This window comes from Rutidosis leptorrhynchoides, chromosome 7 (genome assembly GCF_046630445.1).
Source record: "Rutidosis leptorrhynchoides isolate AG116_Rl617_1_P2 chromosome 7, CSIRO_AGI_Rlap_v1, whole genome shotgun sequence".
Lineage (NCBI taxonomy): Eukaryota > Viridiplantae > Streptophyta > Magnoliopsida > Asterales > Asteraceae > Rutidosis > Rutidosis leptorrhynchoides.
In genome coordinates, this window is record NC_092339.1 from 145657054 (window position 1) to 145729142 (window position 72089).

Consider the following 72089-nt stretch of genomic DNA (forward strand, 5'->3'; position numbering starts at 1 on the left):
TAAAAAATTGGTAATTATCACAAAAACTATGAATTTATAGAGTTTAGGAGTGTAATTTTTACCAATTTGCTGAAGAATGAGAATCTAGGCATGATTAGAGCAAGAAAAATGACGAATTACGGTGGAAAAATGGCGAAAATTGGTGAATTTTTGGGTGAGTTTCGGGTGTATGTGTGTGTGTTGTGGTGAAGAACAGACTCGCTGAGAGTTTTTGATCTGGCCAGTTTTCCAGCCTCATGCGATCGCATGAGGTTGGTGTGTAAACCCCATGCGATCGCATGGGGTGCCGGCTACAGTGTTTTCAGCTTTTTTTTTTTTTTAAAAAAAACTTATGCTTTATAAAACTTATAATTAATTAAATTTTTAAAAATTTTGTTTTCCTTTAGGAGCGAGGGCGTTTCGGATCGTTGTCCTAGTCTGTCCCTCGACAAAATTTTAAAATTTGTCAAATCAAAGCGCGGTTTTTAAAAGTAAAGATTTTTGGGTTTTTTTAATGTTTTTGGCATACTTTAATTTAATAAGATTAAAAATAATGATAATAAAAGTTCTCGTCCCTCCCTCGGGTAAAGCAATTTCGGTTCAAAGACCTAGTCTTTAACTTACGACGAATTTTAAAAATCATATTTTTAACTTAATGAGACAAAGTAAATTTTTGTTTTTAAATTCACACAACTTAAATATAAAATTAAAAATTCACACCAAACTTATATTAATTTTTCAAATATTTACATTTTTTAAAAATATTGTTTTTACAAAGTTTACAATATTAATTTAAGATTTAAATATTAATTTTAAAAACATGGTAAAAATAAAATTAAAAATCTTTTTGGCTTTTTATCCCACTTTAATCAATCAAATATTATCAAAAATATGCGCCCCTCTTTTCGGTAAAGTAATTTCGGTTCCAAGACCTAATTTAACTCATGACGAATTTTTGAAATATTTTGGGTTGATTGATTAAAGATATTTATACCTTAAGAATAAACGTTAAATTTCGCAGTGATGTAATAAATTTTTGAATGATATCAATAATTTCGGTCACCAAACCTAATTTTATTCAATACCAATTTAATACTTTTTAGCGAACAAATTAGCGTTTATTATCAAAAGGTTAAAAATAAAAATAAAAATAAAAACTGTACAGACATACCTGTGAAATAGATTTCTTAGTTATATAATCTATCCCATTCATAAGATAGTCGGTTTAATTGGTTTTCCATGGCTACATAGGCGTAACCTCGAGCATTCAGTGTCTTTTCTTCTAAACATATGAACGGTCCGTCTCTGCATAAAGTAACAAATTCGGTATTTGAATAGGTTTGATTATTTGAACATTTACCTCCATGTGACCATTTTTCGCATTTGTGACATCTTTCTAGGTGTCGTGCTCTTCTTTTCGCTGCGGATTTTGATTTTCCTTTACCAAATTGTAATTTATTATCTTCGCATCTGGATTCTTTTCTAACTCCGTCCATTTTTCTCTGATTACTGATACTAATTCACTCGGTAGTATGTCATTATTACGTTTAGTGATCAAAGCGTGTAGCATTAGACCATGGTTTAGTTCACAGGCAGTCTTCATTTTGTAAAAACCTAAAAAAAAATAAAAATTCAGAATGGGGGGAGAAGACTAGTTCTTTAGGGTCTGCTAGGAAAAGACCATTCGGGTTCCATTTTCGAGAACTACACGAAAACAGACAATCTAACTCTAACAGAAATACATATTATCCTTTAAAGACTTGATTCTCCCCACACTTAGTTAGCTGTGGTGTCGAAATTATGATTAACTTCGTTGTCGACTTCCATCGGACCATGTATGTAATGTTTAACTCTGTGACCATTAACTTTAAATTCCATCCCATTTGAATTTATTAATTCTATCGTTCCGTATGGGAAAACTCTTTTGACTATGAATGGTCCAGACCATCTTGATTTCAATTTTCCAGGAAATAGCTTGAATCGTGAATTGAAAAGAAGAACTCTGTCTCCTTCTTTAATTTCTTTTGAACTTCTGATTCTTTTATCATGCCATTTCTTCGTTCTTTCTTTATAGATTAACGAATTTTCGTATGCTTCATGTCTTAATTCTTCTAATTCGTTTAGTTGACTTAATCGTAGACGTCCAGCTTCATGTAAATCAAGATTACATGTTTTCAAAGCCCAAAATGCTTTGTGTTCAATTTCTACTGGAAGATGACATGCTTTTCCATAAACAAGTCTAAAAGGTGTGGTTCCAATTGGAGTTTTGTAGGCTGTTCTAAAAGCCCAGAGTGCATCCTCCAATTTAATGGACCATTCCTTCGGATTTGATCCTACGGTTTTCTCTAGAATACGTTTTAAAGCTCGGTTGGTATTTTCAACTTGTCCACTTGTTTGTGGATGATATGCGGTGGAGATTTTATGAGTTACTCCATATCTTTTAAGAACTTTCTCAAGTTGATTATTACAGAAATGAGTACCCCGATCACTTATTAAAGCTTTCGGTGTTCCAAACCTTGCAAAAAGACGTTTTAAAAAATTGACTACAACTCGTGCATCGTTAGTTGGGAGAGCTTGTGCTTCCGCCCATTTAGATACATAATCAATGGCTACGAGTATATATAGATTATTATGAGATTTTGGAAATGGACCCATAAAGTCAATACCCCAAATGTCAAATACTTCACATACTTGGATGACATTTTGTGGCATTTCATCACGTTGACTTATTTTTCCGGCCCTTTGACATGCATCACAGGATTTGCAAAGAAGGTGTGCGTCTTTGTAAATTGTAGGCCAATAGAATCAAACATCATAAACTTTTCTTGCTGTTAGTTGAGGCCCATAATGCCCTCCAGTTGGTCCTGTGTGACAATGGTTTAATATTTTACTAGCTTCATCTCCAAATACACATCGGCGTATTATTCCATCGGGACAACTTTTAAACAGATGTGGATCTTCCCAAAAATAGTGTTTTATATCACTGAAGAATTTCTTTCGTCTTTGGTACGATAATCCTTTTTCAAGGAATCCACAAACTAAGTAGTTTGCATAGTCTGCAAACCATGGGATTTCTTTATAATCTATCTTCAATAGATATTCATCAGGAAAGTTGTCTTGTATGGTCGATTCATTTAAAACTTCTAACTCAGGATTTTCAAGACGAGAAAGATGATCAGCGGCGAGATTTTCTGCTCCTCTTTTATCTCGGATTTCAATATCAAATTCTTGTAAGAGTAAGATCCAACGGATTAATCTTGGTTTAGCATCTTGTTTTGAAAATAGGTATCTAAGAGCAGAATGGTCGGTATAGACCACCGTTTTTGCTAGAACGAGATATGATCGAAATTTGTCAAAAGCAAAGACAATAGCAAGGAGTTCTTTTTCAGTAGTTGTATAGTTCATTTGTGCTCCTTGTAACGTCTTACTAGCATAATATATAGGTTGAAATCGTTTTTCAATCCTTTGTCCTAAAACGGCTCCCATTGCAAAATCACTTGCATCGCACATTAGTTCAAATGGTAGATTCCAATTTGGTGTTATCATGATCGGTGCATTAGTGAGTTTCTCTTTAAGAATATTAAAAGATTTGATACACTCATCTGAAAAGATGAATGGAGCATCCTTTTCTAGGAGTTTATTCATAGGAGTGGCAATTTTAGAAAAATCTTTTATGAAACGTCGGTAAAAACCGACATGCCCTAGAAAACTCCTAACTCCTCTAACATTGGTGGGATGTGGAAGTTTAGCAATTACATCTACTTTAGCTCTATCCACTTCAATTCCTTCTTTTGAAATTTTATGTCCAAGAACGATGCCTTCTTTAACCATGAAATGGCATTTCTCCCAATTAAGTACTAGATTTGATTGTTCGCATCTAAGAAGCATTCGTTCCAGATTAACTAGACATGATTCAAATGTATCACCGAAGACTGAAAAGTCATCCATGAAAACTTCCATGCATTCTTCTATCATGTCGTGAAAAATCGCCATCATACACCTTTGAAAGGTTGCACGGGCGTTACAAAGTCCAAATGGCATGCGTTTGTAAGCAAAAGTACCATAAGGGCACGTGAATGTGGTTTTCTCTTGGTCCTCGGGTGCTATTGGAATTTGAAAATATCCGGAAAATCCATCTAGAAAACAATAGTAACTATTTCCGGCTAATCTTTCCAACATTTGATCTATGAAAGGTAAGGGAAAGTGATCTTTTCTGGTGGCGTCATTTAATTTTCTATAATCAATACATACACGCCATCCTGTTACAGTCCTAGTAGGAATAAGCTCATTTTTCTCATTTGTAATGACAGTCATGCCACCCTTCTTAGGCACGCATTGAACTGGGCTTACCCATGGACTATCAGAGATTGGATAAATTAGACCTGCATCTAGCAGTTTAATAATCTCTTTCTTAACTACATCTTGCATATTAGGATTTAGTCTTCGTTGACGTTGCACATACGTTTTATGACCTTCTTCCATAAGGATTTTATGTGTGCAATACGAAGGACTTATTCCTTTAATATCATGAATCTTCCATGCAATGGCTGGTTTATGAGCTTTCAACACAGAAATGAGTTGTGATTTCTCATTTTCAGTAAGAGAAGACAATATTATTACAGGTAATTCAGATTCACCATGTAAATAAGCGTATTCCAAATGGTTTGGAAGTGGCTTTAATTCTAATTTCGGTGGTTCTTCTATCGATGATTTATATCGATATCTGTCTTCTTCTTTTAGCATTTAAATTTCTTCTGTTGTTGGTTCATATCCATTAGCTATAAGTGTAGCTAACATTTCAGCTTCATCAATTGGTTCATTACCTTCTCCTAAAGAACATTCTCCTGTTCCTTGTAATTCTGGAAATTCTTCTAATAATTCTGCATGTGCATCTATAGTTTGAATATAATAACATGTATCATCTGCAGATTGTGGTTGTTGCATTGCTCTATCAACTGAAAAGGTAACACTCTCATCCTCTATACTTAGGGTCAATTTCTTACCGAACACGTCTATCATTGCTTTAGCTGTGTTTAAGAATGGTCTTCCTAATATGAGAGGAACTTGAGAATCTTCTTCCATGTCCAGAACAACAAAATCTACTGGAAATACTAAAGTACCAACTTTAACTAGCATGTTCTCCATTATCCCTCTAGGATATTTTATTGATCTATCGGCTAGTTGTATGCTTATTCTGGTTGGTTTCAATTCTCCAAGGTCTAGTTTAGTGTATAGTGAATACGGCATTAGATTTATACTAGCACCTAAGTCTGCCAATGCTTCTATTGAACTAAGACTACCCAGAAAACATGGAATTGTGAAACTTCCTGGATCAGATAATTTTTCTGGTATCTTATTCAACAGCACTGCTGAACAATTAGCATTCATAGTAACAGCCGAGAGTTCTTCCATTTTCTTTCTATTTGAGATTAGATCTTTCAAGAATTTAGCATATCTAGGCATTCCTGAAATCACATCAATGAAAGGAAGATTTACATTTATCTGTTTAAACATATCCAAGAATTTGGATTGCTCGGCTTCAAGTTTCTCTTTCTTCATTTTACTTGGGTAAGGAAGTGGTGGTTGGTATGGTTTAACATAAGGTTTATCCTTAACTATGTTATCTTCATTAACCTTTTCAACTACCGGTTCTTTTTCCTTATCTTGATCAGGTTGTGGTTCTTGTGGAGTAGGAATAGCTTTATCAGAAGTTACAGGTATTTCAGGTGGTTTAAGTGTTGTACCACTTCTTGTGGTAATGGCTTTAGCTGTTTCATTCCGGGGGTTAGCATTTGTATCACTAGGTAGACTTCCCGGTTTTCTTTCACCTATTAACCTTGCTAGGTTACTTACTTCTTGTTCCAGATTTTGAATAGAAGCTTGTTGATTTCTAAATGCTTGAGCATTTTGTTCATTGGTTTGTTTTTGAGATGTGAAAAACTGCGTTTGAGTTTCAACTAGCTTCGTCATCATATCTTCTAAATTCGGCTTTTTATCATCGGTTTGTTGTGGTGGTTTGTTTTGAAAATTTGGTCTTTGCTGATTGTAAGTATTATTGGATACTTATTGATTGCTAGGACCTTGTTGGTTGTTGTATGGAATATTTCTGTTATAATTCTGGTTTTGATTGTAAATCGGTCTTGGCGGTTGATAATTATTCTGATAATTATTTCCAGGCCTTTGGTTTATGTATGAAATATTCTCTCTTTGTTCCATTGTTAATTCAATACTGAGACAATCTTTTGTCAAATGTGGTCCTCCACACTGATCACAACTAATTCGTATTGAGTGAATATCTTTAGTCATCTTTTCCATTCGTCTATCCACAGCATCTATCTTTGCGGAAATGGAATCTAAGTCATGGCTAGAATCGGCTCTAGCTGCTTTAGATGATCTAACGATGTCTTTTTCTTGGTGCCACTCATGTGAGTGGGAAGCAGTATTATCAATAATTTTGTAAGCATCAGTTTCGGTTTTCTTCATAATAGAACCACCAGCTGCTATATCTATGTCTTTCCTTGTAGTGATGTCGCATCCTTGGTAGAATATTTGTACTATTTGACAGGTGTCTAAACCATGTTGCGGACATCCTCTTAACAACTTTCCATATCTTGTCCATGCCTCATATAGAGTTTCATTTGGCTTCTGTGTAAACGTAACAATTTCTGCTTGAAGTCTTACGGCTTTAGATGCCGGAAAGAATTGTTTAAGAAATTTGTCAACTAAAACATCCCATGTATCAATCGCCCCTTCAGGTAACGATTCCAACCAATCTTTGGCTTCTCCCTTTAAAGTCCAGGGAAATAACATGAGATATATCTGTTCATCCTCCACTTCTCGGATTTTAAATAGTGTGCAGATCCTATTAAAGGTACGTAGATGTTCATTTGGATCTTCCTTCGACGCACCACTAAATTGGCATTGATTAGTCACCATGTGTAGAATTTGTCCTTTGATTTCATAATCTGGCGCATTAGTGTCTGGATGAGTAATTGCGTGACCTCGGCCAGTGCGTTTAGCTCTCATTCGGTCTTCCATACTTAAAGGTTCCAGATTCTCCATAATTGAATTTGTTGAATCGGAATCACTAGAGGATTCTGATTTAATGGTTCGTTCCTCAACAATCTCTGTTTGAATGATTGGTGGTTCCGGGGGAAAGTTTAGTGGTTCAGGATCTATGAACCGTTCCTGAATATTCTCCGGATTCTCAATTGTGAGGTCGGGTTCAAAAAATGGATTATCGGAAATTTGAACTGAAGTACTTGGTTGACTGGATGACGATTCTAAAGAAAAATCAACGGCGGTTATATTTGCTAAATGTCTTGATCTAGTTACAGGTGGTGAACGTACAAAAGGTGGTGAACGTCTTGCTCGGTGCATTCACTGAATATCCTATTAGTTTTAAAACGGAAAGAAAAATTATAATAAGTTATCCAATTAATAGACTTTTCTGATTTTGCCCACATTTCGAATAGCCAAAAGATGCAGTAGAGGGGCAGGATTCGTTTGGTCTCAATATAATTGAGGACTGTTTGGCTCCAATAACCCGGTCCACGTACAAATCCAACTATTACTACGAACCAGAAAATTTTGATGTCTATCAATTTAACCACTCAAAATAAATTTTCGTAATTTTAAGAAATTTAGATAAGAAGTAGAATAAAAATCTATGTCCTAAAACTAGAATAGCGAGAAATAAGAAAGAAAAAGAGTTCGTCAAAAAAGGTCGAAAAAGAAAAATGGTTGAAAAATAAAAGGTGACGGAAAAATAAAAGAAAATTATAAAAACTTAAAAATACTTGACTAACCTAACCTTATTACTACAACTAACTTAAAATTATAATCGCAAATTGAAATTACTAATTGGAATGATAATTGATACATAGGTAAAAGTCGTCTAAAAATATTAAAGCTTACAAGAAAAACTAAATCCCAAATGGAATTAACTTAAAAAGAAACTAAAACTAAAAAAGGCGTCGCAAAATTCTAAAGTACCTAAATCTTAGTCTAAAGAAAAAGCGCTTAAGGAATTCTACGGCAAAGCCTAAAAATTTAGAAGTAAAAATAACTATGGCAAAGACTATGAATTAAAACTAAATAGGAGCGAAAAATACAAAAGTTACGCTAAAACGATTAAAAAGGGACAAAATATAAAAATAAACAAAAAGTTGTAAAAAGTACAATTTTTATAAAAATATTATTTTTATATTATTTATTTTTATAAATGTATTAATTTTATAATTTATAAAACTAATTAAACTTAAAAATACAAATTAAATAAATAAAACTAAACTAATTAATATTAATTAACTAATAAACCCTAATTAGGGTTTTAATAATAATAATTAAAATATACTCCGTAATTAATGCAGTTGCAGAGTCAAACCTGGCGTGTCAGATGGGCTCATGCGATCGCATGAGTCCTCAGTTGCCCAGCCATGCGATCGCATGGGCTAGGGTTTCTGGCCATAGAGTGGGCTGCTACAGTACAGGCCGAATTAATTATATTTTTTTTTGTTTTTGCTGTATAAAATATATTTATTAATTAAATAAAACTTATATTTTTACAAACTAAAAAAAATGGAAATAAAGAAACTTTATAAAACTTAAATATTTATCAAACTCCTAAAAAATATTTATATTTTTGTTTTTCTTTTTTTTTATTTTTGAATATTTAAAACGTATTTTTACAAAAACGAATTTTAATAAAAGTAAACTAAATTTTTTTTTTTTTTATATTAGCGTTGCGCTTCCGGCTTTTAAGACGTCCCCGGCAGCGGCGCCAAAAATACTTGATGTCTGCGGCGTGGTATACGAAATAGCTTATATTTTAGCAGAAAATACTATTAAATACGATACAATTTTACACAAGATATTTATTTATTTATAGAATGGATATACTTAAACCTTGCTACAACACTTATAGGCAGTGTACCTAATCGTACAGTAGTGTAGTTTTTAGTAAGTCCGGTTCGTTCCACAGGGAAATCTTTAAACAAAGCTTAACGCTATATTAGTTTACTTTTATAAAAATACAAATATATATATATATAAGTAATATTATTATTATAAAGGGGGGTTTTTACCGTTTAATGACCGGTTTGTCGATTTTAAAACTTTAGTCGCAGTTAAAACCAAATGTAAAATATTAAAAATAAATACAAGACTTAAATTAAAGCGTAAAGTAAATAACGATAATGAAATTGCGAATAATAAAAGTGCGATAAAATAAACTTGCGATAATTAAAGAGTACGATAATTAAAAGTGCAATTAAATAAAATAACAATAAAAATGCGATAATTAGAAGTGCAATTAAATATAAAATAAAGGAAATTAAATATGAAATAAAAGAATTATGCTTATTTAAACTTCCGTAATCATGATGTTTGACGTGTTGATTTTAGTTTTATGCCCATGGGTTAATTGTCCTTTGTCCTGGATTATTTAATATGTCCGTCTAGTTTTTGTCCATAACAGTCCATCAGTCATAAATATAAAGTGCGAGTGTCCTCGTCAAATTATCCTTATACCCGAAGTTAAATATTCCAACTAATTGGGGACTTAAACTGTAACAAGATTTTAATACTTTGTTTAATAATTACACCAGGATGTCGACTGAGTGTAACCCAAGGTTTTAATATTTTGTTATCAATTATACCAAGTGTCCTTGTACATAATTTCACCCCTGTTTTAATTATTCTAGTGGCTTATTAATCCATTCCCGTGTCCGGTTAAATGAACGATTATTCGTACAAATAAATACCCCGCCCATCGTGTCCGATTGAGTGTATATGGTAATTTATAGGGACGCCCAATTGTAAATCTTTATATTAACATTAACAAACTATCATTTAGTTAAAACAAATATAAAGCCCATTAATAGCCCATAGTCTAATTTCCACAAGTGTCGTTCTTTTGTCCAAACCCCAATTATGGTACAAAGCCCAATTACCCAATTTTAGTAATTAGCCCAACATCATGATTACTTTGGATTAAATAAGCATAATAATAACTTAGCTACGAGACATTAATGTAAAAAGGTTGAACATAACTTACAATGATTAAAAATAGCGTAGCGTTACACGGACAGAATTTCGACTTACACCCTTACAACATTCGCTAACATACCCTTATTATTAGAATTATAATTAAAATTAAAATATAAATTATAAATATATATATATGTTTTACGTATGAGAAAAGAGAAAGATGGATATGTTTTTGGTGCACCAAAGCTCGATTTTTATAGGCATGTGGGCTGGAACTGGGGCTCATGCGATCGCATGGATTTTTGCCTTCCAGGCCATGCGATCGCATGGCCAGCTGGGGAGGCTCATTTTTGGTTGTTTTCTTCTGCCGACGGTTTTATAAATAATATAATATATTAAATAATTATAAGAATTATTTAAATATTATATTATATTTATGTGCATAGTTGACTTGTAATTTTTAGTCCGTTGCGTCGAGCGTTGAGAGTTGACTCCGGTCCCGGTTCCGGATTTTCGAACGTCCTTGCGTACAATTTAATATCTTGTACTTTGCGTTTTGAATCTTGTACTCTTGTAATTTCGAGACGTTTCTTATCAATAATTGGAACCTCTTTGATTGTATTTTGTACTTTTGAGCTTTTTTGGTCGTTTGCGTCTTTAATTCGTCGAATCTATCTTTTGTCTTCACCTTTTATTATTTAAATGAATATCACTTGTAAATAGAACAATTGAAACTAAAAGCTTGTCTTTCTTGAGGAATAATGCTATGAAATATATGTTCGTTTTTAGCATTATCAGGTTCTTACTAACGGTTTCAGCAGACACTGAATCATTTGAATCCTTTGAAGGTAGATTTCGTCATTGTGATTTGTCCACGACCACCTTTATACTTTGCTCAATCCATTTTCCAGTAGCAAATTTTTCGTTTGAGCTTTTCCAATCTATTATTCTTTATTGTCAAACTTCTGACCGTAATTGTTGTCTACTGTCTTTATCACTTTATCAGTCTTTTCCAAAACTTAATAGCACTAATTCGTAGACTGGAGAATTTTTCAGAAACTTCACATTTGAAATATGTAATTCTTGGGGATAGACGTTGTATATATATATATATATATAACTGCCGAAATAGAAATGCTGCGAGATTTCAAAATACCAATTGTTGATTCCGCCAAAGGGGTAACGAGTTGCTGGTACATCTGCTGATAATGTCGTGGAATATAAAAGGTTCCCTGGTAACAAAAGGGTAATCCTATGTATTACAGGTTATAATAAGGCTACTTCGAATCGAAAGTCGAGGTTGACTTGCTGAAACTGTGACAAAATTTGCTATTTTGAAAAGGAATCGCAAAGTTATTTTTGCTAATAAATGCTAAAAGATTTAATGCGGATACGTGTTAAATTATGTCCTTGGTTTCGAGAGCTTTTCAGGTGCAAGACTGTGGGTAATGTGTGGTTGGATCATCATCTCGATTGTCCATTGTTTGAAGTGTCTTCAGGAATTTCGAAGGGTTTGATCATAGATTGTAATTGTTAATATACATATGATGTTTTAGGACTTTGAATGATTCAAATATTTTTCTGGGTTCCAAGAATCGAATGATGTTCTAGCATAGTTTTGAAGTCAAAGTATAGTTTTGAAAGATGTAAGAGTCCTAAGAGTTATGTCTTCTGTTAAGTCTTGACTTGGATTTCGTTTTGTCGTAATCAAATTTGAATGAGAATGGTTGTTTTGATTTCTATGAAAGAATGTATATTATTGTGAAAGTAGTGAGTATAGTTGATGATTGTTGAATCAGAGTCGAAGAATATAATCATATTAATTGTGAATTTATATATCTCTCGGGTATTACCTACCCGTTAAAAAAAAATTTCACAAGTAATATTTTGTACCAGAGAATTTTATTACAATCTTTATAAAAATATATGTACATATATATCTTCTTCAGATGTAATCATGAATTTAATAAGTCAATATAATATTAGACTCATTTGATTTTCGGTTTGAGCTAGAATAAGTAATCTCTAAAACGATTAGGAACCACATATTCTTCACAGAATATTAATGAAGTTATGGATCAATACTTCATTATTTATTCTTATATATATTTCCTTAGTGAATCATGCTGATACTCATTGAACTCTTGCTAACTTCGCAAGATATGAATGTTGTTTCCCAGTAAGCTTCGAGTACATTGAAGATGAAAGTGTAAAATCCAACATATTATTGAATAATACACTTGGTTAATTATAAAACGAAATTCATTGAATTGAAACAAGGATTGTAGTTAACGATGATTAAGTTGCTGACGAAGGACGTACATCATTGCATATTTGTAGTATGAATTTAAACGAGTAGTATCTACCCTTTTTCAATTCATACTTAATAGCTTAGTACGAAAAGATTTATTTTGGTTTCCGAATTCATATATATAAAATATTTATATAAATTCTTCAGAAGAATGAGTTAATACTTCATAACTCGTTTATGCAATATACGCGTTATTGATGATGTCCACGGTGATTCTTGAACTGGTGGAGCTTGTGATGTTAAAGTTGCTGACGATTCTAACGATGTTGACAGCACTGACTGTGTTGGTGAGGCTAAGGGTACTGCTGATGCTGTTGGTAAAACAAGTCTAGCTTGTACCTTACGCATCATTCTTGTCGGGGTTTCTACTCTTCCTTTTATCATTTCTGTCCACTCATCTGATTTATGGTTAAGGCAGAAATAGGTAATCTCTATGTCTTTAGAGATTACATAATCACCATATAATGTTTCTCCGATGAAGTTATGAATCAATACTTCATCGTTTGTTGTTGTTGGTACTTCTTGGTATCTATGGTGTGTGTGACGTTGATATCCGAGGTACGGATGGTGATATTGAGGCGTGTGATGCGGATGTGATTGTTGGTGGTGGTAATGATCCTGTTGATGTTGATGATGGTGATAACGTTGATGCTGGTGATGCTGCTGGTGCTTAGGGTATTGAGGCTTGCGATGTTGATGTTATTGACGGTACTGGTTATGCTGCTGATGCTGCTGATGGTGTTTGTAACCTTCGTACCGTATTCTCCAAAGCCACTACCCGAGTGTGAAGCTCGTTGACTTCTTCTATTACACCTGGGTGATTGTCGGTTCGGACGAGCGGATAAATAAAATCTAGAATTTGATGTAGTATATAATCGTGACGAGATACTCTGGAAATGAGAGAGAAAATGGTTTCTCGAACAGGTTCGCCGGTAAGTGCTTCAGGTTCATCGTCAAGAGGGCAATTTGGTGGATGGAAGGGGTCACCTTCTTCTTGTCTCCAATGATTGAGGAGGCTACGAACCCATCCAACAATCCATCCAAAATAGATGATGACTGATTGGTTGATCCATTCCGGTCACACTGCTTTCGGAGCTTGAGTGGTATTCCATATCGGAATCCGAGGGACTTCAACTAGTGACGAGTTCCATTTCGTATGATTGAATAAAGGATTTTTTGATATGAAATGATTTTCCGGCTATCGGGTGGTATTCTAATTATATAGAATATCCACATATATAGAACAAAAGATCTCATAGATTACGGAGGGATTTACGGAAAATGTCAGACAAAGTTTACAGTAACAGATACGCGTAGATATGAATTAGCAAATATGCTAAGATATGAATTTGTCTATACACCATTCATGCAATGAACGCAGTTTAGACTTAAGATGATAAGCAGGTAATTTCCTACAGATGATAAGTAGATGATTTTCGACACAAAATGATAAGCAAAATTTTGACATGCAGACACGGTCGAAGTCCAGACTCACTAATGCAACCTAACGACTTATCAGTTAGACACACTAATGCAGACCTGGTTCGCTAAGACCACCGCTTTGATACCACATGAAACGACCCGACCCAATCCATAGGGACGAATACAATAACATATGATTACATCGCGAGGCATTTGACCTCTATATGATACGTTTTATAAACATTGCATTCTTTTGAAAAGATATACCATAAATGAATATTTAAAATTCAATGTTTTCGACATCTGATGATTTCTACATATAGACAATCACCGTAAATAACAGTTTACAAGAATACTTCCGTTGACAATGTAGTCAAAATAAATACACGGTGATGATTTTGTGAATGCAATGCTTCCTCGAATAAAACATGTATGACTCCATGCACATGGTTTCTCTAACATATATTCAAACAGCGGAAGACTTCTAGGAACCTGAGAATAAACATGCTTTAAACTTCAACATAAAGTTGGTGAGATATAGGTTTAATGCTAGCAGCGTTATAAATATAGACCACAAGATTTCATATACATAAACGTTTTAATAAAAATATTCTAAGTGGTTGAGCACTTGATAACCATACTTAACATTTAATCAACGTCGCATATTCCCTTTATTATGAAATCTCACTACACTGTACCAAGTGTAGTTACCGAAACGAAGTACTGTGCAACCGTTGAATACTGGTCGTCCAGTCCGGTTGGGGTTGTCAGGCCCGATAGATCTATCAACAGGATTCGCGTTTACAATACCACATGTAAATAGTAGTTACCAAGCTACAGGGAAGTATGCCAGTGGTACAACTCAACGTAGAATATATTTTTTTTTATCACTTGTGTCCATAACGTAAATCATAAAATGCATGTATTCTCATCCCGAAATATTTAGAGTTTAAAAGTGGGACTATATACTCACTTTTGCCTTGAAGGTATTTAACTCGACTTAGTCTCCGATAGATATCACGAACCTAACCATATATATATAATATATCAACATATTTTCTTTTCAAGTAATCGTTACATATATATATATATATATATATATATATATATATATATATATATATATATATATATATATATATATATATATATATATATATATATATATATATATATGTACTTATAATACTTTTAATATTTTCTTAGTCCGTAGTTAGCAGTCCAATGTTAGTGGTCCACAATTAGTTGCTCAATAAAATAAATAAAGACCCCATCGTATTCGTATTGATCAGAATTAATCTCGACCCATGGTACCATGTTGTCAAATGACGTGTTGCGTACATAAAGTACCGTGTTGTCAAATGACGTGTTGCGTACAATCATGAGGTCTTATGATTAATCTTCTCGTGTTGTTTACGAGTGGTCCTGAAATATATAAAATCAAATCATAAGTAATTATATATAAAATATCATATTAATTAGAAAAGATATGATTAATTTACTTTATCTCCAAATATTTTCGTAGCTAAACTAGCTTCGGATACCCAATCTTGTTTTAGTCGTAGTTTCTTCATTACAACTCCGTTTTTGTTGGTTCAACTTGCCACTTCCTTGGATCGAGTCAAATTTTAAGAATATGAACTGAAAATACCTTAGTTTGTATTTGAAATCATAGGTTATAGGTCAAACTTTGGTAAAACTTATGAAAGTGATCATTTTCCATCATAAAAATAACATTTAATGATCATTTTTCTAAAAATACTTACACTTTGAGTTAAACCATGAAATTTTTATGTGTTAACATATTCATAAGAAATATCATTTTTTCAGAACATGAACTTCCAATTCAAAGTTCAAGATGGTTTTTAATTATCCAACCCAAAACAGCCCCCGGTTGCACTCCGACGACGTAGATTCAGTTTTTAAGGTGTTCTTTGTAAAACCAAGTTATATCTTGTTAAGTTAGCATATCATTATGATATATTACAGGTCTTGAAGTGTTTTAAAAGTTAAGTTATAAGGATCTATTTAGTTTGCAAACAAGTTTGAAATCATTCAAACTATGTTCTTGTTGTTAAAATTTTACAACATAAAATAAGATAGCTATATAATTATGAATCGAACAAGATTATGAACAAGGTTACTACCTCAAGTTACTTGGACAAAGTTACTGTAAGAGATAAGAAAAAAATCTTGGAATCAAAGAGTGGTGGAGTTAGATCAAAAGATTGGAAGTATACTTCTTCAAATGGGTGGTTATTTTGATATGTTCTTGAAAGAGTTTTCTTATGGTGTTTAAGGCTTGTAATTGAAGCTAAATGATGGGGAAAATGCTTGGAGATGATCAAGTATGAAGTTAGGAGTATTTTGAGAGAGAAATGAGGGTGTAGGTATGAGAAAATAGAGTGAAGAAATGGTGTTCATTCATAAAAATGTTTTTATTTTATAAAGAAAGAAAAGGATTCCTAATTTTGTTTTCTTACTAATAATTCATGCTACTTGACAAATCCTAGTTACCTCATATCTAGGGTAGTAATAATGTTGATTAGGATGTTGATTTGATGTGTATATACCAATAGTAAATACATATAAAAGCTGGGTATGATACGGGTACATATACCCTAGATATACGTATAGAAATCTTGAGGAAACGGAATGAGAATTCAAATATAGCTATATTTTGTGAATATACTTATATTGTTTTATGTATTTAAGTCCTTAAAAAGTGATTAAATGCATTATATATACGATACATGTATAAGCATTATAGGTTATAAGTATATACATCAAAGAATGTTACGTATAGTTATCGTTTTGAAAACTTAAGTTAGTAGTTTCAAAATATACTTATAACTCATTGTCATTAGTACATAATGAGATGTTATACCATCCTTAGATCATGTTAAATATATATAAATACATATATATACACAAACATATAATTATCGTATGTTATATAGTTCGTGATATCATCGGTCAAATTGGACGGTCAAACATTGTGTAAAACTCTTTTCAAAAACACAAGTCTCAACAATTTGGATTGCTTATCATGTTGGTAAGGTTTAATTTATGTAAATATTAATCTCATAAGTATAAAACGATTGGAAAAATCCGGGTCGTTACACACGGGGTAGCATATGCCTCGTCGATACCCTTAGCCTGAGCAAGTGTGTTCCACCAGGTTAAGGCACCGTCCGACAGTGTACAGGAGGCATACTTAGTTTTGTTCATCTCTGAGCAGTTACTTACACGGAAAACAGCTTCCAATTTCTCAAACCACCTTGTAAGTCCAACTGGCCCCTCAGTACCACTAAAATTGTGGGGCTTGCAGCTTTGGAATTCCTTGTATGTGCACCCGTTATGATTGTGCTAGATGACCGATGGAGGTTGGGGGTTCATTTCTGCTATATCTGCGGCTACCCGTTCGGCTATCATTTCTTCGATCTGTGCTGCTATGGGCATTGATCTTCCGTTGGCCATTGATCTTCTAAACAAAAATTTTGACTCGAGTCAAAATCTAGCATTCAAATAAATAGTAATACAATATATGGTAACCAACATGGAATCAACACATCGCATGTTAATTAAGTAATACAACTAGATACAGATACCACAAAATCATCATACAGTAACGTAAATAGAACACCATACAGAAATTAAACAACACTAAGTTCCATTCATTGATAAAAAGTTGCATACATTCACATAAGATTCGTATAATACATGAGTAAAACATGAAACTACAACCAGAAATACATAATGAAATCTAATACAATAGCCCTATGGTGACGGTGGGTAAAGGATGTCCATCATGTGGGACACCTGGTCCTCGAGCTCAGTTACCCGAGCACGGAGGATATGCAGTTCCCTCGTCAGTTCCTCGACGACGGGGGATGATGGTGGAGCAGGCGGTGCTGATGGTGTAGGTGGTGCCAATGGTGCAGATGATGCTGGTGGAGCTGGTGGTGCAGACGGTCTAGCACCAGAAGTAGATGCTGTGTATCGGGAAGCCTTATGCACGAATGGATCGGCAGCGTAAGGCACAACCTGCTTGCGGGCGGTGACCCTAACCTTCAGTCCATGTGCATTAACGAATGATCTACCTCCATTAACCCCTAGAATAACAGTACCATCAAAACGATACCGCTTCTTCGGCGGAGTAGAGGGCGGCTGCACGGGCGTCTCCTCAGGGGTCCTCGTCGGAATCCTCATCGGAATCATCCTCGCTGAAGTCATCAGATGATGAGTCGTCTGAACTATCTGAGGGTGGCTCTGCTCGACTGGTGGTCATCAGTCGGTATCTGCAAGGCTGAATCGGCACGACACATCCGTCAGGAAGGCATCTGACCCAATGGTTATGCTCATTACGGAACGGACCCTCCCCATGATCCCCAGGAATCACAGCACCACCGGAATGGTGCTGTGGCTCCGAAGGTCCTGGGATAAGTGGAGCTGGAATCTCCGGTAGATCCTCGTGCCCGTCTAAGATGATCACTGGGTCGGGTGCATGGCTACTGTCCCCAGAGGACGAAGCGCCAGAGTCGCTGGAGGGTAAGGAGGACGGGATCTGTGTGTCGGCAGCAGTAGCAGGCGAGGTGGTGGATGAGTCTGAGTCACTCTCCAAAATGATAACGGGCGGGATATCCGACATCTGAACAAGGAAAAATAACTTTTTCCATGCCAGTAAGTCATAAAGCAAGCACGTATTAGGCAAAGTAACCATGACAGTCTAGATCATCTATAGCAGTAAGTAGCATGGCAATAACGACAAGTATCATGCAATCGAAAGCAGATAGTAGCATGCAGTAGTGGAAGCAAGTAGCAGTATACGACATATAACAGTAAAAGTAAGCAGTAGCATTCAGCAAGTTCTGCAGAAACAAGTAAACTAGCAAGTTGTAGATTAGTCCTATTAGTGAATCCTACTCGGTCCGGTCTAGACTCACTAATGCAACCTAATTCCCTACAACCAATGCTCTGATACCAAATGTGATGCCCCGTACAAAATTAACGTGTACGGATCATCAACAACAGGATCATTACAAGGTCAAACACTATATGCTGTTTTAAAATAAGTTTGCATTCATAAAACGGAGTGACGTCTTAACCAACATTAAAAGTTTTACAACAGATAGTGTGCTTCTATGAATAGAAGGCAATCATAATAGTACGTGACCCAAAGGTCGTTACAAATTCATCGTTTCAAAAATAACATAGTTTGAATGCAAAATAAGTGTTTCATGCGGAGACATATCTAAAAGCAGCGGGAGTCTACAGCAAGACTAGTACAGCGGAAGCAACCAAACTCTAAACACTTGAGAAAACATGCTTAAAAACGTCAACTCGAATGTTGGTGAGCTATAGTTTAAGTATAACAGTAATGTAAGGTAGGCCACGAGATTTCAGTGTTTCAAAACAGTATGAAAAGTATATGTATAACCGTGGGCACTTGGTAACTAACTTAACGTAAATAACACCCCCTAAAAGTACACTTGGCGAGTGCGTAAGTTTATGAAGTATTAAACACCCATTAAATGCTAGCTCTACTAGCCCGAGTGGGGATGTCAAACCCTATGGATCCATATCTAAGATTCGCGTTCACCAGTTCAAAGACCAATGACTAAACGTTACCGAGCTAAGGGGAAAGTTTATGCCGTTGTATAACCCACACATATATAAAGTTTAAGTACTCGTGCCGAGTATGTAAAACGTAAAATGCACAAGTATTCTCAGTTCCCAAAATAGTTAAAGTAAAAAGGGATGCTATAACTCACAGTGAAAAGTAGTAAAAGTCGATACGCGGGAATAGTAAGCAAGTGGTTTGTCCAAAAGGTCCTTGATGTGGTAGCGTGGGGGTACGTGATAGTACTATATTTTACTACGAAATACGTTACAAATTACACAAGTTTTAATTATTTATTTACAAATGGGATATACCTAAACCTTGCTACAACACTATAGGCAGTGTACCTAATCGTACAGTAGTGTAGTTTTTAGTAAGTCCGGTTCGTTCCACAGGGAGCGGGCTTATTGCACACTATATTTTTAAACAATTATATTTGTACAAAATATATTATATTAATAATATATAAAAGGGGGTTTTTACCGTTTAATGACCGGTTTATTGATTTTAAAACTTTAGTCGCAGTTAAAACCGAATGTAAAATAAATATAACTTAATTTAAAACGTAAAATAAATAACGATAATGAAATTTCGATAAATAAAAGTGCGATAATTAAAAAGTACGATAATTAAAAGTGCAATTAAATACAATAACAATAAATAAAAGTGCAATAATTAGAAGTGCAATTAAATATGAAAATAAAGGAATTATGCTTATTTAAACTTCCATAATCATGATGTTTGACGTGTTGATTTTAGTTTTATGCTCATGGGTTAATTGTCCTTTGTCCTGGATTATTTAATATGTCCATACGGATTTGTACATAATAGTCCATCAGTCATAAATATAAAGAGCGAAAGCCTTCATCAAATTATTCTTATTCCCGAAGTCAAATATTCCAACTAATTGGGGATTCGAATTGTAACAAGGTTTTAATACTTTGTTTAATGAATACACCAGGTTATCGACTGCGTGTAAACCAAGGTTTTACTACTTTGTTAACAATTACACCAATTACCCTTGAATGTAATTCACCCCTGTTTCAACAAGTCTATTAACTATTAATCCAGTTCCGTGTGCGGTAAAATGAATAATTATTGGTATTTATAGATATCCCGCCCACCGTACCCAATCAAGTGTATGTGGTTATATATAAATACGTCAAATTATAAGTTTGTATATTAAATTAACAAGGTATTGTTTAGTTAATATAAAACCCATTAATAGCCCATAGTCTAATTTCCACAAGTGTCGTTCTTTTATCCAAACCCCAATTATGGTACAAAGTCCAATTACCCAATTTTAATATTTTTAGCCCAACATCATGATTACTTCGGTATTAAATAAGCATAATAATAACTTAGCTACAAGACATCAATTTAAAAAGGAGAACATAGCTTACATTGATTATTTATCGCGTAGTATTACACGGACAGAGCTCCGACTTTAAAACCCGTAAAATAACCTTTACATAACCCGAACTAGTCTAATATAAAACTACCCTATACTATATATATTATACATATATTTATTTATTTATTTATTTATACTACGGAGTATTATTATTATTATGTATATATATATTTTTTTTTAAAACTGCAGAAGCTCGTGGCCTTTTATAGGCATTTTGGAATCTGGCTGCTCCGTGAGTCGTGGAGTTTTTGGCCTTCAAACTCCGCGAGTCGTGGAGTTTGATTTTTCAGCTCACAATTTTTTGGATCTTAGCTTGTCGACGTAATTAAATAATAATATAATATATAATTAATTTTAAGAGTTATTTAAATATTATATTTTATTTATGTGCATAGTTGACTTGTAATTTTTGCACCGTTGCGTCGCGCGTTGAGAGTAGACTCATGTCCCGGTTCCGAATTTTCGAACGTCCTTTCGTATAATTTAATATCTTGTACTTTTCGTTCCGCAACTTGTACTTTTGTCATTTTTAGACGTTTCTTATCAATAAATTGAACCACTTGGATTGTATCTTGTACATTTGACCTTTTTGGTTATTTGCGTCTTCAAATCGTCGTTTTCTCCTTTTGTCTTCGTACTTATTTAATATAAACGATTACAACTTAAAATATGACAATTACAACTAAATAATTTACATATTGGGAGGATATTGCTACTAAATATATGTTTATTTGGAGCACTATCAAATATCCTCACACTTGAACGTTGCTTGTCCTCAAGCAATACAGAACTTGAAATTAAATCACACGAATCACTTCTTTATTCTTCACACTTTATACATCCGTGATTTTGATACGGTGGTATAAACAATGATAGTAACGATGTGGTTTACAGTCCCACATGACTATGAAAATGTAGATCCTTAAGGAAACATTTGATCTTTTTGAAAATTTAATCTAGCTTTTACCCTAGATAAGTTTTCCGGAATAACCCTTCACCGGTGTTGCAAAATATTTTTGTGAGTTTTGTGGGTTTCAGATTTGAAAATTTTAGCTCAAAACTTATGGTTTTGTGTCGCCCACTTGCTAACCTTGTATTAGGAAAGCAACACGTCCAGTTTACTTGTCCCGTATATTACCTTTCGGCAAACTACCGTCCGGTTGTAAAGAAAAGCGATGAACAAGCAACTGTTAAGGCAATGTCCCGTGACTTGCTTTTGATTATGGTCTATAAACGTGTCGGATGCTATTACTATCCTTTGTAGGAGCAACAGTAAAGATCATCCTATGATTTTTCGGTCTGGCACAAGGTCCTGTCTTCGACCATGCTATGCAACCACTGTTCTTACGGTTGACACCCGATTTGGTTCAGGTGACCTAATGAATTCCAGGTGAATTCCTAGGATTTTACGTTCAATGGTAATGAACGCATTGAAAATAGGTTTTCAGAAAACAAATCGGTTTTAATTTTGATCAAAATATTTTCTCGTTCAAGCTCGAGTTTAGATATCATTGAATTCCATGAGTTTGTAATTCTCAATCTTTAAGGTCAATCTCAAGGATTGAGTAATATCAGGCTTAAAAGCTGATTTTTAATCTTTAAGGAGATTATCCTTTCTGGGGATCTGATTCATTAGTCTTATCAAGCTAATTTGCACGGTGCCCCCCCATTGTATGAGATAAATCCTTCTCATGGTTAGGATAAGTCTGACCACTTGGCGACCCTGTTTGATGCTGAGGTCCGTGGATTTCCTGCTGATTTTAGTGATGACTTTTCAAGATTTTTCATCAACCTACAGCTGGTCTGGACGATAACTTCTTGACCTAAATCAAGAAGCGCGTGTCTTTTTCGGAAGACTTTACTTCCTTTTAATGATGGAATTGATTCATCATGTAGATCCATCTTTTCTTTTCTTTCATCGGGTAAAATAGTTAATTTAGTCCAAAACAAAAGCACCTGCAATAAACTTTACAGAAACATGTGCTAGATAGTTTTTAATTGAATAACTAGGTACATTCTCCCCACACTTAGTTTCTTTCTTTGCCTTTTTATTCTCCTTTATTCCATTTTAAATGAATTCAAGCGTTTTAGGGTGTTTCTCAATTTATGTCCTTTCCGAGGTAACGATAATTTCAGTATTAACACCTAGTTTTCACCGTTCATAAATATATATAAACATGATTTTGAATTCATTTAGTTGAAAATTTTTCAAATTTTCATAAAATTTAGAAAATAAACCAAGTATAAACCCGAGAGAATTTGTAACCCTTCTCCACACTTGAGATCATGCAATGCCCTCATTTGCATGAAATCAGACTCTAATTATAAATTCATGAGGGTGATTAGTGTAGAAAAGTGATTGAAAATACCCAGTTTGTAATTACAAAGCTCGTCGAATGATCGATGGCGCGCCTCATCGTTCATTCCTTCTTGTTTTATCACACATGCTTTTTTTCAAAAACGGCTGCTTTTCTGAACTGTTTACTAATATTTGAAAAAGCATATTTTACCCTAATCATGCATTTTTATTAACGAGTTATGCACTAACCCGAACCCCTAATTTAACGTTAAGTGGGGTTAGACTTCCCCACACTTAGCTGATGACATGTGAAGTCGGTAGAATAAGTTCCACGAATTAAAATAGTGAGCCAGTTATTTACATCTCGGGTGGTATATATTATATCAATGGGTTTAAAGTTTAGACCCACCCGATCGTCACTACTTAATTCTTTTTTAAGTGTAGCTTTTAGTAAATCGATATGTCTCTTTTCTGGTTCTTGGTCAAATGGATCGATATACACCGACATACATATTTCTATAGGGTGGACAATTCCTAACATTTCCTTCCGTTTATTCTCGGGATCAAAGTTTTCACCTCTATTACCCAATTGGGTGAAATCCGAGGTGTCATTATCTATTACAGCTCGTAGTTCATTTTCGGTAGATGACTCGTCTATTGAGAATATTGGGTTGGAAGGTTGTGTAATGGTGAAGTTCAGTTTGGCCTCGGGGGTAAAATTTTCAACGTTATCGTTTTCCCAAGAGTACCAATTTGTCACCCTTACTTCTTCTTCATCATCCATTGATGGATTGATGATTTCGTCGGTAGAGGCTAATGTGTCATTATGTTGTGAAATTGGTAAGACTGAATAAAAAGTATCATCGGGATAGTTGGAGATTTCGGAGCTCTCGAATTCATCAAAATTCGATGATATGAGATTTTCTTGTACAATACTCCTCAGATCAACAGGTGTGTAGTCTGATAGAGTTTCAGCTTGCCGGTTTACAAACTCTCTCATTTGTTCATTTTGAGCATTGAGTTCTTCGAGTTTGATTTTCATATTGTCTAATAAATTTTCAGACACGTAATTTTCCTTGTCTACTGGTTGTTGAGTTTGGAAATATTCTTGGGAATAATCCCAATTTGAATTGTATTCTTCATAATCATTCCATTCAGGTTCCGTGGGTGCGTAATTTTCCATAGGAACGTAATAATAACATTCTCATGTTGAGTGATAATCTCCACAGATTTCACAACCAGTTATTGTTTCGTCATTCGTGATCCAAGATTGACTGATCGAATTGTCTTCAACACTCGTTTGAGAGTATTGATTTAATTGATTTTGGATATCAAAAAGAGTTTCCATAGCCTTGTTTTCAAAATTTTCCATTTTATTGCGATGGCCAAATTTTAGCTACAATGTGGTGCATTTACTAATTATCCTATTAGTTATAGAAATAGAAAAACTTATATAAGTTGTCCAATTAATAGACTTTTCTGCTTTTGCCCACGTTTCGAATAGCCAAAAGATGCAGCAGGGAGCCAGAACCCTTTAAATCGGAAGCTCACAACTCAGCCACTAAAAAATCCAACTATTACTACGAAGCAGAAAATTGTCAACGTCCATTAATTTAACCACTTAAATAATTTTTCTTTCCGTTTGAGATATTAGATAAGAAATAGAGAAAATTTCTAAGTCCTAAAAACTAAAGCGTTGAGAAATAATAAAGAAAAAGAATGCGCGTCGAAAAACGTCGAAAAATAAAAATAAGAAAATAGCGCGTCGTAACTTAAAAGTCTAAAAATTAAATCTAAAAAGTTACGCCTAAAGGTATTAAAGCTTAAAGGAATTCTATATCCAAAACGGCAATAACTTAATTAGGTATTAAAACTTAAAAAGGCGTCGCAAAATTCTAAAGCACCTAAATCTTAGTCTAAAGAAAAAGCACTTAAGGAATTTTACGGCAAAGCCTAAAAATCTATAAAAAAAAATAATAAGCTACGACAAAACTAAACTTAACACTAGCTACGAACGATAAATATACAATATTACGATTAAACGGTTAAAAAGATACAAAATATAAAAATAAAATTAAAGTTGTAAAAATTATAATTTTTATAAAAATATTATTTTTATCCTATTTATTTTATAAAAGTATTAATTTATATATATATATTTAATAATACTAATTAATATTTAAAATACAAATTAATTTAAAAACTAAAACTAAATATTAATATTAAATATAAACCTAATTAAGTTTTAATAATAATAATTAAATTATACTCGTAATAAATGCCAAATTAGGGTTCTGGGTGCGTCTGTCAGGGCGGCTCCGCGAGTCGTGGAGTTTTAAGCCTGCAAACTCCGCGAGTCGTGGAGTTTGAAAGACGTTTTTTTTTTTTAAATTTTATATTATTTTTTCAAAATGGTATATAAATATATTTATAGAAAAATAAATTAAAAATATAGCGTTTCGCCGAGTCCCTGGCAGCGGCGCCAAAAACTTGATGTGGTAGCGTGGGGGTACGTGATAGTACTATATTTTACTACGAAATACGTTACAAATTACACAAGTTTTAATTATTTATTTATAAATGGGATATACCTAAACCTTGCTACAACACTATAGGCAGTGTACCTAATCGTACAGTAGTGTAGTTTTTAGTAAGTCCGGTTCGTTCCACAGGGAGCGGGCTTATTGCACACTATATTTTTAAACAATTATATTTGTACAAAATATATTATATTAATAATATATAAAAGGGGGTTTTTATCGTTTAATGACCGGTTTGTCGATTTTAAAACTTTAGTCACAGTTAAAACCGAATGTAAAATAAATATAACTTAATTTAAAACGTAAAATAAATAACGATAATGAAATTTCGATAAATAAAAGTGCGATAATTAAAAAGTACGATAATTAAAAGTGCAATTAAATACAATAACAATAAATAAAAGTGCAATAATTAGAAGTGCAATTAAATATGAAAATAAAGGAATTATGCTTATTTAAACTTCCATAATCATGATGTTTGACGTGTTGATTTTAGTTTTATGCCCATGGGTTAATTGTCCTTTGTCCTGGATTATTTAATATGTCCATACGGATTTGTCCATAATAGTCCATCAGTCATAAATATAAAGAGCGAAAGCCTTCGTCAAATTATTCTTATTCCCGAAGTCAAATATTCCAACTAATTGGGGATTCGAATTGTAACAAGGTTTTAATACTTTGTTTAATGAATACACCAGGTTATCGACTGCGTGTAAACCAAGGTTTTACTACTTTGTTAACAATTACACCAATTACCCTTGAATGTAATTCACCCCTGTTTCAACAAGTCTATTAACTATTAATCCAGTTCCGTGTCCGGTAAAATGAATAATTATTGGTATTTATAGATATCCCGCCCACCGTACCCAGTCAAGCGTATGTGGTTATATATAAATACGTCAAATTATAAGTTTGTATATTAAATTAACAAGGTATTGTTTAGTTAATATAAAACCCATTAATAGCCCATAGTCTAATTTCCACAAGTGTCGTTCTTTTATCCAAACCCCAATTATGGTACAAAGCCCAATTACCCAATTTTAATATTTTTAGCCCAACATCATGATTACTTCGGTATTAAATAAGCGTAATAATAACTTAGCTACGAGACATCAATTTAAAAAGGAGAACATAGCTTACATTGATTATTTATCGCGTAGTATTACACGGACAGAGCTCCGACTTTAAAACTCGTAAAATAACCTTTACATAACCCGAACTAATCTAATATAAAACTACCCTATACTATATATATTATATATATATTTATTTATTTATTTATTTATACTACGGAGTATTATTATTATTATGTATATATATATTTTTTTAAACTGCAGAAGCTCGTGGCCTTTTATAGGCATTTTGGAATCTGGCTGTTCCGCGAGTCGTGGAGTTTTTGGCCTTCAAACTCCGCGAGTCGTGGAGTTTGATTTTTCAGCTCACAATTTTTTGGATCTTAGCTTGTCGACGTAATTAAATAATAATATAATATATAAATAATTTTAAGAATTATTTAAATATTATATTTTATTTATGTGCATAGTTGACTTGTAATTTTTGCACCGTTGCGTCGCGCGTTGAGAGTAGACTCATGTCCCGATTCCGGATTTCCGAACGTCCTTTCGTATAATTTAATATCTTGTACTTTGCGTTCCGCAACTTGTACTTTTGTCATTTTTAGACGTTTCTTATCAATAAATTGAACCACTTGGATTGTATCTTGTACATTTGAGCTTTTTGGTCATTTGCGTCTTCAAATCGTCATTTTCACCTTTTGTCTTCGCACTTATTTAATATAAATGATTACAACTTAAAATAGGACAATTACAACTAAATAATTTACATATTGGGAGGATATTGCTACTAAATATATGTTCATTTTGAGCACTATCAGTCCTCAACCTAAATCAAAAGTTACTAAGTCAATAAATCGTTCCCAAAGGTTTAAAAGTATGTAAATTAGGTCTTAAGTATCATCATCATTCATCATTAATTAAAAAGTGTAAAGTAAGTTTCAATCAAGAATAGTGTTTGAAATAAAGGCTGACTTCGTTCCGTCGCCACGACCTCTATACAAACTGAAATGAGGTGAGACCAGTGGCCATGGCTTCGTATATTAGTCCCCTAGAGACCGAAAAATTTCCAGAACCAAACTCGTCTTCATTTGACCGTGGTGACGGTTTAAGTGAGAGTAGGTCAGAAATTTCAACACAACGTTAATACGGCGTAGTGACTTTTGGAAGGCCATAAATCCTAGACCGTAACTCGGATTAAGACGAGACCTAAACAGAAAATCATCTACTCAAACCGAAATAGCTGGAAATAAACTTTTCCGGTAGCCCAGGTTACTGATCAGACCCAGAAAATAGTAGGTAATGTGCTCCGGTGGGTTCTCGGTGCTTGATGTTCATCACGGTTCTCATCCTTGATGCTTATAGCTTCAAATGTACAACTCGTTGATGTGTTTACATCATCTTAACCAAGTTTTGACCATCATAACACTAATGTAAGTCTAAGATATGTAGCACAACTCACTTAAGAGTTGTATGAAGGTTGATGAACCAAAGTTACATCAAGATCTTAGATCCGACACATACATGAGTTCTAATAGTAATATTAAGCTATAAACTTGAATGTAAACTAAATAAACAAGATCTTAAGTTGTAGAACTTGGATCTTAGCTAGATCTCAAAGATCCTAGACTAGAAAGTCTAGATCTAGTGTTCTTAAGTTAGATCCTAAGTTATAGAACTTGGATCTTCACTTTAATGAAACCATAAGTTATGAAACTTAGATTTTCATCTTGTAAAATGTATGTAAGCTTATAAGCTCTTATTTACAACAAAATTAGAAGACCATAAGCTATAAAAACTTAGATCCAACATAAGTGTGTGAAATTATAACTAGAAAGTTATACTTCCATGTTATTGAACTTATAAAGTTAACTTTAGTTTCAAGAAATATGAGATCAAGTTTAACTAGTAATACTTGACCAAATTAACAATATTACAACTTTAAAGTACTTATAAAAGAAAGAAAATAAACTAAAGTTACAAGTATTATGTTCATATTTGTTTCATACTTGAGAAGATTCAAATCAAAGTTTGGATCTTAAGGAAATAAACTTCAAGTCTACAAAACATGAACACAAGTATGATTATAAAGCTTATGAACTTTTAGATCTTTAAAACATTTAAGTGTAGAACCATAAACTAACAAGTTTAGATTCTTGTTCTTGGTTCTTCATCAAACAAAAGATGGAAGTAACCAAGATTACATGAAGATACAAGTTAGATAACTTGATCTTTAACAACAACAAACAATCAAACTAGTAAATGATGATGATATGTTTCGGTTTTTCAAAGGAAAAAGAGAAGGAAGAAAAAGATGTAATACTTACAAACTAGAGAGAAAAACTAGAGAAAAGAGAGTGCAAGTAAGTTGTGTGTGAAATGAGATAGAAACTAGTAAATAAGTAACAAAGAAATTTGAAAATGGAACTCCTTTTCTCACCATTTAGGCTGATGGTTCAAGGGTGTCCCAAAAGGGGAAGGTCAAATGCTACTTTCATGCATGGGGAGATGGTGTAAGCTTAGAATGGATTAAAGTTAAATGTATGGGAAAGATTTGCTAGCATGCTTGTGACAACTTTGTCTCCCCATTAACTTAATTAATCTAAGTTTAAGCCTTAATAAGTCACTAGTAATATAGTGGGCTCACAACTAGTCCATTAAGAGAAGTAGGGTGGGCTTCCAAGTCCAAATCCATTAACAAAAGCCCATGTGTAAGTATGTAACAAATAAATAAACAAAGCCCAAGTAATTAACTACTTGTATTAGTTAATTAAAAATAATTAATAATAATTAATTATGAATGTAAATAATATTCGAAATATTATTCGTGAAAAGTACGGGTGTCACAAAGACAAGCCGGGACATGTAAAGTCAAATACGGTAACAAGTAAATGTACAAGAATACATTTATTAAAACACAAGTATTAATAATAAATATAAGTTGGAAAATCCAGGGTCGTTACATAAAAGATCGTTTTAACAGACTTTTTCACCTTACTTCACCTAAATTTACAATGGTAGCAGAAATGGAAATTCGTGATGGGAACTCTTGGTGTTGGAAGTTGGATTGGATCAGATCTCCTGCTGGACGGGCGGCAGGTGATCTTGATTCATTGTGTTGTCTTCTTAATCATTTCGTTGAATTCAGTTATTTGTGACAAATGGCTATGGACTGCAAATAATGATCAGATGTACAAAGTTAACTATATCAGGTGCATTATCGATAATCTTTCCCTGGTAAGCAACTCGCATTCTCAAGAAACAAAGTTTAATCGACTGGTTCATCTGAAAATCAACGTGTTCGCATGGAGAGTGAAAAGGAAAAGATTGTCGGTGTTAGTGGAACTAGATAGAAAGTGTATAGACATCGATTCGGTGCTATGTCCATGCTGCACAAATGATACTGAAACTGTCAATCATTGTTTGGTTTCATGCGAAATAGCCAAGGCAACATGGAACAAGGTGATAAGATGGTGGAACTTAACGTATAACTCCTTTTCGTCAATTGATGATTTGTTAGATCTCTCACTCCCAAGATCCAATACACAATGTAAAAAGATATGGGAAGGTATGTTGGAAGCTTCGACGAGCCCAACACACCCACTATAGAGGATCTAGACTATACTAGACTCACTACACCAACACTTTGACGTTGATTAGCCTTTAATTTTATGAATTCTTAGTGCACAATAGTACTTAGGTGACAGTGTCGACCATATATCATTTAGGCGGTATAACCGACCATGTATCACTTAGGCGGCAGAGACGACCATATAATAAAATAACACAAGTGCACTAAGAACTCAAACACGAACTAAGGCTTAACCGGGAAACTTAACAAAGAACACTTTTATTAATACAAAGAAACAATTACAATATTATGGACTCAACTCACACTCTTACTTCTTCACAACTTCTACTTCTAACTCTTCTTCACTTCTTACTTCTTCGCTACTTCACACTTCACTTACTCACTCCTTACACAAATGAACTACTCATCACCCATATTTATACTACCCCATGGAACATTCTAGAAACTAGATATTTCCATGGATAAATATCTAGATATTTCTATACAAATATCTATATTTTTTTCTAGATTTTTCTTTTATTTTCTAATATCTAGATATTTTCTTATACATATTAATATCTAGATATTTTACTTATATACATCTACAAATTCCATATTATTTTATAATACCAAATTTGCATTGCATTTTAACACTCCCCCTCAATGCAAATTTTCTTCCGTTGATGACTTGCAGATCATTCCAAGTGCTTCTCTGAATTTTTCAAACTTTAGTTTACTTAGGCTCTTGGTGAATATATCTGCAACTTGTTCATCTATCTTTGTTGGCATCATCTTGATTTTCCCTTCAAGGACCTTTTCGCGAACATAATGATAGTGCACTTCTATATGTTTTGTTCTTGCATGAAAGACTGGATTCTCTGCTAGTCGTATAGCTGATAGGTTATCGCAAAGAAGATTTACTTGATAATCTGTTGATTGATGAAGATCTTCCATTAGTTGTTTCAACCATGTAATTTCTTGTGTTGCTGATGATGCCGATCGATATTCTGCTTCAGTGCTTGACAAGGATACTGTTGGTTGTCTCTTGCTGCACCATGATATTACTCATGATCCAAGACTAAACAGGTATCCAGTTGTTGACCGTCGTGTATCATAATCTCTAGCGTAATCGGTGTCACAATATCCAGTCACCTGACATTCTTTTGTTCTCTTATATAAAATGCCAAAGTTAATAGTACCTTTAACATACCTTAAGATGCGTCGTACAACATCAAGGTGAGGCTTCTTCGGATTGCTCATGTATCGACTAACCACTCCAACTGCATAAGATATATCTGGCCGGCTTAGTGTGAGATAAATAAGACTTCCGACCAACTTTCGATACATGGTAACATCTTGAAGACTTTTTCCTTCATCTGCTCGTAGTTTTGTATTCGGATTCATTGGGGTTGAGATAGGTTTGCAATTAAGCATTCCGTACTTTTGTAAAAGATCTCGCGCATATTTTTGTTGTCCCAGAAATAATCCTTCTCTTTTTTTTGCTCTATTTCGAGTCCAAGAAAATGTTTGAGTTCTCCAAGCTCCTTCATATGAAATCTGATAGATAGATTCTCTCTTGTTCTTTGAATCTCCTCATAGTGATCTCCCGTGATGATTAAGTTATCCACATATACTAGCACTATGGTTAGTTTTTCTTGATCTTGTTTCACAAATAAACTAGAATATGAAGGAGCAACTGTGAAACCACTTTGTACCAAGAACTCACCAATTTTCCCGTACCAAGCTCTTGGTGCCTGCTTCAAGCCGTATAGTGCTTTCTTTAATTTGCAGACATGGTCAGGATGGAACTTGTTCTCAAAGCCTCTTGGTTGCTCCATATAAATTTCTTTGTCAATTTCTCCATGTAAGAAAGCATTCTTGACATCCATCTGCCACAGCTTCCAAGATTTGCTAGCGGCTAAAGCTAGTAGAGCTCGAATTGTTGTGATCTTCGCCACTGGACTAAATGTTTCTTCATAATCCAGCCCATATTGTTGAGAAAAACCTCTAGCAACAAGTCGAGCTTTATACCTTTCAATGGAGCCATCTGATCGAGTCTTCACCTTGTAAACCCATTTACAAAATATTGGTTTTACATCTTTTGGCTTTGGAACTAAACTCCATGTCTGGTTTTCTTTTAGTGCATTAATTTCTTCTTCCATCGCTTTCTGCCATTCTCGATTTTGCGCTGCTTCTTCATAAGTAGAAGGCTCAATAGGTATTGATTCATCCACATGAGCAGCATTGGCATACCTTGGATTAGGTTGTCTCGGCCTTGCTGACCTCCATAATTCTTGTGCATGCTCCTCGACTTCCTTTTGGCTTGGACGAACCTCCTCGGATATAGATTTATGTACACCAGTTTTTCATGGACTCTTTTCCTTAGAGTACGACCCTTCTCCTTCTTTTATTGGATCCAATATCTGCTCTTTAGGTTCTTCTTTTTCTTCTGGACCTTCTTCTAATCCATGAGATTCTGGAAGCTCTATCTTTTGAGGTGACCACCATAAAGAAGCTTCATCAAATACCACATTTCTTGAAGTATGGCACTTTCCAGTATTTGGATCACAACATCTCCATCCTTTTCTTGATTTATCATAACCGACAAAAATGCACCGAATTGCCTTCTTATCAAATTTGCTTCGTAAATGATCTGGCACGAAGACGTAGCATACACATCAAAAAACTTTGATATGGTTAACGGTTGGCTTGATCTTCCATAATCTTTCATATGGTGAAATATATCCCAACTTTGTTTGTGGGAGTCTGTTAATCACGTACGACGCCGTCCTCATACATTCAGCCCAAAATCTACCTGGTACATTCTTACCATGAAGCATACTTCGACAAGTTTCTGCAAGGTGGCGATTCTTGCGTTCCGCCACTCCATTCTGCTGTGGAGTATTGAGGCAAGTTAATTGTCTTCTGATCTTGTGCTTCTCAAGATACATATTGAACTCAGTCGATAAATATTCTCTTCCATTATCTGTGCGTAAGCACCGGGTCTTAGTATTGAGCTCACTTTCTACCTTGTTCTTGAACTCTTTAAACTTCAAAAAAGTCTCCGACTTCTCATTCATGAAATAAACCCACACATATCTTGAGAAGTCATCAATGAATGTCACCATATACTTCATGCCGCCAAGTGATGTTTGTTTCACTGGGCCGAAGACATCTGAGTGTATGAGCTCTAGTGGTGTCTTGGACTGATGCGCCGACTCCTTGAATGGCAATTGGTGAGCTTTGCCAAATTGACATCCATCACATATTGTATCTGTTCGGATATCAATTTGAGGAAGCCCATTTACTATGCGTTTCACCATCATGTCCTTTAACTTATTGTATCCCACATGCCCAAGATGTTCATGCCACAGATCAGCCGTCTCATTCTTTCGAGTCTTATCCACATAAGCTGTTTCAGCAGATAATACATAGACCGATTCTATTCTTCTTCCATGCATAACTGGATTGCCAACCACCTTTACTCTCTTGAATACGGACACATCTTCTGGTCCAAAGAGCACATAGTTCTCTTCTGCTGTTAATTGTGGTACTGACAGTAAATTCTTCTTTAGGCCAGGGACAAGATACACCTTCTCGAGTTGGAGCGTTTGAGAGTCGCCTTCATTTGGAATTATTGTCTTTTCAATGTGAGAAATAGACAACCTTGAATTGTTGGCTGTCAACACGACTCTCTTTCCTCTGTAATCCTCCATTTCTTGCAGCTTTGTCCCATCGTTGGTCATATGATTTAAGTACCCAGAATCGATGATCCAATCATCTTTGTAGTTTATTTTTGACTTTAAAATTGTTGTAAGAGCTTGATCATCTATGTCAGCTTCAACAGAGAGTCCAACTTCTGCATCCCATGTTTCCTCATTAATAGTTGCTTCGAATGTGACCTCTTTCTTCTCATCTCTTTTGGTGGACACATTTCCTTCGAAAGTTCGCCTTCTGGGGAATCTACAATCTCGAGCAAAATGACCCTTCTTGCCACAATTGAAGCATTCACCATTCTTTCTCTTATCATTTTCCCCGTATTGTTGGCGATGATCTCTTCTTCCTTGTTGAGCTCCCCCTGAAGCGTTGCCTTTTGTTTTTGGGTGACCCTTCCACCCATATGTCTTACTTTCTTTCATCGCCTCTTGTCTTCGAGATGTTGCTTTCTTCTTATTGGTAAAAAGTGCATCTTCTCCGTCTTTTATGGTTACTTCATTCATCTGCTTGGCTAATGCCTCTTGATTAGCCAATAGATTCTCCAGCTCTATTAATGATGGTTGAGTAGGCCATCCTCTCACAGCGGCTATAAATTCATTATACTCGGATCTTAAGCCATGGATGATAATTCTCTTCATGCTTGCATCACTCACTTTCTCTTCAGGAGCAAGCTGAGATATCTCACGACAAATAGATTTCACCTTGGTGAAATACTGGGAAATAAACAAACTTCCTTGTGAGATACCTGCGAGCTCATTTTCCAAGAGCTGGAGGCGTGCTTCATTCTTCTTTGAAAACAATTTTTCAAAAGTTTTCCAAGCTGCCTTTGGTGTTTTCTCGTCACGGATGTGCTCCAATAGATCCTCCTCGATTGTAGTCTTCAATATAAATAAAGCCTTCCCGGCCTTGATGTTCCATTTTCTCAAGGCTTCAGCATTTTCTTTTGGTGGAGGCGTTGTGTCACTGCCATCAACTATTTCCCATAAATCCTCTCCTTGTAGGTAGGATTCTATACAAGTCCGCCAATAACCATAGTTGTGGTTATTGAGACTCTTGATACCACTGCTCGTACTTGCAAAATCTGCCATTATAACGTCCAACGTCCAATAAGCTTGGTCCCTGACCGATGAACTTTCACAGTTCCTAAATGTGCTCCGACAGAATCTCCCTTAGAGCCTTGGTGAAAACAAGTCGATGTAAACGTCCAACGTTTACCGATGAGTACCTCCACTAGCAATGGTCCCGAACGACCCGCTCTGATACCAATTGTTGGAAGCTTCGACGAGCCCAACACACCCACTATGGAGAATCTAGACTATACTAGACTCACTACACCAACACTTTGACGTTGATTAGCCTTTAATTTTATGAATTCTTAGTGCACAATAGTACTTAGGTGACAGTGTCGACCATATATCATTTAGGCGGTATAACCGACCATGTATCACTTAGGCGGCAGAGCCGACCATATAATAAAATAACACAAGTGCACTAAGAACTCAAACACGAACTAAGGCTTAACCGGGAAACTTAACAAAGAACACTTTTATTAATACAAAGAAACAATTACAATATTATGGACTTAACTCACACTCTTACTTCTTCACAACTTCTACTTCTAACTCTTCTTCACTTCTTACTTCTTCTCTACTTCACACTTCACTTACTCACTCCTTACACAAATGAACTACTCATCACCCATATTTATACTACCCCATGGAACATTCTAGAAACTAGATATTTTCATGGATAAATATCTAGATATTTCTATACAAATATCTATATTTTTCTTTTCTAGATTTTTCTTTTATTTTCTAATATCTAGATATTTTCTTATACATATTAATATCTAGATATTTTACTTATATACATCTACAAATTCCATATTATTTTATAATACCAAATTTGCATTGCATTTTAACAAGGTATATCGTGGATCACCGCCTATTACATATGGAAGAATAAAAACGCGAAAGTATTTGCTAAAAAGGTTATGTGTAGTGATGCGATACTCCAAGAAATTTAGATTCGCGGGTTCGAGTGGATAAAATGTAGGGCCAAAAAATTATTCTTCGAATGGGCTCATTGGATTAACGACCCAATGTCATTATTTAACCCTTACCCTCCGTGATGGGCTCATACTTGTGTAGCTGTACTGCTAATATGTTCTTTATTTAGCTTCCATGTTTTTTCAGTATAGTGTATATTTTGGTGCTGAATCCCATTGTGTTGTAGTGGTTTATTCAACCTTGTGGAATGTATACTTGTACGTATATAAAAATTTTATGCCTTTTCTTAAATTGTTTTTATTGAGGCTTAAAAAGAATGTTATACAGTAATAAACAAATATGGAGTATATGCTAGAGTATAATATTAGATGGGTTAGAGACCCAAAGCCTTTTTGTCCGGCGCATCCACCATTTGCATATTCTTACCTTTTTCTTTAACGGTCCCTTTTTCATCATTATCAAATTGACCCATAATCACTAAACCTCATTTCTTGCCCTAAAACCAAAAAAGAAAAAAAGAAAAAAAAAGAAAAAAAGTCTCATCATCAGACATTCAATGCCTTCATCTTCCCTTCTGACCTCTTCAACTTTTTTCACTCAGCTACTTCACTAAAAAAATGCACATTTCCTGTTATTCTTCAAAACCCAACTCATTTCACCACTCAAAAGGGTTATTTGGCAATAAACAAAAAATAACTAATTTCTTCTACTTTCTTCTAATTTGTTGATTTTATCATCTGGGTTTGCTTTAATCCTCTGTTTTCTGTTGAATTCCTAAACAAAGTTTGAACCTTTTGTGTTAAATCGACCTGCATTTCAAGAATGGGTATAACAAATTCAAAAACAGATCAATGTGAAGCATTGCGTTTATGCAAAGAAAGAAAGAAATTCATCAAAAAGGCAATTGATTCAAGGTATGATTTTGCAGCTGCTCATCTTGCTTATGTTCAATCACTTCGTAATATAGGAATCTCCCTGCTTAAATTTGCAGAAAGTGAAGTAATATTAGATTCATCTTTACCAACTGAAATTAGCAAAACCCCAACACAATCTTTACACCCATCGCCGTCTCCGCCGCACCTAGGTGGTTCCGGTGACGGCGGCGGTGTTAGTCCCAATCAGCCTCCGGTTTCGAATTTAAGTTATATGAGGTCTAGTGGGAGTAATGCAGTTACTGTTAGTCTTAATCCATCTAAGATTGAAATTAGCAATACTAGGGTTTATGTAGATGATGTTGAATCTATGTCCTTTACAATGCCGCCACCGCCTCCACCTCCGCCTGAATCGACATCTTCGTGGGATTATTTTGATCCTACAGGTGAAAACGAGAGTTTTCGATTTGTGGGTCATGATGGGTTTCATGTGAATTTCAGTGATATGAGTGTGCATAAAGAGTTTAGTGTTAAAGATTCTGATCTATATGAAGGATTTGTGACTCCTCCTGAGGATTCGAAAAAGGATCAGAATAAGAATGAGGATGCGAAATTGGTTGGTTCGAAAATGGTTGAATTTGATAATGGAGGTGATTCAGCTGCTGCTGCTGCTGGTGCTTTGATTCCGCGAAATTCGCAAACCGAATCGAATAAGGATAGTTGTTTGACTGAAGGAGAGATGGAGGATCCTTGTGAGTATATTACACATAGGGCTAAAGATTTTGTTTCGAGTATTAAAGAAATCGAGAGTCGGTTTTTTCGAGCATCCGAATGTGGAAAAGAAGTTTCTAGAATGTTGGAGGCAGATAAGATTCGAGTTGGGTATTCTGAGGCTAAAGGTGTGTATGATGCTGTTTGGCTCTCATTTTGAATTTAATTTGGTTTGCTTTGATTTATTTATTTATTTATTTTTTTAATGTTACTTTAGATAAAAACTTGTGATTGATCAATGTAGGTAGCTCGACCGCAACAAATTTGGTGTGCGTGAATTGTTGCAAAGGAAAAAGTGAACTGGTTTCAGATGGTAAGTATTGTAGCTTGTTGTGTCTGTTGTTATGTACAATTATATCCGTATAATCGTCGGAAATGCTTTTTGTTATTGTTCCTGTGGAACCTATTTTATCACGTAATTATAAAACGGGTGTTGATCTGTACACCATTAAGATTATCATACACCACTAACATGTATTATAAATTATAATGTTGTACTGTACAATCCTCTAAAATAGTTTTAGTGGTGTACATAATAATGTTGGTGGTGTACGGATAAATCTGAATGCCCTGATTTATTGTTGCCAATTACCTTGGTTTCCTTTATCAACTTATAGTTTGTGTTTTGTGTTATCATTTAAAGAACATCAGCATGAGCCAAAAGTGATTAAATGGAAGCGATCAACATCATCACGTTCATCGTCTTCACGTAACCCTTTAGCACCATCGAAAGACGATAATGATGATAGTGGAAGTGATTTTATAGAAGAGTTTTGTATGATTGCTGGAAGCCATTCTTCGACTCTAGATAGACTTTATGCATGGGAACGAAAGCTTTATGATGAAGTGAAGGTAGTAACTTAATGTCATTCTTTTATTTTTACATATATTTTGTTTTAGAGATGCATTTGACATTTGAGATCTGCAAAATTAGTTATGAACTTTGTAGGTGAGCAGATGCTCTCAATTCTTAAGCTGAAATTCACAATAAGACTTGTATTATTTATCTTGTGTTTAAAACTAGTTCACACATGTTTGAAAGAATTAAAGTTATATTGTTATAATAATAATATACATGTTTGTATCATTGATGATTTGGTAGGTTATTTGCATTTAAATACATTTAGTATGGTTTTCATAGTGTCTGACCCATTCAACACTTCACCCAATTTGACCCATTTCTTTATTAGTGAAGTACTTGCCTCTAGAAACACCTTATACAACAATAAATATTTTTTATGTGGCTAGTGCAAGGTTGTAAAAGTAGTGAGTTGGAGATGAGTCGGTCGGGACCTTGGAGGGACGAGTAGGGAGTTGACCAACGTTGACTTTAGTCATATTGGTAACAAATAAATTTTATAAATATATCAACATAAATGTATCAACCATAAATATTTCAAACATAGATTTATGGTACAAAAAATAAATTTAAAAAATATAAATTTTTTTACCTAACTTTGACCGATTCAGACCCGACTTTTTCCGACTCAGACCCGACTTTAATCGACTTTTTAGCATTGTTAAGCTCCTCGTTGTACGACTGCACATTTACTCTAGAATGAAGAAATTTGATACCATTTTTTATTTTACTTTTATTTTTGGATTGTGCAGGCAAGTGAATCCATCAGAAAAGTGTATGACAGAAAGTGTGACAAGCTTAGACACCAATTTGCAAAGGATCTCAAAACTCATGTCATTGATAAAACTCGAGCTGTCGTTAAAGATCTTCATTCAAGAATCATTGTTGCTCTTCATACTGTTGATTCCATATCAAAAAGGATCGAAAAAATGAGGGACGAAGAGTTGCAACCGCAACTCCTAGAACTCATTCAGGGGTAAAAATCATTTTCCTTTACTACACTAACAATTTATCTTATATATAACAAATTATTAGTTAAAATTATAGTTATAATTATTTGAATTTTTCTTGTTCAAACTTTCGATGCAGATTGAACAGGATGTGGAAGGCGATGCTCGAGTGCCATCACGCACAGTATATAACCATGTCATTAGCTTACCATTTAAAGAAACAAAAATCCAAAACTCATCAAGACGAAACAAAGAAGCAGATTATCGATGAACTTCAAAACGAGATCGAATGTTTCGGTTTAAGCTTTGCAAACATGGTCAACAGTCAAACATCATACGTAGGATCTATCAACAGTTGGCTCCAGATCTGCATCATTCAACCAAAAGAACGAAGAAGACGACCTACTTCTCCTAAAAGATCCGTGGGACCACCTATATTCGTTATATGTCGTGATTGGTCAGAAGGGATCCAAAGATTGCCAGCTCAACAACTGAGTGACGCCATTAAAGCGTTTTTATCTCATCTTCATCAGCATTCAGTCAACGAGTTTAACCAAAACCAGACACCTTTGAATGAAGAGGATAATAAAGGTGAAGAAGACAAAAAGAATGATGATGATGATGATGATGTTAGACCGATGAATCTGCAGGCTGTGCAGTCGAGTTTGACTGCAGTTCTTGATGGGTTGACCAAGTTTTCTGAGGCTTCTTTGAAGATGTTTGAAGACATCAAGCAAAACGGTGAAGCTGCTCGATATAAGTATTCGAATTACAGGCCATCAAGAGCTTATAGTATATGAGATTTTACTGATTTAAACCCTCAAGTATTTGTGAAAATTAGCTAGTATTCGGTGTGTTTTGTGAAGCAATAGTGATCTTGTGTTTGGTGTTTTGAACAAATATTATCACATTTCATATTGCAAGTTAGAATTGTAAGCCAGGTTTTAGTATTGATACCAATAACTTCTTTTTTTAATTATAAGTAATTTAGAAGTTAGTAAGGTAGTAATGTTACTTTTGATCATGATTATAAGATTATAAGATTGTTAAATCATCTCAAGATAACTCCTTGAGATAAGTTACAATAACTTAGTAATTGAGGTAACTGAAATGCTCAAATACGGTCTTAGGGTAAAACGTTAGACTGCGTATGTATGAGTAAATGTAATCGCCCTTTTCAGGTAGCATATCCGTGTTTTAAATCATCTCAAAATAACAGTTGACACCCTGATATCGATACAAGAATCAAAGTGTCGTTTGCATAGCGGTATCGATTGAACACCTCCAACTAAGAAGTTGTGGGTTCAAGTCCAAGAGTGAACATGTTTGTATATGTTTGTGTAAAAGGAGTGAACATGTTTGTATATGTTTGTGTAAAATTTTTATTGAGTGTGTGAGTTTGCCTTTGAAAAAAAAGATTAGAGGGGATTGTACGGGGTCATGGGCTTGGATTAGACTACCACGTGGTCAAATTACAAAAGAACCGGAAGACTTGAGCAGTTTGGTTGCATTTGTTCGAATTAACACTAGCTCGTCGGATAAATGGAGATGGGGCCTTGAAAAAGATTTTATTTTTCAACTAGACAACACGCAAGCATTATCGATGGTAAAGGACTCGTGGTCAGCAACCCAACTTTTGAAACCTTTCGGAACGCTTCAATCTCACAAAAGGTTGAAATTTTCGTGTGGCAGCAACATTCGTAGGTATATTATTTGTAATGAAGTGATGGATATATGGAAATTATTTTTGAAGTGTATTTGACGTATCACTATTCTCATCCTTCTCAAAATTCGGGAAGAGCATATGAGGCTTCAAAATAAGTGTGTTGCTATCTCAATTAGAAGTTGAGGAGCAACAATAGAAACAAGAATTGGAATCCATCGAACATCCTTAACGAGGTTCAAACAATGAGTTATGTTAAGAGGATCTCGTTGGAATGATATCAATGGATAATCTGTTGGCAATTTTAGTGTTATCACAATCATTTTGGTTTATCAGGATTACTCGAAAGCAAATGGTTATTGAAGTATATTCAATGGAGAGTTTGGAGAGTGTGGAGTTTACGCCGTTTGGGATATTTGATAATGTTATGAAAATCGCGGTTTTAACCTGGTTAAATTACAGTCAATTTCTAAAAAGGTGTGAATGAAAAATTGCACCTTTCCGTTGAAAGGTTGCATCTTTTCAACAAAAGGCTGTGTCATTTTATTGCACATTTTCACTTCTTTTATATATGAGAATTGGAATTTGCTTTCATAAGAACATAAAAATAAATATTCTCTCATACACTTTGGATTTGTATATTCTTGCATGGACGTAAATTTCGTTCTTGTCTTATCTCAATTAGAATTTCGTGATACTCGAGGCTTGTAGGGTCAAAAAACTTAATTCTGAAAGTAATTACACGATATAAATCCGTGATTATCAAACCAGATTCAATTTTCTAACATGATTAACCCATGATATTACATTTTGCATTTAAGTAAATAATTGAATTTACTTGTTGTTTTAGTGTTTTAATCGTTGTACTCATGCAGTTTGATGTTTTTATTCTTACTACTTATATATAGTCGTATATGTAAGAAAACGAATATGAAAACAGATAATTTGGAATGGTTCCTGAAGCGTGAAACACTTTCCCCATTAAGTATTTTGCCCCTCACAAGCCTCGGGTTTACACGGATCCTAATTGGGATAAGACTAGAACGATTTTGTTTCCAGGCAAAAAGAAATCCAAAATCACGTATTGAGAAAATCTGTGTGTTTTCCGTATGTTTGAATGAATGCAAAATTGATCATGCATATATTTTCCATAGGATCAATATACAAGCTCAGTACGTATAAGGGGGGGTTTAAGGATCTTAGAACTTAGCTCTCCGGTCCGGCTACCGTGAATAACCCTGGTCGACATGATGATGTCGGCGGGGTGGCTAAGTGATTAAGTCCACCTTCGATAACGCTCGTTGATCAGAAGGCCCCAGATAAGGTTGTAGGTGCCAGTTTACGAAGAACTAACCTGTAAACCTTAGAAGTCGAGAGTCGATGATTGTTATTACGTGTTATAGGTTGTGATGATGTATTTTGTGAAGACGACTAGGGTATATATAGGAAAACCCTAATTCTAGAATCGTCCAAGATAATGATGATCTTTTCCATAACAAACTCCCCGAATCTCGGATATAATTATGGAAAAGATATTCATACTTGATGGCCAAGTAACCGCCATGCCGAGAACAAAGGTATTCGATACGCCACCGCATGCTGCATACCGCATACCGCATATAAAGTATACGCATACGCACACTAGCGATTGTCCGCACACGTATAGCATGCGCATGTGGGTCGCGGTATCATTATGTCCCCCCAGTTTGATGTTATATGACGCAAGACATATGATATCAAACTATTAAGCAAAAAAGAAAAACAAGAAAACGGCCAGCATTAAATTTCCCGCACGCGGCTCGAGGTCATTAAATGCCTGACAGTGTCTCAGAATCCTGTTCGGCTGACAAGACATAAAGCAACAGTTACACAGCGCGCGTGAGCCACTCGCCTCTGGTTGGGAACGGCACCCAATGATGATTCATGGGTGAACCGTTAGATTGAAACACGTGTACGCCCCTGATGAATTTGCCACCCCACGTTTGCCTATAAATACACGCAAAAAACCCTCATGTCTACCTTTTCTGCGAAATCGTCTCCAACACGCTGCTCAAATCAATTCCGATCAGACGTCATATATTTTCGGCCGTTCATAAGAGGTCAGTAATTCTCCGATCATCCTTATTTAATGACGAAAGCGAATGAAACCTTTGTAGATTGTAACGACCCGGAATTTTCCAACGTTTATTTATTAATATTTATTATTAATACTTGCGCTTTAGTAAATGTATTTATATGCATTTACTCGTTACCGTATTTGAATTTCCATGCCCCGACTTGTTTTTGTGACACGCGTACTTTTCACAAATAATATTTTTGAATATTATTTACATTCATGATTATTTATTATTAATCATTTTTAATTAACTAAGGTTAGTAGTTAATTACTTGGGCTTTATTTATTTAAATTGCATACCTACTTGTACTTGGGCTTGGACTTTTATTTCATGAACTAGTAAGCCCACCCTACACTCTTATTGGACTTGTAAGCCCATGTATTTTGCTAGTATTTCATTAATGTTAAACAAGATTTATTAAGTTAATTTGGAGACAAAGTTGTCTCAAGCATGCATGCATCCTTTTCTATACATTTAACTTTATTACCCTTCCAAGCATACACCATAATCCCATACACAAAAATTGAGTTTTGACCTTCCTTCTTGAGCCTCCAAACCGTCGGCTTCTTGTGCAAGGGAGCGAGAGTTCATTTTTTTTTACTTTGTTACTTATGCACTAGTTTCCATTTCATTTTCTCACACACTTACTTGCACTTACTTTTCTCTCATTTCTCTCTCAAAACTTAGTAAGTAACAACACATTTTCTTCCTCTTTTCTTGTTCTAAAAACCGTAACATATAGCCATCATCATCATGATTTCTTGTTTAATTACTTGATTGTTTGGTGGTTGTTATTCAAGATCAAACTTCCTAGTTTGAATCTTCATGGATCTTGGTTACTTCCATCTCTTGTTTGATGAAGAACCAAGAACAAGAACCTAAAACTTGTTAGTTTGTGGTTCTACACTTAAGTGTTTTCAAGATCTAGAGTTCATAAACTTGATGATCTTCTTTATGTTCATGTTTTGTAGACTTGAATTCTTAAGATCTAAACTTTGGTTTGAATCTTCTCAAGTATGAAGCAATATGAACATAATACTTGTAACATTAATTTATTTCTTCATTTCATGTACTTTAAAGTTGTGATTGTTGTAAGCATGGTCAAGTATTACTAGTTAATCTTGATCTCATATTTCTTGAAACCAAAGTTAACTTTGTAAGTTCAAGAACATGGAAGTATAACTTTCTAGTTATAACTTCATATACTTTTGATAGATCTAAGTTTATATAACTTATGGTCTTCTAATTTTGTTGTAAACAAGAGCTTACAAGCTTACATACATTTTTCAAGTTGAAAATCTAAGTTTCATAACTTATGGTTTCATTAAAGTGTAGATCCAAGTTTTGTAACTTAGGATCTAACTTAAGAACACTAGATCTAGACTTTCTAGTCTAGGATCTTTAAGATCTAACTAAGATCTAAGTTCTACAACTTAAGATCTTGATTATTTAGTTTACTTTCAAGTTTGTAGCTTTGTATTACTAGTAGAACTCATGCATGTGTCGGATCTAAGATCTTGATGTAACTTTGGTTCATCAAACTACATACAACTCTTAAGTGAGTTGTGCTACATATCTTAGACACACACTAGTGTTATGATGGTCAAAACTTGGTAAAGATGATACAAACCCATCAACGAGTTGTACACTTGAAGCTACAAGCATCAAGGATGAGAACCGTGATGAGCATCAAGCACCAAGAACCCACCAGAACACCTTTAGCTACTGTTTCTGTAACTGATCAGACCACCTAGGCTATTGTAAATTTGATTTTAAGTTTGATCAGTTCATGTAGATGATTTTTCGTTTAAGACTAGTCTTAATCCGAGTTACGGTTTAGGATCTATGGCCCTCCGAATGTCACTATGTCCTATTAACGTTGTGCTGAAATTTCTGACCTACTCGCACTTAAACCGTCACCACGGTCAAAAAAAGACGAGTTTGGTTCTGTAAATTGGTCAGTACCTAGGGGACTCATATACGGAGCCATGACCACTGGTCTCACCTCATTTCAGTTTGTATAGAGGTCGTGGAGACTGAACGAAGTCAGCCTTTGTTTCAAACCCTAGTCCTTACTTGAAATTTACTTTACACTTTTGTTAAATGATGAATGATGATGATACTTAAGACCTAATTTACATACATTTAAACCTTTGGGAACGATTTACTGACTTAGTACTTTTGACTTAGGTTGAGGACTTTTCGGACCTACATACTTGCTTACTTTCCCGAACCAACTTTACTACTACTTTACACTGTGAGTTATAGCATCCCTTTTTTACTTTAACTATTTTGGGAACTGAGAATACATGCGCATTTTACGTTTTACATACTAGGCACGAGTACTTAAACTTTATATATGTGTGGGTTATACAACGGCATAAACTTTCCCCTTAGCTCGGTAACGTTTAGTCATTGGTCTTTGAACCGGTGAACGCGAATCTTAGATATGGATCCATAGGGTTTAACATCCCCACTCGGGCTAGTAGCGCTAGCATTTAACGGGTGTTTAATACTTCGTCAACATACGCACTCGCCAAGTGTACTTTTAGGGGGTGATAAACGTTAAGTTAGTTACCAAGTGCCCACGGTTATACATATACTTTTCATACTGTTTTGAAACGCTGTTAAAGCACTGAAATCTCGTGGCCTACCTTACATTACTGTTATACTTAAACTATAGCTCACCAACCTTTGTGTTGACGTTTTAAGCATGTTTTTCTCAGGTGCTTAAGGTTTGCGTGCTTCCGCTGTTGTACTAGTCATGCCTTGTAGACTCCGCTGCGCTTTTATAGAGATGTCACCGCATGAAACATTTTATCTTGCATACAAACTTTATTACTTTTGAACAATGATTTGTAACGACCTAAGGGTCACGTACTATTATCTTTGCTTCTATTCATAGAAGCATACTTTTGGTTGTAAAACATTTGACGTTGGTTATGACGTCACCGTTATTCATGAATGCAAACTTATTTTGAAACTGCATATAGTATTTGACCTTGTAATGATCCTGTTGTTGATGATTCGTACACGATGGTTTTGTACAGGGCATCACATTTGGTATCAGAGGATTGGTTGTAGGGAATTAGGTTGCATTAGTGAGTCTGGACCGACCCGAGTAGGATTCACTAATAGGACTAATCTACAACTTGCTAGTTTACCTGTTTCTTCGAAACTTGCTGCATGTTGCTGCTTACTTTTACCGATATATGCCATATACCGTTACTTGCTTTCACTTCTGCATGCTATTACCTGCTTTCGATTGCATGATACTTGTCGTTATTGCCATGCTACTTACTGCTATACATGATCTAGACTGTCTTAGTTACTTTGCCTAATACATGCTTGCTTTATGACTTATTGACATGGAAAAAGTTATTTTTCCTTGTTCAGATGTCGGATATTCCACCTGTTATCATTTTGGAGAGCAGTTCAGACTCGTCCGCCACATCGCCTGCCGTCGTGGCCGATCCTCAGATCTCGTCGTCGACACCCTCCAGTGACTCCGGCGCTTCATCCTCCGGAGCTAGTAGCCATGCACCCAGCCCAGTGATTACCTCAGACGGAGCCGAGGACCTACAGGAGATTTCAGCTCCACTTGTCCCAGGACCCTCGGAGCCACAGCACCATTCCGGTGGTGCTGTGATTTCCGCGGAACTTGGGGAAGGTTCGGTTCGTAATGAGCATAACCATTGGTGCCGACGCCTTCCTGATGGACGTCTCATGCTGATCGGGCCTGGCAGATACCGACAGATGATGGCCGCCCGAGGAGAGCCACTCGTGCAGCCACCCCCAGCCGATCTAGACGACCCATAATCCGCCGATTCTTCATCCGACGACTCATCCTCTGACGACTCTAGTGACGAGGATTCAGATGATGACCCTGATGATGCACCTGTACAGCCACCCTCCACCCCGCCGAAGAAGCGGTACCATTTCGATGGTACCGTCATTCCAGGGATTAATGGAGGTCGACCATTCATTGACGCTCATGTTCGGCGTCGTAGGGTTACCGCCCGAAAGCGGCTTGTGCCGTACCCTGCTGATCCTTTTGTGCGTAAGCCTTACCGCTTTGCAGCCTCTACTTCTGGAGCCGGACCGTTTGCACCACCGGCACCACCTGCACCACCAGCACCGCCTGCCCCACCATCTCCCTCTGTCGAGGAACTGACGAGGGAGGTGGAGATCCTCCGTGCTCGGGTAGCTGAGCTCGAGGACCAGATGTCCCATGTAATGGACATCCTACACCCACCATCACCATAGGGATTTTGTAGTGGATTTCATTATGTAATCTCATTTGTAGTTTTATGTTTCACTTATGTATTGTACGAACCAATGCTGATGTATGCAACTTATTATTAATGAATGGAATTTTGTGTTGTTTAATTCTTGCACAGTGTTCTATTTACGTTACTGTATGATGATTCTGTGGTATCTGAATCTATTTGCATTACTTAATAAACATGTGATGTGTTGATTCCATGTTGGTTACCATATACTGTATTATTACTATTTGAATACTAGATTTTAACTTGAGTCAAAACTTTTGTTTAGAACATCAATGGCCAACGGACGATCAACAACCACAGCAGCCCAAATCGAGGAAATGATCGCTGAACGTGTGGCCGCAGCTTTAGCAGAAAGGAACCCCCAAGCTCCACCGCCACCGGTTATCCAGCCCATTCGTAACGGATGCACATACAAAGAGTTTCAAAGCTGCAAGCCCCACAACTTTAGTGGAACTGAGGGGCCGGTTGGTCTCACTAGGTGGTTTGAGAAATTGGAATCTATGTTTCGAGTTAGTAACTGCTCAGAGACGGATAAAACCAAGTATGCTTCATGTACGCTGTCTGACGGTGCCCTAACTTGGTGGAACACATTGGCACAAGCAAAGGGTATTGATGAGGCGTATGCTACGCCGTGGGAAGAATTCAAAGGGGCCTTGATCGAGGAATATTGCCCTAGGACAGAGATCCAGAATATGGAGATTGAGTTTATGCAGTTGAAGGATGTGGGAAACGATCTCGATGGTTACAACCGTAGATATCTGGAATTAGCCCTGATGTGTCCTACCATGGTTACCCCGGAGTTTAAGCGCATGGAAAGGTACTTGTGGGGACTTCCTAAGTCCATTAAGGGAAATGTCACCTCATCTAAGCCACCCAATGTCCCGGAAGCAATGCGCATGGCGCATACCTTAATGAACCAAATCATCATCGATGAACCGGAAAGGGCAAAACCCGAAGCGGGTAGTAGTGATAAGCGTAAGTGGGATAACAACAAGGGGAGAGCCTATGTTCAAATCCCCGCTAAGAGGAACAACAACGGTGGGAATCCCAACCCAAACACAAGCTTAAACCCCAACTACAAGGGTACTCTACCACAATGCAAGAGGTGCTACAAGCACCATACAGGGTACTGTAATGTGGTTTGTGAAAAGTGCAAAAGGACCGGGCATATTGGCAAGGATTGCAAGATCACCACCATGACTGGGAAGCCGAACCCTACTGGACTTAGAAAGTGTTATGAATGCGGATAAACGGGCCACTTCAGAAATGAGTATCCCAACAAGCGAAAGGACGGCGGACCACCGCGTGGCAGAGCTTTCAATGTAAACGCAAGGGACGCCCGTGAGAACCCCGACTTGGTCACAGGTATATTCACTATCAACAATCTATTAGCTTCTGTTCTGTTTGATACTGGTTCCGATAGAAGTTATGTATGTAGACACTTTTGCGATAAGATAAATTGGTCGTTAGTTCCTTTAAAGGAGAGTATGCTTGTAGAGGTAGCCAATGGAAAACTTGAGAAAGTTGACCAAATTAGCCGATGAGCTATTATCAACATAGCTGGTGTGGATTTCGAGATTGACTTGATACCCATTAAGTTGGGAAGCTTTGATGTTATTGTCGGTATGGACTGGTTGACCAAGATAAGGGCCGACATTATCTGTGGAGATAAAGCTCTTCGTATACCACACGGAGATGGTGAGCCACTGGTTATTTACGGAAAAAGATGTACCTTGAAACTTAACCTCATTAGTTGCGTGAAAGTGTAAAAGATCATGAAGAAAGGACGTCTTGCTGTTTTGGCACATGTGAAAACATCATAAACCGAGGTAAAGAATGTGAACGATGTATGAATTGTGAACGAGTTTTCCGATGTCTTTCCTGAAGAATTGCCTGGATTACCTCCAATGAGAGCAGTAGAGTTTCATATCGATTTAGTGCCAGGAGCTGCACCTGTAGCTCGCGCACCTTATCAACTCGTACCTTTCGAGATGCAAGAGTTGCAGAGCCAATTATAAGAACTGCTAGACTGTGGATTTATCCAACTGAGTTCTTCGCCTTGGGGCGCGCCTGTTTTGTTTGTAAAGAAGAAGGACGGATCATTCCGCATGTGTATCAACTACCGTGAACTCAACAAATTGACGATCAAGAATCGGTATCCTCTTCCCCGAATTGACGATCTTTTCGATCAGCTGAAAGGATCAAGTGTTTACTCTAAGATCGATTTGTGATCCGGTTATCACCAGTTGAGGGTGAAGGAAAGCGACGTGATGAAGACTGCATTCAGAACTCGTTATGGTCATTATGAGTTTCTCGTGATGCCATTCGGTTTACCCAACGCTCTTGCCGTGTTTATGGATCTCATGAATCGTGTCTGCAAGCCATACCTGGATAAGTTCGTTATCGTCTTCATAGATGATATCCTCATCTACTCCAAAAGCGAAGAAGAACATGAGCAACATCTTCGACTAGTGCTTGAACTCTTAAGACAAGAGCAACTCTATGCCAAATTCTCCAAGTGTGAATTTTGGTTGAAGGAAGTCCAATTTCTGGGTCATGTTGTGAGCAACCAGGGTATCAAAGTTGATCCCGCAAAGATTGAAGCTATCATCAAGTGGGAGACCCCCACTACTCCGACTCACATTCGCCAATTTTTAGGTCTCGCCAGTTACTACCGAAGATTTATTGAAGGATTCTCTCTGATTGCGCATCCTTTGACCGCACTGACTCACAAAGGGAAGAAGTTCATTTGGGAACCCGCACACGAATCAGCATTTCAAACCTTGAAGCAGAAGTTAACCACCGCACCTATCTTATCTCTTCCTGAAGGCAGTGATGATTTCGTTGTGTATTGCGATGCCTCGAAAAGTGGTTTTGGTTGCGTATTGATGCAAAGATCGAAGGTTATTGCTTATGCTTCTCGTCAACTGAAGATTCACGAGCGGAACTACACTACTCACGATCTCGAACTTGGAGCCGTTGTCTTCGCGCTCAAATTATGGAGACACTATCTTTATGAAACTAAGAGTACTATCTTCACCGACCACAAAAGCCTCCAACACATATTCGATCAGAAGTAACTAAATATGAGACAACGTCGATGGATTGAGACGCTGAACGACTATGATTGTGAACTTCGTTATCACCCTGGCAAGGCCAATGTTGTAGCTGACGCTTTGAGCCGAAAGGAGAGGATGCACCTCTTCGTGTCCGAGCCTTGAACATCACCATTCATTCGAATCTCAATAGTCAGATCCGAGTGTCCCAAGATGAGGCTCTCAAGGAGGAGAATATATCTCATGAACACTTGAACATTCTCGTTTCTCGATTCGAAGTTAAGGAGACTGGACTCCGATGCTATGCCGGCAGAATTTGGGTACCCCGTTATGGAGATCTACGGAACCTTATATTAGATGAAGCCCACAAGTCGAGATATTTAATTCATCCATGAGCCGGTAAAATGTACCACGATCTTAAAGAACAGTACTGGTGGCCGAATCTTAAGAAGGACGTTGCAACTTATGTTGGTAAGTGTTTGACTTGCTCGAAAGTTAAGGCCGAACATCAGAAGCCTTCTGGGTTACTTCAACAACCGGAAATCCCGCAATGAAAGTGAGAAAGGATAACAATAGACTTCATTACCAAGCTACCAAAGACGGTGGGCGGATACGATACCATCTGGGTTATCGTTGACCGTCTTACTAAATCTGTACACTTCCTAGCTATGAAGGAAACAGATATGATGGAGAGACTTACTCAACTATACATCAAAGAGGTTGTATCTCGTCATGGTGTACCCTTATCGATAATCTCAGATCGCGATCCCCGCTTTGCTTCCAGATTTTGGCATTCTTTACAAGAAGCCTTGGGAACTCGTCTCGACATGAGTACTGCATATCACCCACAGACCGATGGGCAAAGTGAACGCATGATTGAGACTTTGGAGGACATGTTGCGTGCATGTGTTATTGATTTTGGAAATGCTTGGGAAAGGCATTTACCGCTAGCCAAATTCTCTTACAACAACAGTTATCATTCGAGTATTAATGCCGCACCTTTTGAAGCGTTGTATGGCCGCAAATACCGATCCCCTATTTGTTGGGCCAAGGTAGGCGAAACGCAAATCACCGGACCCGAGATAGTCCATGAAACCACTGAGAAGGTTGTCCATATTTAAGCAAGACTCAAGACGGCCTGTGATCGTCAAAAGAGTTATGCCTTCCTTAAACGTAAAGACTTTGAATTCAATGTGGGTGACCGTGTAATGTTGAAGGTCGCACCTTGGAAATGTGTGATCCGTTTTGGAAAATGTGGGAAGTTAAATCCGAGATACATTGGTCCTTTTGAAATCTTGGAGCGTGTTGGACCCGTTGCTTACTGTTTGGATCTTCCAATTCAATTGAGCTCAGTTCATCCTACTTTCCACGTGTCAAACTTGAAGAAGTGTCTTGCTGCAACGGAACATGTCATACCATTAGAGGAACTTACCATTGACGACAAACTTCACTTCGTGGAAGAACCTGTCGAGATTATGGACCGCGAGGTCAAAACTTTGAAACGCAACAAGATTCTGATCGTCCGAGTACGATGGAATGCCAAACGAGGACCTGAGTTTACCTGGGAACGAGAGGATCAAATGATGCAGAAGTATCCTCACCTTTTCCCGACTCCACCATCTACCTCAGCTTAAAATTTCGGGACGAAATTTTCTTTAACAGGTGGGTAATGTAACGACCCGAAATTTTCCAACGTTTATTTATTAATATTTATTATTAATACTTACGCTTTAATAAATGTATATATATGCATTTACTCGTTACCGTATTTGAATTTTCATGGCCCGACTTGTCTTTGTGACACGCGTACTTTTCACGAATAATATTTTTGAATATATATTTACATTCATGATTATTTATTATTTATTATTTTTAATTAACTAAGGTTAGTAGTTAATTACTTAGGCTTTATTTATTTAAATTGCATACCTACTTGTACTTGGGCTTGGACTTTTATTTCATGGACTAGTAAGCCCACCCTACACTGTTATTGGACTTGTAAGCCCATGTATTTTGCTAGTATTTCATTAATGTTAAATAAGATTTATTAAGTTAATTTGGAGACAAAGTTGTCTCAAGCATGCATGCATCCTTTTCCATACATTTAACTTTATTACCCTTCCAAGCATACACCATAATCCCATACACAAAAATTGAGTTTTGACCTTCCTTCTTGAGCCTCCAAACCATCGGCTTCTTGTGCAAGGGAGGGAGAGTTCATTTTTTTTACTTTGTACTTATGCACTAGTTTCCATTTCATTTTCTCACACACTTACTTGCACTTACTTTTCTCTCATTTCTCTCTCAAAACTTAGTAAGTAACAACACTTTTTATTCCTCTTTTCTTGTTTTAAAAACCGTAACATATAGCCATCATCATCATGATTTCTTGTTTAATTACTTGATTGTTTGTTGGTTGTTATTCAAGATCAAACTTCCTAGTTTGAATCTTCATGGATCTTGGTTACTTCCATCTCTTGTTTGATGAAGAACCAAGAACAAGAACCTAAAACTTGTTAGTTTGTGGTTCTACACTTAAGTGTTTTCAAGATCTAGAGTTCATAAACTTGATGATCTTCTTTATGTTCATGTTTTGTAGACTTGAATTCTTAAGATCTAAACTTTGGTTTGAATCTTCTCAAGTATGAAGCAATATGAACATAATACTTGTAACATTAATTTATTTCTTCATTTCATGTACTTTAAAGTTGTGATTGTTGTAAGCATGGTCAAGTATTACTAGTTAATCTTGATCTCATATTTCTTGAAACCCAAGTTAACTTTGTAAGTTCAAGAACATGAAAGTATAACTTTCTAGTTATAACTTCATATACTTTTGATAGATCTAAGTTTATATAACTTATGATCTTCTAATTTTGTTGTAAACAAGAGCTTACAAACTTACATACATTTTTCAAGTTGAAAATCTAAGTTTCATAACTTATGGTTTCATTAAAGTGTAGATCCAAGTTTTGTAACTTAGGATCTAACTTAAGAACACTAGATCTAGACTTTCTAGTCTAGGATCTTTAAGATCTAACTAAGATCTAAGTTCTACAACTTAAGATCTTGTTTATTTAGTTTACTTTCAAGTTTGTAGCTTTGTATTACTAGTAGAACTCATGCATGTGTCGGATCTAAGATTTGGATGTAACTTTGGTTCATCAAACTACATACAACTCTTAAGTGAGTTGTGCTACATATCTTAGACACACACTAGTGTTATGATGGTCAAACTTGATAAAGATGATGCAAACCCATCAACGAGTTGTACACTTGAAGCTACAAGCATCAAGGATGAGAACCGTGATGAGCATCAAGCACCAAGAACCCACCGGAACACTTTTAGCTACTATTTCTGTAACTGATCAGACCACCTGGGCTACTGTAAAGTTGATTTTCAGTTTTCTCAATTCGTTTATATGATTTTTTGTTTAAGACTCGTCTTAATCCGAGTTACGGTTTAGGATCTATGGCACTCCGAATGTCACTATGTCCTATTAACGTTGTGCTGAAATTTCTGACCTACTCGCACTTAAACGGACACCATGGTCAAACGAAGATGAGTTTGGCTCTGGAAGTTGGTCAGTACCTAGGGGACTCATATACGGAGCCTTGGCCACTGGTCTCACCTCATTTCAGTTTGTATAGAGGTCGTGCCGACTGAACGAAGTCAGCTTTTGTTTCAAACCCTAGTCCTTACTTGAAACTTACTTTACACTTTTGTTAAATGATGAATGATGATGATACTTAAGACCTAATTTACATACATTTAAACCTTTGGGAACGATTTACTGACTTAGTACTTTTGACTTAGGTTGAGGACTTTCTGGACCTACATACTTGCTTACTTTCCCGAACCAACTTTACTACTACTTTACACTGTGAGTTATAGCATCCCTTTTTTACTTTAACTATTTTGGGAACTGAGAATACATGCGCATTTTACATTTTACATACTAGGCACGAGTACTTAAACTTTATATATGTGTGGGTTATACAACGGCATAAAATTTCCCCTTAGCTCGGTAACGTTTAGTCATTGGTCTTTGAACCGGTGAACGCGAATCTTAGATATGGATCCATAGGGTTTGACATCCCCACTCGGGCTAGTAGCGCTAGCATTTAACGGGTGTTTAATACTTCGTAAACATACGCACTCGCCAAGTGTACTTTTAGGGGGTGATAAACGTTAAGTTAGTTACCAAGTGCCCACGGTTATACATATACTTTTCATACTGTTTTGAAACGCTGTTAAAGCACTGAAATCTCGTGGCCTACCTTACATTACTGTTATACTTAAACTATAGCTCACCAACCTTTGTGTTGACGTTTTTAAGCATTTTTTCTCAGGTGCTTAAGGTTTGCGTACTTCCGCTGTTGTACTAGTCATGCCTTGTAGACTCCGCTGCGCTTTTATAGAGATGTCACCGCATGAAACATTTTATCTTGCATACAAACTTTATTACTTTTGAACAATGATTTGTAACGATCTAAGGGTCACGTACTATTATCTTTGCTTCTATTTATAGAAGCATACTTTTGGTTGTAAAATATTTGACGTTGGTTATGACGTCACCTTTATTCATGAATGCAAACTTATTTTGAAACCGCATATAGTATTTGACCTTGTAATGATCCTGTTGTTGATGATTCGTACACGATGGTTTTGTACGGGGCTTCACATAGATAGTGTAGAGTCTGCCATTGAGCAGAAAAATATAGATCATTTGATTAAGCAATATCCACCACTAGCACAGTATAATCCGGTGCCACCCCTAGCCCACCAACGTGCCCATGAGCCACCGGAGAAAAAGGTGGCCATTTATGAACACGCATTTAAGCACGAAAACTTTAGGGTTCCACCGTCAGACTTTTTCCTAGGTGTTTTAGACCATTACCACGTGGGGTTAGGGTAGTTACATCCATACGCCATAGGAAAGATAGTCATGTTCGAAATGTGGTGTGCTGCGCTAAACAAGGTGCCTATGGTCAACGTGTTTTGCCATTTATACCGTCTTGCCACACATCATAAGTCATGGTTTACATTTTTCGCACACCAAAATTTCACAAAAACCCCCAAATCAAACACTGGCCAATGGAAAGAAACCTTCTTCTTTATTGACCAAACCGTCGTGGGTACAAATTTCCCGCAAACCTTAGTTTGGTGCGATGGTGTAACAAAAGATGTAAACAAAATCCCGAAACTGGATGATGATGAAGCCAAGCTACTCGCGGAGTGCGCAAACGCACAGCTCGTCCATCGTGCCTATGGAAATGCGATGCTGTGGCTGGGGATGATATCTGCCCATTGGCCATGGGAGGATCTGCGACCAGCCATAGTCGCACCGAATGGCAAGGGTAGGAATAGTAACGTGTATATCCATTTTACGCAGCCACATATGTCTGTATTTAACATGCGTGTTTATGTATGCAGAGATGAAGATGAAGAAGGTGCTAACCGCAGAGGAGATTGCGACGATCTCCTTCCGCAAACAGAATGTGAACGAGCCACTTGAGCAAGAAAAGTCAGGCGAGAATGAGGTACTCGCCCCGCAGACATCGGCTAACAAGTGCAACACGGCCACAGACCCACCAACTAACGCATCCAAAAAGAAGAAGCTGACTCCGAAACAAAGGGAGGATATGCGGAATGACAACTTCGTTCCCATAGAGCAGCCATCCACAAACCTTCCTCCTCCAACCATTGATGAGCATTACACTACTACCGTTTCTGGTGCATTATGACTATATTAACTAACTTATACGTCTTCGCAGAGCATCTGGACGACACGCATCACAAGCCACCGCAGGCGAATCCCGAACTTGAAGCCACCGCAACGTGAAGAGATAAGGCGATACATCTTGACTCTGTTTCTACACCAACTCCACCATGCGGTAGCTTCCGCCTAGCCAACCTGAACCAGCTTACCCAGTCCTCCGCAGAGAATGCCGCCGAACAGTCTGATTTTCTGCAACAAATTTTTCCGGCTGAAATCCGTGAGCAGCTAGCCGCACTGCCCTTCCACCAAGCGCACAACGCCTTTATCCAAAACGGCCTTGTGTTCTTCGGCATGTTTGCGGATCAAGCACGCCGTGCCACCAATTTGTACCAAGTAGCCTTGCGGAAAGAAACGGAGCTTGGATTGCTGCAGGCGGGTGTTGATCAGGTAAAGAAAGACAAGGATGACGCGGAAGAGGCGCGTAAAGCTGCGGAGGTGACTGCGGCTGAGACAAAAACTGCATTGATTGAGGAAAGAAAGAAAATGTAGTGACCCGTAAAATTTCGACTAATTTTAAACCAAACTCTCGATACGATATTATATTTTTGACACGATGAGCAAAGTCTGTAATGTTGAAATATCAAAAACTTTGAACTATGTTCATATAATCAATTGACCTTCGACTGTTCTCGACGATTCACGAACAACTATTTGTAAATAGATACATATATATTTAAATATATATATATATATATATATATATGTAATAATTTGAAATATTATTTGAAATAATATATGAGTTAATTGTTGGAAATAAATATGTAAAATAAAATGCGATGTAATAAAAACTATTATTATAAATATATATTTATATATATATATATGTGTGTGTGTGAGTATATAATAAATATGTATATAAATACTACTTAAAAATGTATAAAATAATATTAAATCTATTTGTTTAAAAATATATAATATATTTATGTGATAAAAATTGTTATTTAAAACTGATTATATATAGAGAGAGAGTAAATGGAAAATGAATGATTTCGAGCTTAATTGGTAAACGTCGGTAACACTGGGTTGATGTTTTGTTAGTTTTAATATAGATATTGTACATGTTCATGAAGGATTGAAATAAAAGTTGGACTATAAATTGATTACGAAGATTTTAGATTTGTTAAAAATATTTTTACCTTTTTAAGTTTAAATATTAGTACTCCGTACATGTAAATTGGAACAGAAAATAAATAATTATCGAACCTTTTTAATCAGGTTTCAAACAGTTAATGAGTGAAATAATTAATTATATTTAATCTAAAAGTTTGGGATTTTTAGGAACACTTTTATACGACAACTGTTTAGCAATGGACACGATATAGCCATCTGTGATAAACTGTCGGTAGTTAGAATCCAAATATCTCGATGGCTCAACTGTTTCTCCTCAATTCTTTCACACGTGACTTTTTAAATTATTATTATATATTATTAATGTTTTCTGAATTATGTATTATATATACAAGTTCTTGCACTGCACATGAGAAACCAAAAACCCACTTCTTTCCTGTTTCTTTTCCGAGCCATCACTTCACCACTGATCTTCAACCTTAATCACTATCCCACTACCACCCAACACCACAACCATCTGCTACTGTTGTAATCGACCACACCTGAAGCCATCTCTCTCTCGATAACTCCCTTTCTCTCACTACAACTCTGAAACCCACGACCACTTTTGAACCATTTCACTTTGCTCGAATTTTGTTTTCTATTTTCGATCAATAACCACCAAACCAACTTGCAATCACCACTTAACCATCACCGTGAACCGCCATCGTGTTTTACTGCTACTGCAGTCTACATGTTTCTGTTTCAGTCGACAAAACCCCAAGAACACCACCAACCGCCACCTTGATAATCTCCATCACCCTCTCCATCTCCTACAACCACTTCTATTGGTTTTCTGTTTCTTCCACGATGAATAATGCAATGACAAGCAACCTGTTAACTACTTCTGTGTTCAACCGTCACCATCATAGCCACTATTATTTTTTTCTTTTCTTTCTTTTCTCTCGACCAGGCTGCTGTATAGTATCACTTCTGTTTTACTGTAACTGCTATAAGTATCTATTTCGGTTCGATAGTTAACTACTGTACTATTTTTGTTTGTTGTTCGATGCATAACATCAACAAAAACCCAGAAACACAACCATCGAAACCTATTTGTTTCTTGTTTCTGATATTGACGCAAACAACCATGACTCAACACCTTCCTTGCTAACTGTATCATTCGAATCTGCAAACTGGTTGTTTCTTTTGTTTTCGATCAAACAACCAACACCTTAACCTACAATTAATAGCTGCCGTATTATATATTTTTTTCGGTCAAGCATCATGTGGAAACCAACGAAGAAACTGCTACAAAATTATATAACTTTGGTTTGGGTCTGTTAAGTGGGTTTTGCTATTTGGGTTTGTGAACAAGCTGTTGGGCCAGGATCGTCTTTCACAAATGGGCCGGATATGATCTTTTTCTATCCATTTTGCAACAGCGGTTTTCTATTTTTTTATGAACGGTGGAAGAAAAAGATTACAGAGTGAAAGGGTAAATATATTTAAGTTAGGGAATTAAACAGAAAAGTAATCGCAGAGCAATGGTTTGGGAAGTTTGTGGGTGTTTGAGCGAGAGGTCTTGGGTTCGAGCCTGGGTAGGGGCGTTATACATTTAGGAGCTTTTTTTTCTTCAAAGGTTGTACTCTTTTATTATTATTATTATTGATTATTGATATTATTGATTTTTATTGTTATTATGTTATTACTAATACAAAAAAAAATTATTATTATCATTAATACAATTAATATTATTATTATTATTATTACTAGTAGTATATTATTATTATTTTATAAGTATTATTATTATTGTTAATATTATCATTATTATAATTATAATTATTACTATTATTAGTATTATCATTTAGGTTATTATTAGTAGTATCATTATGATTAAAATCAATATCGTTATTATTATTATTATTATTATTAATATTATTATTATTATTATTATTATTATTATTATTATTATAAATATCATTATTGCTAAAATTATCATTATTTGCATCATTATGAAATGTATCATGTTAGTAAAAGTATTATTTTCATTAAAATTATTATTATCATTATTATTAAAAGTAGCACTTTTATTAAAATTATCATTTTAATTACTATTAGGATTATTATTATTATTATCAATTGTATTATTTTTGGAGACAATATTATTATTTTTATCACTACTACTATTATTATTATTACTATAAAAATTATTATTATCAATATCATTATTACTATTATTATTATTATTTTAGTATTATCATAATTATTATTTTAACAAATAAAAGATATTTATATAAAAATATAAATATTACATATATCATAAGTATATCTAATGTACTATTTAAATATAAAAGAAACATATATAGATATATATAACATTTGAAATAACAAATACATTATAATAAGTAATATATTATATAATTAATATATATAAACTGGTTTGATTACTATTACATGATAATTATATGTTTTAATATATATAACTGATATAGGTTCGTGAATCCGAGGCCAACCCTTCATTGTTCAATGCCGTCGTATGCATATCTTTACTACAAAATATCGTGTCGTGAGTTCATTTGCTCCCTTTTTACTCTTTACGTTTTTGGGCTGAGAATACATGCAAATGCTTTATTAACTGTTTTACAATATTTATATGCGTGCGTTCATTTGATTCCCTTTTACTCTTTACATTTTTGGGACTGAGAATACATGCGCTACTTTTACAACTGCTTTATTAAATGCTTTTGAAATACATTTTGAACTGCGAATACATGAAATGCTTTTATAAATGTTTGACGAGATAGACACAAGCAAAACATTCCTCGAATGAATTATGTGGATGTGATAATTTCCACCATTGAATTATGTGGACGTGATAATTGCCACAATTGATATGAATATTTTTTCCCTGATTATTATTGCTTGGTAACCTAAGAATTAGGGAACATCACTAATTTTGAGAATTAGTGCACGCCTAATTGACGCGAATCCTAAAGGTAGCTACCGGGTTTAACACCCCCACCCAGAATGTTCACTAGACGGAAGAGCTAGTGGGCGTGGTGTTTAGTACTTCGAAGTTTATATGATTATTATACAGACGAGATGTTCTGTTTTGGGGATATTATTTATGCGCATTATATGTTAAGGTCGGTTACCAAGCCAAGCTATAAAAGCAATGAAAAGTGAATGTTATGTATCGAGAGAATGATTTTTATACACAGGTTATGTGTATGTTATTTTGGTGCACGAGATATGTGTACGGTTACTAAGATTTATGAAAAATGATTTCGTACACGAGAAAGGTGTACTGTATTTAAAAGATATCGCATGTACATTACAGGTGGGTATAGGATTCGGGCCCATTTGTACCATGCAGCATTTAAATCTTGTGGTCTATCAAAATGATGAATTTTATTGTTTTATGATAAACCTATGAACTCACCAACCTTTTGGTTGACACTTGAAAGCATGTTTATTCTCAGGTATGAAAGAAATCTTCCGCTGTGCATTTGCTCATATTACATGGAGTCGTTCATGGCATATAGAGGTACGTTCATCGCAATGGTACCAGATGTTATTGTATTCGTTCAGGAAAAATTTGGACTGGGTATGACAGAAAAACCGCGAGCTAGTGAGGGCGGTTGATCAAGCGAAAGGGGAGACCGAGCGTCTGCGGGCAGAGCTTGAAAAGGTGCGCAGGGAGAAGGATGACGCGGTGACTTACCGCGAGCTGGCAGAGGCGGACTTGTTGAAGCTTCGCACCTCCCTCCCTACCATTGCGCTAAAGGTGATGGACTCGGATCCCGTGTCTGAAAAGTTCAATGCCTATTTCGATGCGGTGAAGGAGCATGACCGCAACAAGGTGATGCTCGAGGTGATTAAAGGCTGCGACCTTACACCATCGTACCCCAAAATTGTACAGAAATATTTGAAGGAGGGTACAGCTGCGGTGCTCCTTGAAGCTGAGTAGGTCATCTAGTCCATTCCATTCCCCTTAATAAATGATTTCGCTTCGGATCCGAATATGTCACTTGATGGCTTCCTCAAGGAAGAATTTTAATTTGAACAATTAATTGATCATTCACGCCGTAAGTCCTATGCTTAGGCAGGCAATTTGTAATTATTTTTTGTTGAGCCCTAAGTCCCTTGTTGGGCAGGCATTTAAAACAATTTGTATTTGTAATAACTTATTGTGCTATATATGTGTATTATGCATGCGTTGTTGTGTACGTTATTGTTTATATATCACGAGTCAAAACAAAAGATGAACCGCATGCCTATGCGCTCAAGTTAGCCAAAACTCATGCGCACTCGGGTACTGCGTAAAATAAACCAATACTTTAGCAAATTTACCCTTATATTTTTAGACTCAAAAGCTACTGCGTTCTTGCTTTGTCATGTGCTAGAGGTGCACTTTAGCTGTATGGTAAGCAACGCAACTAAAAACAAACCAATGCTTTTATACTTAAGAGTTCCTCAAGCAAACCAATGCGAGAGTAAATATGCACAAGCAAACCAATGCTTGTATTTTTAAGTCGACTTGGCAGCCATCTAGTCTGCGTGGCAATTGGTTAGGGGAAAACCAATTCCCTTTACCTGCCGTTTATGTCTAGCCTTGTAACCAAACAGGCTTCTGCCGCGCGGGGGCTAGAAGACACCCCTAAGTAGGCAGGAACCGCATACAAAAAGAAACATACATATAGAAAGCGTATACTCGAGAACATATATTTTAATTGGCATTAATCATGATTACAATCTCGACACATCCAAACGGACGGAAATTACATGGGAAAGAATAATATGCTAAAATATTTGGAGTGATCAGGTCCAACCAGCTACATGTAACATTTTCTCAACAACGTCGCGTGCCAACTGCGCTTCACAGGTTTTCCATTTAATGTCGTGAGATGGCATGCCCCGGTGTTGCTTGCTCCTACTACCTTGTATGGACCTTCCCAACGGGGGCCCAACTTCCTAGTATCTTCCGCATGACTTGCGTCATTTTGACGCCAAACCAGATCCCCGCACTTATAAGAGCGCGAATGCACACGCTGATTATAGTACTTTGCGATTTTCTGCTTATTATTAGCTTCGTTAATCGCCGCAGAGAGTCTGCGTTCTTCCAGCAAATTAAGATTTTCCCGCAAAGCTTCTGAGTTATTTTGCTCATCAAAATTCTGTATGCGGAACGTTGGTACCCCAATCTCTGCGGGTACCACAGCTTCTGATCCATATACCAAACTGAACGGAGTCTCACCAGTGCTTGCTTTAGGTGTTGTTCTATGCTCCCATAATACCTTTGGTAGTTCGTCCACCCAACCAACGCGACCGTGGCTCAATCTAGCTTTAATTCCAGCTACTATATCCCGGTTGGTGACTTCGCACTGGCCATTCGCTTGCAGATACGCAACGGATGTGAAAGTTTGCTTAATATTAAGCCCCGCACACCAACTGCGGAAAGGTTCTCCTGCAAACTGCGTGCCGTTATCGCTAACGATTTCGTTTGGTATTCCGAACCGACAGAAAATGTCTTTCCATACAAAATTTCGCACCCTTTTTCCTGAAATTGTTGCCAGCGGTCTTGCTTCAACCCACTTTGTGAAATAATCAATTGTAACAATCAAAAACTTGATATTTTCTGCATTCGCAGAGTATGCGTAAGATACTGATGTAAGTAACATATGTTAGAAAATAAATGATTATATTACCTCGGCCTTTTGGAAATGGTCCGACTATGTCAATTGCCCATTTGCAGAATGGCCATGGTGATGAGACTGGAATCATTGGATGCGCTGGTGCCCTACTGATAGGTGCATGTATTTGGCATGATTCGCAGTGCTTAACTTTGTGTGCGGTGTCTGCGTACATGGTAGGCCAATAATAACCCAGACGCATAATCTTTGACACAATAGACCTGTGCCCCGAATGAAGAGCGCATGCACCCTCATGCACCTCGCGTATAACCTCCTCTGCTTCGTTTGGGCCAATGCACCTTAAATGTGGTCCTAAATAATTTTTTCGATATAGGACGTCACCCTCAAGGGCATACATTGGTGCCTTGGTACGAACTTTTTTTGCATCGACAGAGTCTGCGGGTGTTGTGCCATCCCGCAGAAAAGCAATGATGGGTGTCATCCACGTTGAGCTGGATTCCTCAACAGGTGCCACTAAAGGCATCATGACAATGGATTTCGCATGTAGTTCTTCTATAAGAACTCTCTTCCCCAGATGATCAAAGGCTAATGCAGCCAATTTGGTAAGCGCATATGCCTTCTTATTTTGCCCCCGCATTACATGAGAAATTTGAAAAACCTCAAACAAATCAGCGAGGTTATGAACAAGTGATAAATATTGCTGCATGGCTATGTCATGCACCTCAAAGTCTCCACTGACTTGGCTACATACCAACTTTGAATCCACATAAGCATGAAGAACTTTAACATTTAATTTATGCGCAATCCGCATACCTGCCAACAAAGCCTCGTATTCTGCTTCGTTATTTGTAACAGCAAAATTGAACCGCAGAGCATATGTATGCTCTTCACCATCCAGGCCAGTTAAAATTATACATGCACCCGCGTCAGCTGCGCTACAGGCACCATCGGTGTATAACTCCCATGGTGTCAAGTTTGGTGCAGGTGTGTCCTGATGTTCGGCCGATGTTTCAACATTCGCAGGTAACTCCGCTAGGTAATCCGCAAGTATTTGACCCTTAACCGCGCTTCGCGAAGAAAAATTTATTTCGTGTTCCCCTAACTCAACTGCCCACTTAGCCATTCGGCCAGAAATCTCAGGCTTATATAGCACCTGAAAGAAAAATGATTTGCGTTAGTCAATGCGGTATTCCTGGATATTGCCACAAATTAGGTATTTACCAACCTGTTTGATTGGCTGATCAGTTAGAATCACAATTGGGTGTGCTTGAAAATACCGACGCAAACGTCGCGCTGTATGGACTAGCTCATACACTAGTTTCTCCATTGGTGAATAGTTTACTTCGCTTACTGTCAGCGTCTTGCTTACGAAGTAGACCGGCATTTGCGTCTGAGAAAACCTCAGTGTTACGAAATAAATAATTCAGATGTAAACAAATAAAATAAAAATAATGGATTACCTTTCCACGGTCCGCGATAAGCACCGAGCTAATAGCTTCTTTTGATGCCGCAAGGTACAATGTAAGCGTTTCTCCCGATATTAGTGTGGTGAGTGTTGGTAATTCAGCAAGTACCTTCTTCATTTCTTGAAAAGCTGATTCTACTTCCTGAGTCCATACGAAGTCTTTCTTCTTTAAACAATTCTTCAAAGTATTGAAGAATGGCAGCTGCCGCTCTACTGCTTTTGACAGAAACTGCGTAATCGTCGCGAGCTTCCTGGTTAAACTCTGCACGTCTTTCTTTGTCCTTGGAGATGGTAAACTATCAATGGCCTCAATCTTTTTGGGATTTGCCTTGATTCTCCGCGCCGTCACCACATGACCTAGAAACTTGCCTTCCTCTTCCCCAAAACTACATTTGAGCGGATTAAGCTTCATGTTGATCCTACGTAAAGACGCAAATGTTTCTAGGATGTTCACGAGCATTTCTTCTTCGGTGTTACTTTTAATTACCAAATCGTCGAAATATCCTTCAAGATTTCTCCCAATTTGGTGCTTGAAGGCTGCGTCAATTACGCGCTGATAGGTAGCTCCTGCATTTTTTAATTCGAAAGGCATCTTAGTATAACAATAAATACCCAGCGGCGTATGAAAAGCTGTTTTATCCTCATCTTCTGCAGCCATGAGGATTTGGTGATAACCCTTATACGCATCCAGAAAGCATTTGTATCGAAAACCCGACAACGACTCTACCTTCCAGTCAATCTCTGGGAGAGGGTAATTGTCTTTAGGACACACTTTGTTAATGTCCTTAAAATCAATGCACATCCGCCAGTTACCATCAGCTTTTTTCGCTAACACAGGGTTAGCAACCCATGTCTGGTACCGCACTTCCCGCAAAATGTTTGCTCTGACAAGATTATCAAATTCTGCGCATAACCAATCACTGTGCTCAAGGGCCATGTGCCGCTTCTTCTGTAAAGACCCGTCCTAATCCATAAGAACGAATACAATAACATATGATTACATCGCGAGGTATTTGACCTCTATATGATACATTTTACAAATATTGCATTTATTTTAAAAGATAAACTTTCATTACATCGAAAGTTGATAGGCATGCATACCATTTCATAATATCTATCTATAAATGATCTAATATGTCATTTACTTAATCATAATCTTTACTGAACTCGACGACTTGAATGCAACGTCTTTTGAAATATGCCATGAATGATTCCAAGTAATATCTTTAAAATGAGCTAATGCACAGCGGAAGATTTCTTTAATACCTGAGAATAAACATGCTTTAAAGTGTCAACCAAAAGGTTGGTGAGTTCATTAGTTTATCATAATCATTCATTTCCATCATTTTAATAGACCACAAGAATTTCATTTCCATTTCTCATAAATATACGTCCCATGCATAGAGACAAAAATCATTCATATGGATTGAACACCTGGTAACCGACATTAACAAGATGCATATAAGAATATCCCCTATCATTTCGGGAAATCCATCGGACATGATAAAAACGAATTCGAAGTACTAAAGCATCCGGTACTTTGGATGGGGTTTGTTAGGCCCAATAGATCTATCTTTAGGATTCGCGTCAATTAGTAGATCGGTTTACTAATTCTTAGGCTACCAAGCAAAAGGGGCATATTCGGCTTCGATCATTCAACCATATAATGTAGTTTCGATTACTTGTGTCTATTTCGTAAAACATTTATAAAAATTCGCATGTATTCTCAGCCCAAAAATATAAAGGGTAAAAAGGCAAATGAAACTCACCATACTGTATTTCATAGTAAAAATACATATAACGTCATTGAACAAGTGCAAGGTTGGCCTCAGATTCACGAACCTAAATTAATTATATATATTTATGTGTTGGTCAATATTTGTCTAACAAATTAGGTCAAGTCATAGTGTATCACAATCCTAATGCTCGAGACTAATATGCAAAGGTCAACAAAAGTCAATTTGACTCAAAATGATTTCCAAAATCTATACATAATTAATATATAGTTTAAATATCGTCGTTTTTTATATTTTTAAATATTTTTAAAAGATCTATTAGAGTAAATAATATATTTCATTTATTAATAAATAAAATTTTATGTAAAATATACTTTTATATATCTTAAGTAATAAAATTTATAAAGTTCATTTAACATCATAAAAATAATATGATAGGTAGTATTAATATAATTATGTTACACGTAGTAAAACCTCTTTGTATTACATATTTATTTGATAAAATAATATCGATAATAATAATAGTAAGTAAAAGTTATATTATTTTGTAATAATAATAATTATTATTCTATTAATAATAATAACAATATTTATATTTGCTAAAATACTATTATGATAAAATGGTAATTCATATTAATAAAAATAATGAAATTTTATATTAGCAATGATATTCCTATTAAAATAACAATTTTGTAAAAAAAATGATAGTTTTAATATTAATAATACTTTTAATAATAATAGTGATAAAAATAATAAAAAACGATAATTTTATCTGAATCATTGTTTTACAATAATTTAAATTTCATCATGATACTCATACTCATTATTTCCTAATCGGTTTGTTTAATAGCTTTTAATCATCTTTTATATCGCGTTCATGTTAATGATAATAATAGTAATTATAATAATTAGGTGTTACTAATATTAATTTTTAATTATAATAATACTAATGATAATAGATATTATGATAATGATAATACTAATTATAACTTTAACGATAATAACGATAGTAATAATAACAATTTTTAATGATAATACTTTTTATTGATAATGATAATAATAATAATAATAATAATAATAATAATAATAATAATAATAATAATAATAATAATAATAATAATAATAATTAGATAAAAACTATAACGAAGATAATAACGACGATAATAATAATTATTTTTAATAATAATACCAAATTTCAATTGACTATAACTCCAAATCTGTTCATCGAAACCATTCGATATCTAAATGAAAAGTTCTTAATTTTTCGCTAGCTTTCCAACGACATGCATATCTTATACCTTATCTCAACCGCATATATAACTAATTTAGGATTCAACATAACCTAACTAAAGGCAATATCAAAAGTACAAACATGCATAATCCTATATACTCGAGCACTAGTCAGGGATACATTATTAGTATGTAAAAGTTAAATTATGAGTACTCACGTATCAATATTGAGATTCAATATTGCAGGAAAGGTACGTAAACACAACGTAGATGATAAACACTAGGTTGACCTCACGAGCATACCCATGATCCATACCCATCACTTCTATAGCTATAACCCATAATTTCCTTAGCCCTATCCTACTCGAAAAACTCATTTTTAAAATCACGCGAGCAGAACCTTGCCGTAGTATTTTATGTATAATACTAGTAATATTACTCCTAATAATACTAATACTAATAATAATAAGATTAATATTCATAATCTTAATATTAATAATAATAATAATAATAATAATAATAATATAAATATAAATATAGAGAGATTGAGTGAGAATGAAAAATGAATTAGAATGAGGGAAAACGTTCGAGCTTTAAGGGGAATTCCTGTCACCGACACCTTCACAATCGCGGAGGTTGTGAATTGATTTAGTCTGCAATTGCGGAGTCTTTTGATCCAGTTCATACGCACTAAACATGGCTGCTTAACACTTAAACTATATTTTATATATAATATATTTTATTTATATAATTAATTATATATTATATTATATTTACGTGCATAGTTAATTTGTAATTTTAGTTCTAATGAGTCTTATGTTGTCACTCGACTTATGTACCACTTTCGGTTTTTCGAACGCACTTTCGTACATTTAGAAAACTAGCCTTTTACGTTACGCGACGTGACCCTTATTAATAATTTGACTTACTCATCAATAAATTACCTTATAAAAAATGTAATTTATAAAATTGAGCGTTGTGGTCATTTGCTTCTATAAATCAGTGACTCGTTGTTTATCAAAATATATTATTTTAAATCATGACGTTTTATGACTAAGTTAAAATATATATATTTTTATATTTTCATTTCGAAATATAAATTTGGGACAATATATAATATATAGTTTTTCAAAACTAATAATATTCAAATTTATATATCTTGAAATTGTTTAAGTAATAAGAAATATTATTTCGTAACATTTGTATTTTTAAAGTTTAAAATTGATATACTTTATATATAAAAAATTGTTTACAAATACATTTTAATATTCCAATTACTTTATATTCCAAATCATTTTATGACAAAGGTTATAATAGTAGAAGTTGTTATGTCATAAGACGTTCTTAAAAAGTCTATTATATCGAAATGACGTTTTCGTTTATGAACGTAAAATCATATATGAATCATATCAGGTTTCAATGTTTTAACTTCTAGTTTAATATTACTCGTAGGATTAAGTCTAAAGGAAAAATCAAACGTAAGGAATCATCTTAATGTAAAATGTTGATCTATTTAACTTGTCAATATCTACTTTCTAATTTACCTATATTCCCTAATTTCACTTTCACAATACCTAATATGAAGGTTAATTAATTTATCTTATCAAAAGTCACGAGGCAATTATTGTAAGGCATGTATTGGAATTTAACAAAAATTTCCACCAATCTAACTTGCTCTCGCTACTTGACACTTTATCCTTACTCGAAGATCACTTTACCATTTTCCGAATATGGTTAAAAAGAATAGATTTCTCAAATCATAGTGGACCTCTCAACAGAGACTCGTAATCATAATTCAATGTATCTGATAATTCAATCATTTGATATTATCTTTTAATTCCGTCGATAATTATTTTAAATATATTTTGAAACAAATACGTTCATGTAAAGTATTATACGTCTAATACTTTGTTAAGGTTTTCAAGTTATAATATATACACATATACATATGTAATCATATCCGTTCATATAATAGTTCATGAATCATTGGAGTTTGGTCGAGGTTAAATGAATGTATGAACACAGTTTAAAATTCTTGAGATTTAAGTTAACAAACTTTGCTTATCGTGTCGGAACATATAAAGATTAAAGTTTAAATTTGGTCAGAAATTTCCGGGGTCACAGTACCTACCCGTTAAAGAAATTTCATCCCGAAATTTGGTCGAGATCGTCATGACTAACAGTAAGAATGTTATTATGACAAATATAAGCTGATACATAGAATTTTATCATGATTAAGAAATACGGATAAGATAATTCGATTTCTCAAAGCGTATAAGTGAAGCTATCGTAAAAGAGGGAAATGAGTAGGTGTAGATTCGTCATATCTTTTGACGTAGATATGATTGATTTCCAAGTTCAAGAATTTGAAGAAAATCTTAGTAATAAGATTTAATTCTTTGGTAATCAAGGGAATTGGGATTCGCTTTAAATGCGATCATCCGTTTTGATTGATGTGTCGAATATTTTACTATAAATCCACCCCCTTTGTTTCCTTACAACTCACCCCTTTTATTCTTTCTCTTCAATTCATATTTTAAAGCATTCGTCAATATGCTTCATCCAGTCCTGCTTCTTGATATATTTATAACTTTTATATCTGTCATTCTTCTTTTTCATCTACCGCCGGAAGAATCTATTTACTTTTACTATACTCTTGGTTTTATAGTGTTTTTGGTTCTCCCGTGTCTTTATATTGTTATATGCATCGATATATATGGTTTATAATTTCTGGGTTGTTGTTGAACTTTATATCTACTCTTATATTTCAAAGTCCCTGCTTCTTTCTTCTATAATCATTGTCATCCCCAGTTGATGCTCTCTTTTATTTGTTGCGATTTATACCTCAAATTTCTATTTCGGAGCTTTGTCCTTTCGTTCCTTCTTCTTGTGATTAAACATCGCTTGTAATGGTCCAGAATTCGCAGATATAAATTTCAGAATGGACATTGTTAATGTTCTAAGAAGGAAATCGTAATGGCACGATCTTGATTTGTCAAATTACCAGAATACCTCGGAAAAGACCGACTCATCAAGAAAAATATTTTCTTGACATGTTTAGAGGTTAAGTAGAATACAAGAGTCGTGTAACATGGCACATGATGATGTTATGATCTGTGAATTATCACTTTCCATTTAGAAACTCAACATAACTTACTGTAATATAATCACGTTGATCAAGTGTCATTATATTATACTAACTCATGCATCAGTTCCCAACACTACTTCAAAACATTCATAATTTAAACTCGATGGTTTCAGATTTAGAAACTAAAATAGTTTATTTTATGATGTAACACAGATAGCGCGAAGAGATAAATGATTTCAGATAAGAATAATTATGGAAATATCTTCATAAATATGGAGGATATTTATAATGAAAGATACGATGATATCTTAGAATTTCTAATATCAGAGGATGATGAAGGATATTGTCCGCAGGGGTTTAGAGTCAGGAGCAATGTATTCGTTAATGACTTCAGCAGATACTTTCTTTGAAGGCAGGTTCAACCTTTGTGATTTGTCCACAGCCTCCTTCATACTTTGCTCAATCCGTTTTCCAGTTCCAAAACTTCTCTTTTTCTGAGCTTTGCCAATACAGTATTCTTCATCATCAAACTTTTTACTGTTAAGGTCGTTTACAGTTTTTGCTGCTTCATCAGCATTTTCCAAAATTTCGAGAACTAGTTCGCAGTTTAGGGTGTTTTTCAGAAACTTCACATTCGGAGTATGTAAGTCCAGAAGATAGGCGTTATATGTACACATATAACCGTTGGCATAGACATGCTGCGAGATTTCAAAGTACTGATTGCTAATTCCCGTTGATTCATATGGTAATTCTCGTTACCAGATGCAGATGAGTAAGTGATGGGGTTTTGATAGATATAATGATCTTTCAGAAAATCAAAGATCAATGAAGTTGTTGGTAAATTTATTGCTAATGTGGTGAAACATAAACGGTTCCCCAGCACGATGGCAAAAAGGGCAACGTATATATCAAGGTTATAATGAGGCTGTTTCGACTGAAAGATCGAAGTTGACTTGTTGGAGCTGTGACAAAACTGACTACTTTGGAAAGGAATTGAAAAGTCATTTTTGCTAATAAATGCCAAAGGATTTGATGCGGATACGTGTTAAATTATGACTTTGGTTTCGAGAGCTTTTCAGGTATATAACTATGGGTAATATGTGGTTGGATCATCATCTCGATTGCTCATTATTTGAAGTGTCTTCAGAAATTTTGGAGGGTTTGAATGCAGATTGTAATCGTTAATATACATATGATGTTCTAACAAAGTTTTGAAATCAAAGTATAGCTTTGAAAAATGTAGGAATCTAAAAATGATAATACCTGTTATATCTCGAATTGGATTTTGATTTGTCAAAAATCAGAATTCGTAATCAATTTTTGGATGAGAATGGTTGTTTTGATTTCTATAAAAGAGGGTATATTGTTGTGAAAGTAGTGAGTATAGTTGATGATTTGCTTAATCAGATTTGAATAATGTAACATATTAATTGTGAATTTATATATCTCTCGGGTATTACCTACCCGTTAAAAAATTTTCACAATTAATATTTTGTACAAACGAATTTTTATTACAGTTTTTAGGAAAATATATATGTGTATATTTCCTTTAGAA

General features: G+C 35.5%; 2 protein-coding genes across 2 annotated transcripts; both read left to right on the forward strand.

The window, feature by feature from the left end:
* Positions 1-29665: 29665 nt before the first annotated feature.
* On the forward strand, positions 29666-35965 carry LOC139859669 (uncharacterized). The gene is made up of 3 exons (XM_071848450.1): positions 29666-29750; positions 29800-30219; positions 35865-35965. The coding sequence occupies exons 1-3, from the start codon at positions 29666-29668 to the stop codon at positions 35963-35965; spliced, it is 606 nt and encodes a 201-aa protein (XP_071704551.1).
* An 805-nt stretch (positions 35966-36770) lies between these two features.
* LOC139858795 (uncharacterized) lies at positions 36771-40295 on the forward strand. The gene is made up of 5 exons (XM_071847635.1): positions 36771-37719; positions 37836-37904; positions 38235-38443; positions 39203-39426; positions 39540-40295. The coding sequence occupies exons 1-5, from the start codon at positions 36771-36773 to the stop codon at positions 40198-40200; spliced, it is 2112 nt and encodes a 703-aa protein (XP_071703736.1). The 3' UTR covers positions 40201-40295.
* Positions 40296-72089: the final 31794 nt, after the last annotated feature.

Coding starts and splice junctions, on each gene's coding strand:
- LOC139859669 (XM_071848450.1), top strand. CDS start 29,666: ATGGTAGCAGAAATGGAAATTCGTGATGGGAACTCTTGGTGTTGGAAG. Junction 29,751..29,799: donor TCCTGCTGGACGGGCGGCAG/GTGATCTTGATT, acceptor CGTTGAATTCAG/TTATTTGTGACAAATGGCTA. Junction 30,220..35,864: donor ATGTAAAAAGATATGGGAAG/GTATGTTGGAAG, acceptor CATTTTAACAAG/GTATATCGTGGATCACCGCC.
- LOC139858795 (XM_071847635.1), top strand. CDS start 36,771: ATGGGTATAACAAATTCAAAAACAGATCAATGTGAAGCATTGCGTTTA. Junction 37,720..37,835: donor TGGGTATTCTGAGGCTAAAG/GTGTGTATGATG, acceptor TGATCAATGTAG/GTAGCTCGACCGCAACAAAT. Junction 38,444..39,202: donor AGCTTTATGATGAAGTGAAG/GTAGTAACTTAA, acceptor TGGATTGTGCAG/GCAAGTGAATCCATCAGAAA.